This window comes from Pongo abelii, chromosome 2 (genome assembly GCF_028885655.2).
Source record: "Pongo abelii isolate AG06213 chromosome 2, NHGRI_mPonAbe1-v2.0_pri, whole genome shotgun sequence".
Classification (NCBI taxonomy): domain Eukaryota; kingdom Metazoa; phylum Chordata; class Mammalia; order Primates; family Hominidae; genus Pongo; species Pongo abelii.
The window spans coordinates 79,347,742-79,419,830 of NC_085928.1; the positions used below are offsets into that span (position 1 = coordinate 79,347,742).

General features: G+C 36.5%; 1 long non-coding RNA gene across 1 annotated transcript; it reads right to left on the reverse strand.

Moving 5' to 3' along the window:
- Positions 1–7,794: 7,794 nt before the first annotated feature.
- Positions 7,795–30,843, reverse strand: LOC129058549 (uncharacterized). Its single transcript, XR_008523719.1, has 7 exons — positions 30,716–30,843; positions 30,303–30,414; positions 25,977–26,120; positions 21,944–22,030; positions 13,135–13,234; positions 8,382–8,449; positions 7,795–8,162 (listed from the first exon to the last, which is right to left on the reverse strand). It is a non-coding gene; the product is annotated as an uncharacterized LOC129058549 (long non-coding RNA).
- Between the last annotated feature and the right edge of the window lie 41,246 nt (positions 30,844–72,089).

A 72,089-nucleotide genomic window follows, 5' to 3' on the forward strand; every position in this document is an offset into this window, starting at 1 on the left:
AGAAATTCTTTTCACTGGAGGTGCCTAAGGAGACATGAAACTTATAGCAATATAAGATCCTTAATGGGATACAGGACTAGAAAGAGGATATTAGTGGGACAATTGGAAAATTTTGAATAGAATGTGAAAATCAGTCAATAGTATTAGATAAATCATAATTATCTGATTTTGTTAAATTGTACTATGTCTATGTAATACATTTGGAGAAGTAAAGTATATATGGGAAATCTACATATTATGTTTGCAACTTCTTTGTTTTCCTTTTGTACATCTAAACTTATTTCAAATTTAGAATTTTTTTAAGTTATGCTTTTTGTAAGAAGTACAGCTTATATTTTATGGATATACAGTGTAAAATTGTTAAAGAATATTAACTATTTTAGAAGTTGCTTTGTTTCATTAAATCACTTCAGTAATTCGTGGTCTGGCATAGTATTATATGATTTATTTATTGTAGTCTGATTTTTATTGTGAGTTCATTTCTCTGCTAGATTTTTATATGTTCCTATACATTTTTTAAAATATCTGAAACATGGCATTGTTCTTTATGGTAGTCATTCTAATATAATAGTTCAGATTAGATAATGAAGTTATCTTTTCTTAATAATAGGCATAGTTTTATTTTCATAAAAGAAAAAAGATGTTTCAGAAACAATCACAAAAAACTCATGACCTATGCATCTGAAGATATATAGTTATCATAAAAGAGCACAAGAAGCTATGTGACTTGCTCTATGTCACCCAGTTGTTAAAAAAATGGCAGAGCTTCAAGGCAAATTTATGACCACAAACTCCAAATTTATCACATTTTCTAATATGTTACTGAGGCTACTTTAAAATATTTTCTTTAACAAAGCCCTCACTCCTGACCTTAAGAAATTTAGTGAAGCTCAATCATATGGCTGAATTAATCCCACTCTAACAATTCACATTCTATTAATATTTTGTTAGAGATCTCCATGTACTCCCTTGACTGACCTTTAGAGTAAAGGGAGGGTAGAGCTTCAAAGGTTGAGATTCCACAGATCTTTTTTCATAACTCTGTTATGAAGTGATTTATCAGGCTGGTTTTATACAAATCAGAGGAGATGGAAGGGCAAAAAAAAGAGGTAGTAGTGGCAGATGCCACCTCTACCCAGGGCCAGCATAGGGACTTCTGGAACTGTGCCACATGTGGTGTTCCCTCCACTCTCTCTGTTCACTTTTCCTTCCTTCCTGTCCCCTATACCCAGTGGCCACCACAAAGCTCTAGCCTGGCATTTCCAAGACTTCTTATTTCAAAACTGTTGCTTTTTGAAGTGACTTACTTAATAAAGCCATGGGACCATGATGATTCCAATGCATAACATGGAATCTAAGGTAACAACGATGTTACTGGACATTCTCTGTCCTATCTCTCCACATAGCCTCTGCCACCAAAGTTCCCTTGCATAATTCAATCGGCTACCCACATAACTCAAGTCCAAAGTATTTCATTATTCCTCAATGATTCCCCAACCCCTGAGGCCCTCATTCATCTCAACATACAATTTCAGTCATTAGATACAAGATCATATTTCACCTTCAGAATAGCAAGAAGGGATCCTTTCTTTTAAGGCTGCTTCTGATTCATGATGTGAGTGGCAGCCGATTAGTTAAATATTGCTTTCTGCATCTGTAAAACAAGAATGTAAATGCCAGTATTTTCCAGTTGGATCAAGTGGCAACAACATCTTAGGATTTTCTGTTTCCAAGACTTAAGGTGTCCCTTGAGGTAAGGAGGATATGCAGAATGACAGCTGGTGATCCAGATGAAAACTGCAGATGATTCTGACCCTTCCTGGTGTATTCTTCAAAAATTTGATTGCTGTGGTTTCCTAGATTTATATGCAAACAGATTTTATGTCAACATCCAAAATTCTGACTTCTCTTAAAAATCAGGAAAAGTTTGGATGCACATTGCATACATCAGTACTCACGGGAGTTCAAGGTGGAGCTGCCACCTTTCTTCTGGGCATCTGATTTCCGGACCACATTCCTCGTTGTCGTCTTCCACCTGGACCATTTCACTGATTTTCATTGCCTGGCTGACTCATATAGCTAGTTAATTTTGTGACCCTGTTTTAGAAATATAGATTAACATCAGCTTATCAAAAACATTAAAAACCTCATTTAACATTAATTGATGAATACTGGGAGTAGTTTTTGTGAGATAAAACTACACATTAACACAGAAATAGAGACATATGCACATGCAAATTTAAGCCAAATAATACATGATATAAAAATAAAATATGTTAATATATTCTGGAGCCATGTTACACTTGCCACCTTAAGTTGAATGTTATTTTCATTTTAAATAAATGCATAATGTAAAAGTAATAAATTAAAATTTGTTTGGGTGGAATGTTAATGAACTCCATAAAATGTAAAATAATGTAAAAGGACCCTGAATATTTTGGAAGCTTTTTTTTTTTTTTACAGAAAATATGTTTATTTATTCTCAAGTTTGAAACAATTCTACTAATTAACATGTTTTTAATCTGGAAAGATTATTTAGACAGGTACAGTAAAAAAATGATAAAAATTATTAGGACTACAGATCTCTGTTATTGCATTCTGTGGACGTTCTCATAGTAAAATAGGTTAAAAAAAGATTAATTGTATGCTTCCACTTCAAGAAAAATAGATTTGTGCGTGTTACTATGGCAACTACATACAATTCCAACTATTAACTTTCTTACTACTGGAAAAAAAATCAATAATGACAAATTACTTAAGATAACATATAGCTTTGGAAAATACTTATTTATTTACCCAATATTATTACAAAAACTGCTTTACTATGAAAAATCAAACGAAAATACTTTTTAAAAATGAATATGCCAAAGCTGAAGCAAGTGCTAGCAAAATAGCCACACTCTCCTCTACTAAGTGGCTCCAACACATGTCTAGACTAATTATGTGTAAAATATAATCCACTCTGGCCAATCACGCCTGCTGTAATTGTGCATGTTATGCCCATAAAAACATACCACTAACCTTTGCAATATCCTTTAAAATTAAAACAGCAGTTACCTTTCTTTCAGTTCAACTAATGATATACTTATGGCCTGAATTATCCAGAATTGGGTTAGCATACTAAAACCTAAATCAATTAGGTTGTTTTCCTGGAAAAGCTGTCAAATTAAATGTTATATATCTTCTGGGGTTTATCTAAACAATTTCTTGATCCACATTATACTGTAACAGATTTGGCTTTTGTGGCTTTTGGTTTTGTCTTGAAAATTTTTCTTTCATAGGCTCAAATGCTTTGTTTACAATTGTTTAAAATTCAGCTTTATTGTGACAGTTGTGGAAGAGAAGCAGGAAAGAAACATGCAGTTCTAAGGAGTAAGAACATTCTCCTCTCCTAATCTATTCAGTTATTATGATCTGATCACACAGGCTAAGGCCTCAGTGTCCCATATAGGGTTTCCTTTGTTTTAAAAGAAAATGGTATGATTGAAAAATACTTCCTACTTTTCATTCTAACCTCATTCACTTTATCAGTCAGAAAGGTGTTGGGATCTTTTTTGTATATATATTTAAAAAAAAAAAACTACGGTCTAAACACGGACTAATACTCTCTTCCTCTCTTCCTCCAAAGCAGAGAATTGAAAATGAAATACAGTTATATTATTTGGCTTTTCCCTTTTTTTCCCTCACTCTCTTTTTAACCCTGTAGCTGAAGGACTGGAATAAAAATAAAGTTGCATGATATCTAATCGCCAGAAGGGTTCCTGGCTTTATCTTTCACACTGAAAATGGGTCTAATGTTTTAGAAGCAAAAAGAATGTGTTATAGTTTCATCTCAATATTCTTGTCCCACTCATTAAACAATAGCATCAGAAATTTGGCTCGAGGTATCAAAAATTTTACTCTTATTGTAGCCTAAAACAAGTAAAGTACAAGACATAAAAGTAAAGCAGCAGAATGTTTTATAATTCTCTGAGTAATCAGGTCTGGAAGAGCCATGGCTATTTGTATTATTTTTTCATATAGATGATGGTAACGTACAAAAACAATTCTGATTGGATTCCATTGCAGCCAATTTGTTGGATAATCACATTTACTAGAATGCATCTGGCTTCCCTTCAAATATAAACACTGCTAGAGTGGGCTATTAGAGATTGAAGAAACTGAACTCTGATGAATCCCGTTCAAAGAGTATCCTAGTTTTTCCATTCATCTCCATTGACTTCACAATCACCTGAATTTCTACCTTGCCCTTGTAATCCCCTAGTCCCTTCATTATTCATCACCCTTTGCCTTACTGTATCTTCAAAGGAAAAAATCAAAGTAATTCTGAACCAACCTGGACATATTTCAGAAATGGCTTCTGCTACATTAAATATCATTCCACAAACGAATAAGTCAACAATAACTATCTAATTTGGAGATTGAATTCTGAGTGGGTATGTACTTGTTTCCACGTCTTCATATTGGACTTTCACTTTATTGAATTTGTCCTTGCTAAATCAAGTCAAGCAGTGTTCAGCTGGACCTTTGCCTCACCATGCAATCCTGATCCACTAAGGGCAGCTTATAACAGATAACAATACTCAAAACAACAACAGTATCTTGCATTTATACCCTTTTTCAAAATATTCAAAACATTTTCTTAAACATAGTGTTTCTCCATTTCCCGACAGGATTTTGAATGCTTATGAGTGTACAGTCACTCTTGCAAACAGTGTAATATTGTGGGGTTTGTTGTTGTTGTTGTTGTTGTTGTTGTTGTTGTTTTGAGACAGAGTCTCGTTCTGTCGCCCAGGCTGGAGTGCAGTGGCGCGATCTCGGCTCACTGCAACCTCTGCCTCCTGGGTTCACTCCATTCTCCTGCCTCAGCCTCCCGAGTAGCTGGGACTGCAGGCGTCCGCCACCACGCCGGGCTAATTTTTTTGTATTTTCAGTAGAGACGGAGTTTCACCACGTTAGCCAGGACGGTCTAGATCTCGTGACCTCGTGATCCGCCCGCCTCAGCCTCCCAAAGGGCTGGGATTACAGGCGTGAGCCACCGCGACCGGCCGCAAGCAGTGTAATATTGTTTAGTGCATTCTTGCTGAAGTAGCACACCTCACTGCACGTGTTTTCCCACACTGAGGAGCAGAGAATCTGATCATGCTTGTTCAACAGGGTAACCTTATGTTAAATTTAGTTAGCATAGCATTTTCCACATGGGAATACTCTTTCTCTGAGTAGTTGGCTGATTTGCCTCGGGTAACATAGCTATTGCAAGACAAAGCTCACCCTTCATCTAAGCTTTCTAAGTGATCTTCCTTTTAGGTCACTAGAATTCCCAGCATGCATTTGAGGAGTGGTTTTTCAAATGGGGCAAATGTTTCCATTTGTTTTGATCTATCTATTCTAGATAGATACAACCATCCTGATTTTTAAAGTAGACTTCAAGAGATAATAAACTGCATTAAGATGGCCAAAGCCTATAAACTGACCTTATCTAGTGACATGTAAATATAAAATTCTTTTTAGTGTGATTTGTCTTTTAATTATCATTTTGTGCTCCAAAAGGGAATTAGGGTCCCATGATGTGTTCCATTCATGAACTGTGCATCTCTAAGTTGGATATATAATCACTCTCAATGCAAATCACTTTATATTACAGTTTATCTAAAGCTGTGAATATGACAATCATCTTCCTGTTTTGGGTGGACTTGGAGAAAAGCCCACCCAATATAGCTCTGAATGCTTAACCTTCTTATTCAGAATCATAAAAATTGAGACATCATGCCCAAATTATAATATGTAGAGGGTTTGGGTATTGTTTTGTTTTTGTTTTTTTCTTGGTCTCTGAGAATGCTGGTTTTTTATTCCCCTTCTAGATGGAGATGGAAATCTCAACATTTTAAAAATATTAAAGACTTTTGTTCTAATAAACAAAATAACAACAAAATATGTACATGTAATAGCTATTCTCTTAATTTACACTGAATATCTTTTCATTTAATCTCCTCAATTAGTAAATGAGGGCCTTATTCAATGTTATTTAATAGAACCTGGATGATATTGGATACAATCTCTTCACTTTACAGCTAAGAGATAACATCTTCCATAGGAAAAAATTAACATGTTAAATTAAATTAACTCATAAAAATACATTCCTTAAAATTCATTTTTTTTTTTTTTTTAAGATGGAGTTTTGCTCTTGTTGCCCAGGCTGGAGTGCAATGGCGTGATCCCGGCTCACCACAACCTCCACCTCCCAGGGGTTCAAGCAATTCTGCTGCCTCAGCATCCAGAGTAGCTGGGATTAAAGGCATGCACCACCACACCCGGCTAATTTTGTATTTTTAGTAGAGACAGAGTTTCTCCATGTTGGTCAGGCTGGTCTCGAACCAGGCGATCAGCCCACCTTGGCCTCCCAAAGTACTGGGATTACAGGTATGAGCCACTGCACCTGGCACCCTTAAAACTGTTTCTAATTAGATACCCCTAACCACCTCTCTTATCCGTCATCTCTCTCTCTCTTTCCCTGCTTTCAATCTCTTACTCTCTCATTTTCTGTTACACACACACACACACACACACACACATTAGTTTAATATCTTCTTTCTAGAAAAATCATCTTTCATAATAATCTTTCAAAATCTTCCAAAAATAATCTATGGTTTTAAAAGTAGTGATTGTTTTATGACTAGATTTTATAGGCAAGAATTTGGCCAAATCAAGTATTATGACATAAAATGACCTATTTCCCTCTGCAACCCAATGTCAATAAGAAGTTTTCTTTGTAAAATAGTTGCAAGAGAAACTCATCTGTAGCTAATTACCAGTTTTATTTCAGGCTTTGCCATGTAAAAGGAGAAAAACTAAGCTGAATTTTACACCTTCAACACTGCATATTCTCACTCATAGGTGGGAATTGAACAATGAGAACACATGGACATAGGAAGGGGAACATCACACTCTGGGGACTGTTGTGGGGTGAGGAGAGGGGGGAGGGATAGCTTTAGGAGATATACCTAATGCTAAATGACGAGTTAATGGGTGCAGCACACCAGCATGGCACATGTATACATATGTAACTAACCTGCACATTGTGCACATGTACCCTAAAACTTAAAGTATAATAAAAATAATAATAATAATAAAAGAAAAAGCTAAAAAAAAATAACTTGATATCAGATTTCTGAGAAATAAATGGTATTAAAAATCCTTCAAACCTAAAATCTTGAAAGTTGAACTTCTGACAACAATCCACTATGAAGTTCAAAAATTAAGGTGTGCAACCTATTTTTTTTTGAAAAATTACTATTATAGAGAAATATTTAAATTGAGCTTCTTCTCTTACTCTTCCCACATTTTCTTTCCTTTTTCAAACCAGCAACCCATAAGCTAGTTTGTTTATCTGAAATATTTGTATTTTAAAAAGAAGCACTTGATGCTATGCAGATTCTTTTTTCTTCAATTATCTTTTATTACACATTTATCAAGGTTAATTTTCTTTCATAGATATTTGAACATTTTTGATAGCATTCAACATTTCAAAACATGTATCCAGAAACCTGTTTGAATCATGCAATATTAACAGATGAGAAAATGTAAAAGCAGCTATCTAAATATAACAACTTCCAGTTGTATAATGGCAATTCAATCTTAGGTCAAAAATTAATTCAGTATTTCTTTAGAACAAGTCTGATGATCTGTTGCAAACTGAATATTTGCTTTTGGAAACCTCTTTTTTTTCTTTTAAGGAATTCAAAAGTCTTATGGAAATAAATCTAGGAATACTCCAATTCACAGGATAAGAAAGAAAAAATACCATGACATGAATATGCTTACTATTTTTGAAGTAGATGAATGGCCACAATTTATCAGTCTCTGAACTTGAACCTCAAGTTTCTAATTTCAGAGAGGACACTTGCAGACTTCTGAGAATGCATCTTCATTGGAACTTTTAGTTTCTTCTTTTTTTCCTTGGACCTCAGTTTCTCAGTCTTAACACTAATGAAATTCAGAACCAGATAAGTCTTTGACGTAGGGGTTGTCCTGTGCTTTGTAGGATGTTTAGTAGCCTCACTCATTAGCTTCTAGATGCCATCAGCACCTCCCAGTCACACTTGTGACAACTAACAATATCTCCAGACTGCAAATGTTCCATGGCAAAGGAGTCAAATTTGTTGCTGGTAAAACAAAAAACAAACAAACAAAAAAAACCCTGAGCTAGAGGGTTTAAAATTAACAGCTTTTTAAAAAATTAAAAATAGTCCAGGTGCGGTGGCTCACACCTGTAATCCCAGCACTTTGGGAGGCCAAGGCAGGCAAATCATGAGATCAGGAGTTCAAGACCAGCCTGGCCAACATGGAAAAACCTCATCTCTACTAAAAATACAAAAACTTACCTGGGCATGGTGGCGGGAGCCTATAATCCCAGCTACTCGTGAAGCTGAGGCAGGAGAATTGATTGAACCTGAAAGGCAGAGGTTGCAGTGAGTCGAGATCACACTACTGCACTCCAGCCTGGACAACAGTGTGAGACTCCATCTCAAAATAAATAAATAATAAGACAAAACCTAGGCCAGGTACAGTGGCTCACACCTATAGTCCCAACACTACTATGGAGCCTGAAGTGGTAGGATCACTTGAGGCCAGGAGTTTAAGACCAATCTGGGGAACATAACGAGACCCCATCTCTACAAAAATAAAAATGAAAGTAAAAAAATAAAACCAAGTGTATGTGTCCATCTCACACTGCTATAAAGAGACTACTTGAGACTGAATAATTTGTAAAGGAAAGAGGTTTAATTGACTCACAATTCCTCATGGCTGGGGAGGCCTCAGGAAACTCACAATCATGACAGAAGGCAAGGGGAAGCAAGGCATGTTTTAGATGGTGGTAGGAGAGAGAGAGTGAAAGAGCAAGGAAGTGCCATACTTAAAACCATCAGCTCTCATGTGAATTCTCTCACTGTATTGAGAACAGCATGGGGAAAATTGCCCCCATGATCCAATCACCAGGTCCCTCCCTGCACACGTGGGATTACAATTCGTGATGAGATTTGGGTGGGGATACAGAGCCAAACCATATCACCTAGAAATTATATTTATAAAACATGCTTTAATTTGGCTTCTCCCAGCAAGAGATAACGATTTGAATGCAGATAGTTCATTTTGGAGGTGGACCCAAGAAGCACCAGTAGAGAACAGAGAAAATGAGACAGAGAAGGAAAGAAGCCAGCAGAGGTTAGTTAATGGATGATTGCTAGGGCTTGATCTTGTCAGGAACCTTGTGGGGGCTATGAAGAATGTGCCTTACTTTTGTCTCACCTGAGAGTTGAGGGATATGAGGTAATCATTCACCAAATCCCTTCCCTCATTGCTGGCAATTTCTCTGGATGGATTTATTCCCTGGCATTTTATTTCTAGTTGATGGGGGGGTCATACATGTGACCGGAGAAAACCCTCAAGGAAAGTGAGGGATGTTTGCTATAGGAAGCTTTTGGTGTCTGCAGCAGTGGTTCTTGAAGTACGGTTCCTAGACCAGCAGCATAAGCATCACTTGATAATTTATTAGAAATGCAATTCTCAAGCAGCACCTTTGACTTATAATGGGGACTTCAGTGCTGAAGCCCAGCAATCTGTGTTTTAACAAGACCTCCAGGTGATTCTGACACACATTTGTGTGTGGATCATTGGCCTAGCATGCTATTCTCCACCAGGGCCAATTTTGTTCTCAGGGAACATTTGGCAATATCTGGAGACCTTGCTGGTTTCTTTAAATGGAGGGTGGGTGGAGGAGGGGTACCCTGCTACTAGTATCTAGTGGGTAGAGACCACGGATGATGCTAAATATCCTGCAATATACAGGACAGTGCCCCCACAACAAATATCTATCCTGCCCAGTATATCAACAGTGCCAAGGCTGAGAAACCCAGGTCTAGTGGAACGGGGCATGATGAAGGGATGTGGACAGGGCGTCAACAGCATCACCCATATTATGACTTTTCTTTTTTCTGTTTTTGTTTAATTTTCTTCCAAGTGCTGTTGTGTTTTTAACATTACAAACATTACTAAACATCCAATTAATCAGTCTAGATTCCATGTACACACTACTCTTACCCTTGCTTCTTTTCATTCTGGATAAAGCATCCATTTTCACTTCTCTTTGACAAGTGTCCTTGGAATGTTCTTTTCTCTTGAGTGAGACTACTGTGCTCTTCCAGAAATACCCTATCTTTCTTTGCTGTATCCAGTTAAAATTGCTGTCACCAATGTCACCAATGTCTTCTGTCACATTTATTCATTCATGTGGAACCCTTTAGAAACGCAGTTTCCCTTAACTGTGAGCAGGAACCTGTCTAATCATCAAGCCCCTGTAAAGCTCAGAAGAGGTGTAAGGATTAACAGCTCTTCTCTGATTTTTGTTCCTCAGTTTCAGGTGAATAAAATTGTCATTGAAATACTCTGATATCACCCCGCTTCATGATAAAACATCTAAAATACGATCCGAGCAATACACCTTGCAATTTCCATCAGAGTATCACATTCATTTAGAATGTACAGACCCACACATCATGGCAGTATTGTCCTCTTTGCTGCTGTAAACAACTAATATTCAGCATTTACTCTGTTGCAAGCAGTGTGTGCTAATTACTTTGCAAATTAAAGTAAACAGAATCTTGGTCCATGACCTTTGCCCCTGGTGTTACCATCATGTATTTGCTAAATATAATGATGGATACTAATTAGTCGACTTTAAAATAGTGATGGCATCCTGGATTATCCAGGTGAGTCCAATATAATCACATGCACTCTAACAAGTACAAATAAAACAAGACATCAGGGACAATCTGTAAAGGGAAGTTGGAAGATTCTAAACACAAGAGGGATTCAACATCATATTACTGGCTTTGAAGATGAACAGGACCGCAAGCCAGGAAATGAAGGTGGCATTTAGGAGCTGAGAATGTCTTCTGGTTGAGAGCCAGCAAGGAAATGAAGACCACAGTCCAAACCCACAGGGAACCAAATTCAAGCGAAAACCTGAGTGAGCCTGGAAACATCCTTCAGTGGAGAGAATTATGCACTGGGGAGTTGTGAGCCCCCAGGACTTTTGGTTAGGAACCTAGGTAGACCGACACCCGACATCTTCCATTTCAACAGAGTACCCAGTTGAGCCTATCTGAATTTATGGCCTACAGAACTGTGGAATAATGAAATTGTTGTTGAGTTAAGACACTAAGTTGATGGTAATTTGTTATGCAGCCATTGAAAGCTAATGGACAAACAGTATTTCATTTCCCTTTCGGCTCAAGGCAACACTATAAGGAGAGGTTTTCCTATTTCTGTAATTAAGAAAGCAGAGGCTTAGAAATATTGAATATCTTGATTAAGGTTCCAAAGTTAATAAGTCAGAAGGTTGGGGTCAGCAGAATTTAGATCTGTTTGTCACCAAAGACCACAGCCTTACCAACTATTCAATTGTGCCTTCAAAAGCAAGTGGTCAGAAGTCAAGAGCAGCTTGTTCTTATTTATTAGTTTATGTGGTGGTGTTTCATAATGGATTTGAACAATTGACTCATTCACACTAAATTTAGATAAATTTAGTTAGAAAAAAATGGTAAATTTATATAGGCCTAAGAATAAATGACTTCTGTTAGGATTTTTGGTAGTAAATGCTACCTAAAAGTGATCTGGATGATATGGTTATAAGATAAACTTTACTATCCAGTTGGAATGAGTATAAACAGAACATTATAGTCCATTTTTTTAAAAAAAGAATTCATTTCACTTAGGACAAGATAAGAAGAGCATCGATGCTGCAGTATACTTCATGGGGATAAGTTCTTCCTTTCATTCTTCCCCTACCCCTTTCAAATCTAACACTAGATTAACTTTTTTGAAAGCAACATACCCATTCAGTACAAAGTCAACATTAAAGACTCCCCCACAAAGACACTTCAAGAAGAGGAGTATTTGCCCTAGCATTATATAATGTTGGAAGATCTTTTTTCCCATTTTCTTATTTAAATCAGCAGTGATGCATAGCAAGTTGCATGAGGCCTTTTGTATAAATACAATTGCACTTAATTCAGTGAGAGAAACTGGAAAGTAAACAGATTAAGCAGCACACATTTTTATTTCATGTATAAAGCTTTGAAAAAAGGAAAGGTTACCAAAAGAGGTTAAAAAAATGAAGACGAATAAATAAAATATGTTCACGACAGGATAACAATCTGGGACCAGCTGCTGCTGAACAAACATTTATTATTACCATCCATCTGAGATTTAATAGAAAATAGAATTTCCAGAAAGACGCCGAACAGGAAATGTATATCTGATCATCAAATATGCAAAGTTCCCGACTCCTAAGGATAATTGTTTTCCAGCAAAAGTCTTCAGCTTGTTTAAGGGACATATAAATAACTCAAAGCTTGTGTGGGGATAAAGGGAACAGAGCTCAAATCTGTACATAAGCAGACCAAAGAATAAATTCTATATTATTTTGGCAGCAAAACCTGCCAGTAACTTCAGGTCTCCCTGGTTTGTCCTAAGCCTGAAGCTTTGGAGGTATTTTCCTGGTGAGCTGTATGGTTTTGGGATCTGACCCTTTCTCAGTATCTATACCAAACCCCCTTGATCTGAGTCATCTTTGTCTCCCACCTGGATTACTACAGTAGCCTGCAAGCTGCTTTCCTGCTTCCATCTTTGCCTCTCTATGATCTGGCTGCAATATACCAGCCAAGGCAATCTGCTTAAAATCTAAGTCAAATTTGGGCCATCCCTCCTCTAAAAACCCTCCATTGGATTCCCATTTCACCCAGAGTCAATGTCTAAATCTGTAAGCACCACATGATCTGTCCAATCCCACAGCCTTTGCCTCCCTGACTTTAGTCCACTCTTCTCCAGCCTCTGAGGTCTGGCTCCCCAAACAAGTCAGGCAAGCTTCCACATTAGATTTTTTCACTTGCTGTTCCCACGGCCTACGAACTTATCCTCCATACCTGCATGAGACTATTCAAAAGTTCGAATTTCTTAAAGCAACATGCCATCACTCTTACATTGAAAAATGCCTTCTACCATCCCATCATACCTGATCTCCTTCTCCTGCTCTATTTCTCTGTTTTCCCATACTATTCATCACCTTCTACCTACCACAGAGTTCACTTAGGATGCTTATTGTTGATTGTCTGCTTTCTTCCACCAGAATTTAAGGTCCATAAGCAGAGGGTCTTTGCTGGTGTCTGGAAGAGTGCTGTCCAATAGAAATACAATGAGAGGCACATAAGTGATTTAAAGTTTTCTAGAAGTTTCATTAAAACAGTAAATGGCAAAGGGTAAAACTAATGTAAAAATATATTTATTATATGTAATAAGGTACTATAAATCTCGAAAACATTATCACTTGTATATGTGGCACTGGCCACACTTCAGTGCCCAATAGCTACATGTGGCTAATTGTTCTGGTATTGGTTAGCCCAGCTCTGGAACAATCCTGACACATAGTAACTTCTGAATATGTTGGCCCAATTTGCTGACATTTAATTTGCTGACAAATGAATAAATGAGATTCCAGGAGTGTCATTCTGAGGTAAGCTGTCTGGTGGAAATTAATCACCTGTTCTGTCCTCCTCTTGGCCCAAATTCTCAGTCTAACACACTCAGCAGTCTCTCTGTCTCTCTGTACCTCATCACTTGTCGTATTTTGCTTAGTAAGTCACTGAAAGAGGTTTCCCTTCTAAATCCCAAGTGTGAATAAATTGTCTACATTTTTAAAAGACCTGCAATTCATTCTTTCTTGTGGCCTGGAGCCCTTCTGTGAATATGATGAAAGGAATAGACCCTACTCAAAGATAGACACACACACACACACACACACACATATTTTACACATAATTTCAAGGGCTTCATGGAGCACTGATTACGAATCTTCATGATAGATTGAGATAGCAGGTAAGGTTTTTGGACTGTTGCAGTTAAAATGACCCTTGAAGTTCAAATTCTTCTAACTTTCCAGGCCCTATAGCCCCAATAATTACAAACTGGTGGAACTCACAGCAACCTTTTGTAATCAGTCTTTTCTATTCCTACTTTCCACCTTCCTACCTGGGATTATGTAAGCCCATATGAATTTCCTTCATTGTTTCCTAATTCTTCCTATTCTCTCAAACTTGACTTTGATTCCATTCTTCACTTTGCACATCCCTGCTTCTGTCTTTCAGATAATGGGACAATCTTTATAAATATGCATTCAAGAGTGTTTGCTCTCTTCACAATAAATGGCTTTTCAAAATATATATAAAGTGGGACAGGTGGCTGTTCATCACAATTCGTCACTTCTTGTAACAATGAGCTCTGTATTTTCTGCATTAATCTTTCTAACAATGTATAAATTGGATTTGCATTTAACAAGAATACATATAGTGCCTGAGATCAGCTGCTGATGACTGGCAAGCAGGAAACTGTATCTTTATATATATATATCTTCAGTGTATGGAAAGCACATGTCCACAAACAGAGGGATACATTATATTTCAAAAATATTTCTGCAAGCAGATGCTATCTGTGCCCCTCCATATTCTCTGACCCTTATCAAGTTAGAGCCTACCCTTTCAACTAAGAGATCTCACATTTCTTGCCTAAGGAACACATTTTCTTGCTAGTGGAACCCATTTTGCCACAAGACTCATAGGCCAAACGTGTTGGAGAATTAAGGCCTACTGGAATCATCCCTCAACCAATAACTCATGAGATGTGGTATACAAATAGATGAGTGTTAGTATATAAATCCCTTGCCTGCCAGGTGGGATAACTTGGAGCCGTGTGTTTTATTCTGTCTCTGAGAGTTTCCACAGAAGCATTAAATTCCATTTACTCACAGTGGTAGCTGACTTGAAACACACCCTTTCTTTGCAGCCTTCCCTTCCCTTTCACACTTCTACAATCCTCTTTCCGCATTTCTTGGGATCGTCTCCCAGGACTCTACTTGCACTTAAATCCTTGTCTCAAATTCTACCCTAGATGAATCCAATCTAAGACATATCATCTGCAAAATAAGTCCCTGAAACAGTGATACAAATAAAAATTATATCAGTGGCCTGGAAATGAACACTGAAGTCAAGGAATGAACTTCAGTAATGGTATGAAATCTATGATATCTCATAAACCAATCATGTCATCTCAATAATAATAAGTAGTGACAATGGCAAACAATAAAAAAATTATTATAAGGCATTTGTAGAGAGAGAATTTTGAACTTCATTCAGTGAATACATATAACAAACTCATTGTCAATGTTAGATAAAGGAACCAAAAATAGACAACTTGCAATTCAACAGTACCTACTGAGTGTAGATTGTGGACAAATCACAGTAATAGGTGATGAAATATAAAATAGTAAGTGCTATTCAATTTAACTGGCATTATGATCATTGTTAATAATAAGAGCACCTAACTAGTTTAGTGCCTATTATATACAAAGGACTTTATAAGTTTGATCTCATTTTATCTTCTCAATAAACATATAGGTAGAGAATTTCAGCCCCCATTATTAATTGAGGACACAGGTTTAGAAATGTTAACACACCCAGGTTAGAGAACAATAACTGGTAGAGTCAGGAAAAATATCCAGGTATATTTGACCCAGCTGTATTTTGGTCGCTTAGCACACATCCTGGTGTGTGCTCACAGGCATTTGGCCATCCAGCTCCCCTCCATGCACTATCTATTTAATAGATGTGGTACCTTAATGGGTATGTTATAATTGGCTCATAACCAATCAGAATCAGTGAGGTACCGTGGAACATTTGCTAGGACATCTGGGAAAAAAACTCACACTTTCCTGAAGGATTTAAAGCTGAGATGAAATAAATTTTGGAAGTACTAAAGTCATATGCAAACACCACAAAAAAGGGGAAATTGAGAAACTGGGACCTGTAGTGGCGTCACTTGAGACTTTTTCCTAAACTGAATGTGAGGCTATTCCTATCCCACTAGTGTACCAGTTGCATGAGAAAATTAATTCTATTATGACAATCCAGTTTTCATTCAGCTCTTTTGTTTCTAACAACTGAAGGGAAAATGACTAATACAGAGCCCAAAATTCACTTCCAATCACAGGCCTTGGCTTCCAGAACCTCATGACTTCTTTCAAAAATGAAGCAATGGTATAAATTCTGTGACCATTTTGTGAAGATGTTACTACTTTTACTTTTTCTTCTTTCTTTTAACACAACCTACATGATTTTCCCTGTGTGGAAAACTGTAGGTCTATGGTTTTTCATTTGGTACATTTCCAGATCTCTTTGACAGACAATGCAAATTCATTTGCTATTCTACCAGAGTAGTTATTACTGAAAAAGATATATACTCTTCCAATTACTGTAGCTTCCATCCTTACCCTCACTCAGACTATTCTTACCATAGCAGCCAGAGTAATTTTGTTTTGGAAAAATGGCAGCAAAATGATATACCACTTCACACCCAATAGGATGACTATAATAAAAAAAAAAAGACAATAATAGGTGCTGGCAAAGATGTGAAGAAACTGATAGTAGGGAAGTAAAATGATACAGCCACTGTAGAAAGTGATCTGGTGATTCTTCAAAGAGTTAAGTATAGAATTAATGTATGACCCAGCAATTTCACTCTTAGGTGTGCACACAAAATAATTGAAAACTGGTACTGAAACAACTACTGGTGCACAAATAGTACACATGAATATAACAGTACTATTGTGAACCTCAGTATTACTCACAATAGCTTAAAGGTGAAAACAGCTGGTAAGTGGGTCAATGATGGCTGGATAAAAAATGTGGTAGATACATACCATGGAATGTTATTCACCATAACAGGAATGAAGCACTAATATGTAATACATGCCACAGTGTGAATGAACTTTGAAAACATTATGCCTAGTGAAAGAAGTCAGATTCAAAAGATCCCATGCAGTGTGATTCTATTTATATTAATTAACAGGAATAAATAAATCTATATAGACAAAAAGCAGATCTGTGTTTTCCAGAACCTGCGGGAGGGGAGATAGGAATGACTGCCTAATTGGTACAGAGTATTTTTGAGAGGTGATGAAAATATTTTCGAACTTGATACAAGTGATCATTGTACAGCCTTGTGAATGTACTAAAGGCCACTGAATTGTTCACTTTTTAAAATGGTTAATTTTATATTATGTGGATTGCACCTTCTTTTTTTTCAAAAAGTGGGAAAAAAAATGGCAATTTAATTTGCTCATCTTGTCCAATCCTCCAATGTCTTCCCATTTCACTGAGGGTAAAGGACAAGGTCCTTATCATGCCCCACACAATCTGTCCCTGTGTTACTTCTCTGGGGCCCTTGTGTTCTACTCTCCCCTTTTCTCTTTTCACACTGGTTTCTTAGTTGTTCCCTGGAAACTCAGGTCTGCTCTCTCCTACTCCCCCAGGGCCTGTGAACTGCTGTGTCCTCTTTCTGGAATGCTGTTCCTCCAGATGTTTGCATAACCCATTCATTCCCTTCCTTTGAGACTCTGCTCAGCTGTCACTTTTAAAGTGAGGCTTTCTCTGACCAAAATATTTAGGGTACATACCATTTTCCACGGCATTGCCTACTCATCCCTGCCTTTATTTTCCTGGACAACGTTTCACCATCCAACACCCTGTATTTTTTTTATGTATTTAATTTATTTCCCTTTCCAGAATGGAAACTCCTTGAGGACAGGGGTCTCTGTTCTGTTTCCGGTTGTCTCCCCAGTGCCTACACTGTTGTAGACACGCCAGTCATCCTACAAATGCTTACTGACCTCCTTCTACCTCTATGTTTTATTGATCAGATGCACTATAGGGAGACTCTGATTTAAAAGTGAGTTACATGGGAAAGAAGGCAAAAGTGTTACTTGTGTGATTCCAACTCAGGCTAGGTGGTTGTGTAGATGGCAGCGGGAGCGACCACTTCTTGGTAAGGGCTCACGCTTAGGCTACCTTGGGGGCCCAATACTGAAATGAGTTTTGAGACTCATTCCTAGAAGTTCAAAATAGTTTGTTTTTGCAGCCTTCCCAATGATTCCTTAAGTTGTGTAAGCCCCTTAATGAATCCCCTGGCGCTTAATTAAGACTAAATTCCATCGTCTTCAAATGAGACACTCGAATGATATATGATACAGGTAGAATAACATTATGAAGTTATTCTGCATTAAATTAATAAGTTCCCCTATTTCTCAACCAGAAAAACAACTAATACCTCATGAGTGCTTGCTTCTTAAAAAAAATTACTTGATGCAGGGAATTTCTGCTCTAAGCACCCCTATGTTTTAAATGTATTACTTTAAAAATAAAGTCTGCTAAATTACCCCAAAAGTGAGTAATTTTCTTGCTTGTGTTGGGGTATAGAAGAGTTATCCATGAGCAGTGCTATTTACTTATTGTAAATATTCTCTCTCTGTATTTCTATACCAGTCAAGTATTGTTGCCTAACCTACAACCAGGGAATTTAAGTGGTGACAATGGATGATGATTCTTCACATCTGTGGGTCTGCTGGTTGATGAGTGGCTGATCTAAGGAGAGATCCTCTGAGTGACTTTACAACATCTTGTAGGTCTGGCTGAGCTTGACTCCTTACTCAAGTCTATTCCAAGCAAAGAGGCAACTGTTTTTCTGGGAAAGATCTTTGCATTTAATTGCAGAGGAACCAGTGGTCATGTGCAAACCCCCTTAAGTCCTAGATTTGGCCACGGTCACTTCACCACATTCCACTGGCCAAAGTGAGTCTCATGGTGTAGCTAAAGGTCAAGAGGTAGAAAGTACACTCTTTTTGATTTTAGAAGAATTGCAGAGTTTCATGGCAATAAACAAGGATTCCGGACAGGCTAAAAAATTAGGCCCAATAACTCAATCTACTACCCCCATCTCTAGTTTGTTTAATAGGAGATTCAAAGCAATAAAAAAAAAATCAGACCCTAATTTTATCATTAGTTTTATTATTAATTCTAAATAATTGAGAGGATGAGTTTTATAGCTTTTGTTTTTAAATAAATTAACGATTATAATACACATTTAATTTGTATAAGCCCTTTACATGCACAATATAAGGGAATGGATAGAAACTCCTGAACACCCACCAGGAGTCCATTTCCCTTTTCCTTAATGAATGAATACCTCTCCCTGGCATGTAGGTCTAGTCAAATTGTAAGTCTTTCACTTTCAGGAAGGCACAGAAGGTGACCATAAATTTATAAAATGTGACATTTTAATCAAGCCGCAAGCTGTTGGCTAATTACATTCCACTGCGCTTAAAGGGAAAACAGGAGATATCATGTTGGTGTAGAGATGAGCACAGAATTGTCCTTAGTACTTCACTGATCATTATGAATACCTTGGTATCAAATTACTCAGGAAAGAGAAAGCAGTAAATCCTTCTAAAAGTCATATTTCCAATTTTCTTTTCAATTTCATTTTAGAGTAAATTTGGACACAGGTTTATTCAAAAGCTGACATTTTCTTTCCCCACATCTCTCCTGTATAAAAATATGTATAATGGATCTACTGGTAGCATTAGAGACCATTAAGCTACAGAAGCATGAAATCAACTAGAAATTATTATTTTAATTCTATGCACTTGTGCATAACAGGATGATTTCTGTGCCAAATAAACCTTCATCAGGGCTCTACCTAATATTCTACATACTAATGGGGCTTGAAGTTTAGAATACAGATGTGTGGGGATGCAGCCAGAGAAAGGCACTCAAAGTCAAAAGATTAGTTGTCTGTCTCCAGGGAATTGTCAGCTAGTGAACTAAAAACTGAAACAAAACATACGCCACTCGTCCACTGTTATTTGGCTTTTCTCCTCGGCAGTGTAACTGAGCTAACCTGACCTGGTTTTCTAAGGATATAATATGTGAAATACTCAAGAGGCACTCCTATTCTATCAAGAGATAATTTCTCTCACACAGACACACACACACAAATAACTAGTGATATATGCTATGTCCCTAAAAAAGATAACTGATTAAAGGGACTACTTCCATTATTTCAGCTTAAGGAAATGATAACTGAGTTTTTCAGTCACTCTCTTCTACATTTTTTGCAGGAAGTAATCTCACTTTCCAATGAGCTATTTGCTGAAATGGGTAACAATTTACAGTGAGAGGATGGTGAAGGGTAGCAAAGTTATTACCTATTTTGTTACTTTTGCGCCTGGGGAAAGAGGAGGGTAAGTGTGGATAACAAGGAAAATGGATAGGGAAGGAAAATCCTTGTGGCACTTGCTACAAAACACCTATTAAAAGCAGGACATGTTTATCTTTGGTTTCATTTCACATTTGAAAATCAAAAACATTACAGAACTAGAAGGAGCTTCAGAAGATATCACCTCCATTCTTTTATTCTAAAGCAAAACCACAAGGAAACAAGCAGTGGAGTGATTGAAACTCGAACTGCAATTGTGCCATTTTTTCTTCTACAACGTGTAAAGTATTTGTTTCAAGAAAAAGTAGCATTTTGTGTCATTTATATATGGAATGATTCAGAAAATCTGCATTTCTGACATTCCTCATTCTATATCTAAAATCTGGTAATGATGAAGATGGATTAAAAATGTAAGATTATGAGATAATTGTTATTTACTGTTTCCTTTTTCTTCTTCCTCTTCCTTTTTTTTTTTTTTTTCGCTAAGGTAGGGACTCCACTTAACTCCTCCTTGTTAGGGCTATAAGGAAGGAAGGAAGAAAGGAATCTGTTTTCAAATATTGCAATCAATAATTGTGATCATGAAAAATTACTGTCTTTTACCAAGATGTAACTTTTAAGATAGATAATATATGTTTAAAACAAACAAACAAAAAGAAAACAAAAAAAACAAGAATATGTGCTTTTTCCGGTTCAAGGTCCTTAAAATTTATATGAATTTTTGCCAAGGTATCTACCTTGCAAATTTTTTTCTGAATGGATTTATTTAGAGAAATGAAAGACTGTGGGCCAGGCTCAGTGGCTCACGTCTATAATCCCAGCACTTTGGGAGGGTGAGGTGGGAGGATCACAAGGTCAAGAGATTAAGACCATCCTGGCCAACATGGTGAAACCCCATATCTACTAAAAACACAAAAATTAGCTGGGCGTGGTAGCGCGCACCTGTAGTCTCAGCTACTTGGGAGACTGAGACAGGAGAATCGCTTGAACCCAGAAGGCAGTGGTTGCAGTGAGCCGAGATCACTCCACTGCACTCCAGCCTGGCAACAGAGTGAGACTCAGTCTCAAAACAAAACAAAAAAAAAAAAAGCAAAGAAAAAAAAAACATCGTGGTGGTATAATATTAGGTTCTCTAGAAAGAATGTTCCCTGAACTTCTGCCTCATTTTTCAGCATTTCAAGTGCCAATCCTCAGCAGAAGCACTAAGTTGAAATTAGAATCCTATAAATTTTGTCAAATAACAACAAAGGGATATATGATCACCCTGTTAATGATAACATGCTCTACTGAGTTACCATCTGAATTGAAGTGAGTCAGGTGGGATGTGTTTCACTGAATCATAATGGTGTTTCTAAAAAAAAACTTTTCCAAAGTTATAATACACAAGAACATGAAAGTAAACTTCCTGAGCTACAATTCAGGAATTAAATCACATAGTTACAGAATATCATTAGAAATCTTATAGCAAAAATAGGTTTTATTAATATCCTTGAATTCACTGATTAAACCTATTTCTTTTCTTCTGCAATTTATGTAAATTTTGTAGGTTTGTTTAAGATGAAATATATCAAGCTGGGATTTGCAAACTTCTTTCAGTTTCATATTTCTGCCCAATTGTTGTTTTTAATGTGCTTATATTTTTCCAACCACTCAAACTTATTTATAATGCCATTCATTACGTGTTAGAAGCTATCTAAATCATGCTTAGGATTTTTGTATGCCTGTCTAAAATGGAAAATGCATTCAGAGACACAAGAGAGATTTATTTATTTATTTATCTTACCAAGCTAAGAAAACCCAACAACCAATACTTTCTGATTCATCCTGGAAACTCAATGTGTCAGATATCAGGGTAGTTTTCTATTTCCATCTGCAAATAAATAATAGGAATCACAGTCACTCCTTGCTGTAATGACTGCATCATCGACTTCATCAGTTATTTAAAAAGCTAGGGAGAAAACCAGCGACAGCTGTAAAAGGGCCTGGAATTGTTTGGAGGAGAACTTACATGCTATAGTTTCAGGATAAAAGTGGAATTATAAATGAACTTGGGAAACTTTGCAAGGTACTAACTGTAAGTCCCATGCTGTGCAGTCTGCCTGTGCAAAGGAAAATCCCCTTTGAAGAGATTAGCGGAGGTGGTTTGTATGTGATCACAGCAGCTGAGATGATGTGTGACTTTTGCCTAGCTTAAAGTGGATTAGCAAGACTTAAAAGATGGAAAATTGTTTTGTGTGAAGCTCACCATGCTTTTGGAAACACAAATGAAATCACAGTCCTATAAACTTAAATATGATTTCTATTAGTTCAATATGGTGAAAATCCCCTTCTAAAAGATTAAACAGAAAAGGATTGTGACTTGCCAATATTCACATCGGCTAATGACTGTTACACATTTGAAAATAATTTCTTAGAATTTATTTTTAACTCATCCACAAAGATGTCACTTTAAGTGTCTGAGCGACAATGTGGTAAAATAGACAGAACACTGGGTAAGAAATAGAAACAATGAAATTTGTTTCCCAAGTCAGCCACTGACTATCTGGGTCACTTCAGATAAAACACTTAACCTTTCTTAGAGTTTGTATTCTCATCTATAAAATGAAAGAATATACACCACACAGCCCTTATAATTTTGCAGAGTATATCCAATTATAGTGTGTATTTAAGGGAGTTTTAAAAGCAATGAAATACTAAGTTTTAGTTATTATTATTCACATCTTTGGTTGTAAATATTGATCCTTTTTCCTAATATCACATAATAAACAAATCAATGTCTGATTTCTCTGAAAACCCTCTTTTTCCATAATAAAAAGAGAAGGAATAAAGATGAGTTATATAAGACAGATCATTGGGGTGATTGAATGTCATTTTATTCCCTGTCTTCCACCAGCAAAATTTATCATACCATCTCACCAAATAATTTAGGTTGCTTTTGTAAGCCACCGGACCTCACTTCATTTTTCACAAATATGTGAAAGTAAAAGCTGTACCACATGTTTAATAGTGATCCGTGGAGTATATATCTCCTCACAAGAAACAAACAGTATTATAAAAAGGCAAGAGAGTCCACAAAGGGATATTTGTCTTGCTTAACTTTTGTATGGGCCACCGGTGTCCAGCATTTAGTGCTTTCTTCTCTGTCAATCTTTACGAAGAGGAAGACACTTTTCAACAAACTATCAATGTCATTAAGATTATAAATACGAGTCAACCATCTGTTTTTATGTCCTCTTTTTCTCCATTGACTTTTGGCAGGTGCTTAGAGAAAGAAATATTTCGGAGCCCTGACATTTCAGTGAAAAACAAAGAGGCCTATTGACCAATTTCTGGGGCACACTGTCTTTGGTAAAAGGTTAATCTTCTCAGCTTTTAGAATTTGGAAGTCCCAATAAACAGCACCTGGTCTGTTCTGCTATCACTTTACCAGCTGCAAAGCTCTAAAATAGGAGAATCTTCAATTTAAAACAAAATTTTAAAAAATGAAATCCATTGCAAAGGAAGTTTAATGAATAAAACAGAATACAGCTAATAATAGAGAAAATGGCACATCACTCAATCACTGACATTCTTCTAAAATTATAAACTTTTTGACCTGATACAGATTTTTACTTGATACATCTATACCAGTTACAAAGTAGAAATTATTATTGATATATTTAAAATGGAGAAATGATTTTCTTGAAGTATGGCATAAAATTTAAGTAGGAAAATAATACCCCCCACATTTCTCCTTTTCATTCACTGTCTCATTTCATCATTTAATCCCAATAAATTTGTGCCCATATTTTCTGACAGAACAAATATTTAGGGAGATTAAGTAACAGGTGAAATTTGACTCCCAGAAGTCTGAATCCAAAGCCTAATCAGAATCTCATAGACTACATTGTGGTGAAACACACATATTGAGCATTTTTAGCAGTCAAGAAATAGCTTCTGATATTCATTAAAATTATAGACATATTTATGACATAGAAAATGCAAAAACATAGGGTCATAATTTTTAAAATCAGAATATTGGGATAAACAAATGGCCCATGGTATTTCTGAAATAGTATAGTACATTTCACTGTTGGTCAAGCCTTTGTTGACTGTTTCTATCTAGTTCTGGACTTAAAGTCAATCTAGAATTATTGGATAACTATTAGAAATCCAACAGCTTCAATGAGGAAAGTCATAATAATCTGAAAGATGAAGCCTTTGTAGTGGGTATTTGAACAAAGTCCAGCAGTTCAAATGATACCTATTACTAGGCAAAACATCCACTGGGCTAATGTGAATCAGACCCAAGACCTTGTCAAGCTGATGAGAAAGCCACAAGGTCTCCTTTTTAAAAGACTTGCACTTGAGAGTATGGAAGCCTGTTGATTATGACTACATGATTCCAACAATGACTTAGCAGAGTTGAAAAATAAAAAGAAAGAAATGAGATGTGATGGTTAATACTGAGTGTCAACTTGATTGGATTGAAGGATACAAAGTATTGATCCTGGGTGTGTCTGTGAGGGTGCTGCTAAAGGAGATTAATATTTGAGTCAGTGGGCTGGGAAAGGCAGACACCACCTTAATCTTGGGGGGCATAATCTAATCAGCTACCAGCGCAGCTTGAATACAAGCAGGTAGAAAAATGTGAAAAGAGAGACTGGCCTAACTTCCCAGCCTACATCTTCCTCCTGTGCTGGATGCTTCCTGCCCTTGAACATCAGACTCCAAGTTCTTCAGTTTTGGAACCTGAACTGGCTCTCCTTGCTCCTCAGCCTGCAGATGGCCTATTGTGGGACCTTGTGATCCTTGAGTGGATACTTAATAAACTTATATATAGATATATTATATATATATAATATATATTTTATATATAAAAATATATATATTACATATATATAATTCCATAATTCCATTAGTTCTTTCCCTCTAGAGAACCCTGACTAATACACCAGGTAACAATGATATCCTCATAGCACTTGGTTCCAGCCATGCCTGACAGACCTATTCCTAGGATTTTGTGTTAGATTAGTCAAACAAATTTACTTTCACTTCTGGGATAGCCTTCATTGTGAGAGGATTCTGAAGTTTTTAATCCATGAAGACTAACTAAATTTTAAAATTTCCTGCTAGTAAGAAATTTCAAAAATAGAATAGATAAATGTAATAAATTGCTATTGTAAATGTCATAAAATAAATAAATTTGCTCTGGTGAGCAAATCTAAGATGATTTGCTATCATGTTACATTGTGATATGGTAGGAAAAGCTTAGCACACAATATATTGTCATGAGAACAGAAGGAAAAGAATATACAAAAATACTGTTTAAAAGAAAACCAATGGGTGACAGGAAGAAATAGATTAGCAGTGATTACGCTGATATTTTCCACATTGTAAGAATAAACACCTCTTCATCTTTGTAGTTTAAGAGAATAGAACACCGAAAAATACAAGAAGTAAATAATAGCTGCCAGAATATTAAAATGTCCAATCAAAATGATTTGTGCCAACTTAACATTATGCTAAAATATTCTAATATAATCAACCTTTAGGCTAGCTCCAGATGGAGAGAACAGAATTGATAACACTGTAGGATGCTTTCTGCTGTGCTTTCAAGTATCTCACTCAGTAGCTATGAGATCTTAGAATAACATCATTGAGGACAGAGGCTGCTGGCCAGCAGATTTTAGAGTAAGATTATTGGATACAGGTTATATCCCAAGCCACTGTGGTCAGGATACATTGCAGACTAAATCTGACTCGGGTGAAAAAAGGAGTTTTTCATAAATAGTAATAATAATGTTCCTAAGTTAGAATTTCCTAAATATACTCACCCCAAATAGTACTCATCTCATATTGCTGCATTCATCCACAGCATGCATTTTGGAATTTTACATTTGTCTTCTAGGTCTTATCCTGTCATTTGATATTCTATTGATGTACCATGGCAAACCTCAAAAACCCCAAACTCTTGAGAGCTGTATGCCAGAAGAAAATAACAATTATCCTTTGTTCTTCCCACTCAGTTAAAACCATTATTTAACAACTAAAATTCAGACCGAATTTCTGAAATGACATTCAGTAAACACCAATAATTGAATTCAGTTAGTTGGAGAAAAAGAGAAATAATTAAAAACAAACAAACAAAAAAAGTCTTATCCAAATGGACATCCAAAGCCATCCTACCTTAAGAGAAAGGGTGTTTGCACTCTCAGAAATAACTTCTAATTATCAGCAATACCATATAATAATAAAAATAGCTTTTTATTGGGCTTGGATTACTACCGGGCACCATTTTTAACACTTTTGCATATCGTAACTTATTAAATCCTCACAATAACTCTTTAAGTACCAATATTACTCCCAGTTTAGAAAAGAGGAAAACAATTTAAAGACAGATTACGTAACTTGTCAATGGTCACGCAGCTATACCCAGGGTTCGATAGCTATACAACTTGACCATTACCCCAAAGTACTGAGAAATACTCATACAGTGGCTATTTTGGAAACTGCTAATTGAATCCATGTAGTTAATTCTGCTCATTCCCTGTAGTACACAGCTTAACAAAACTGACTATCCTATTTGGACTTATAACTGTTTCTAAAAAAAAAAAAAAACCTAACCAAAATAACCAAAATAAAACTTAGAAGCTAATGTGCCATACCATATATTGAATGCTGTAAAGTTAATTAAAATCAATATGTGAAACATCATTTATAAGCAAAGATTTTTGTTTATGTTTTTTTTTCTCATTAGCGCTAGCCCTATTGAGCTTCTGCATACATCTCATTGTTTTTGAGAATTGCAGACCATATCTATTTATGCAATCATTTTATCTGTTGAAATAAAAAGATACATTCTCCAAAAGAGTTCATATTCAAAGTAGATTGAATATGATGGTTATGCATTATAAAGCCCTATGCTGTTTGAGATGACCATAATTCTCCTGGTTAAATCCTACCATAATATCTATTGATCTATCTATCTATTTATCATCTATATAATTTACATTATAGTCATGTATCCCATAACAACATTTCATTCAAGAGCAAACTGAAGACATAATGGTAGTCCCATAAGAAAAGATGGAGCTGAACAATTCCTATCCCCTGGTGACATCTTAGCCATCCTAACATCATAGTGCAGCGCATTATTCATGTGTTTTTAGTGACACAGACATATGCAAACCTACTGCATTGCCAATGATATGAAAGTATGGCACATACAATTATGTATAGTACATAATACTTGATAATGATGGTAAATGATGATGTTAGTGTTTACACATTTACTATACTGTACTTTTTATTGTTATTGAGAGTACATTCTTTCTGCTTATTAAAAAAAAAAAGTTAACTGTAAAACAGTCTCAGGCAGGTCCTTCAAGGGGTATTCCAGAAGAAGGCATTGTCATAGGAGATGACAGCCCCATGCATGCTTTTGCCCCTGAGGACCTTCCAGTGGGACAAGAAGTGGAGGTGGAAGATGATAATATTGATGATTCTGACCCTGTGCAGGCCTAGGCTAATGTATGTGTTTGTGGCTTTGTTTTTGACAAAAAAATTAAAAATTACACACAGAAAAAGGCTTATCAAATAAGGTTAAAGAAAATACTTTCATATAGCTGTACGATATTTGTGTTTTAAGCTAAGCGTTATCACAAGAGTAAAGTTAAAAATATTTAAAAGTTTATAAAGTGAAAAAGTTACAGTAACCTAAGGTTAATTTATTATTGAAGAAAGAATTTTTTAATAAATTTGGTGTAGCTTAAATATACTGTCTTTATGAAGTCTATAGTAGTCTTCAGTAATGTCTTAGCTCTTCGTGTTCACTCACCATTCACTCACTGCCTCACCCAGAGTATCTTCCAGTCCTGAAAACTCCATTCATAGTAAATGCCCTATGCAGGTGTGCTATTTTTCATATTTTATACTTTATATTTACTGTACATTTTCTATGTTCAGATACACAAATACCTACCATTGTGTTACAATTGCCTACAGTATTCAGTACAGTAACATCCTATCTAGGGTTGTATCCTAGAAGTAATAGGCTATACCATATAGCCTAGGTGTGCAGTAGGCTATACCATGTAGGTTTGTGTAAGGACACACTATGATCACAAAATGACAAAATCACCTAAAGATGCATTTCTCAGAACATATCCCCATTGTTAAGCAAAATATTACTGTACATATACATCTATTTTTAATGTATGCAAAGGAAAATTGAGTTCCAAACAAAAGGTTCACTTTTTGAATGATGCATAAGAGAAAACTGATAAATGATTCATAAACATCACTTTCAGTGTATTATGATTGAAACTGGTCCTTCTCTTTTGTAGGCATTGCATCATTCCCTACTCGCATATTTAACTAGCAGGTATAATAATTTTGTCCCAGGAATTTATGCCTTTGTGTGAAAAATGTTTTCCCTCTTTCATTCAACCAGCATTCAAGCACCTCGTGAGCATCTGGTCCTCACCTAGAGGCCGGTGAATACAACTATGAACATGACATGCACAGACAATCAAAAAATAGGAGATTAATCCTCACAAACAAAGATTGTGGTAAATATTATGAAGGTATTATAGGTTGAAGAATGTCCGCCCAAAAATTTGTGTCCACCCAGAAAATTAGTTTCTTTGCATCTAATCAAGTTGCACTTAATTCAAACATCCTGAATTAGGGTGGGTCCCAAATCCAACGTGCGTCTTGGCCTTATAAGAAAGGGGACATTCCAGCACAGAGACGCTTAACACACAGTAAAGAATGTCGAGTAAAAACAGGTACAGATCTGAGTGATGTGTCTACCAGCCAATGAAAGTCAGGGATTGCTGACAACCACTGACCACCAGGAGCTAGGAAGAGATAAAGAAGGCTTCTCCCCTGAAGCTCTGAGAACATAACCTTGCCAACATCTTGATTTCAGACTGCTGGGCTACAGAACTGTGAAAAAATGAATTTCTGTTGCATAAGCCACCTATGTGTGTATTATTATGGCAGCCCTGGGACACTAATACAGATGAAGTACAAGAGAAGAGAATTTAGCAGGGCAGTTAGCACAGTGTGGGCAGTCAGAGAAAGCACATCTGAGAGGTGACTTAAGGGTAGACCTCGAGTGTGAATCAGCATTGTGAGGAACACAGAGGGGAAAAGGTTCAAGGTATGGGAAATGGCAAAACAAAAGTCCAGAGTCAAAAAAGAGCTCACACTTAAAGGAGAGAACTGAGGTCTGGAGGAGAGAGAGAGAAAGAGAAAGACCAAGAGATAGAGATGCATAGGAAGAAGTAGGAGAGGCAGATAAGGGACTAAGGATATCAACTCTACCCGAGCCTTGAGGGACATCCACCCCAGTGAGGAACAAAACCACATTATTAATAGCTACAATTTATGGAATGTACAGAGTTCAAAGAGAGGAAGCAACGATTTGCTTCTGTGCAATCAGTGAAAGATTTGCTGACAAAGTACCATTTGTACTGGATTTTAAACATACAAATAAAATTTGGATGTTGTCTTAGGTCAGAGTCCCTAAAAGCAAAGCCTGAGATGAGGACTCTCGAACAAGAAATTCGTTGAGGGAGAAAGGGAAAGACTAAGTCGGGATATGGTTTCAAGTGATGTCTAGCCTGTTTGATCCAAAAGGAAAGAGAGAATGCAAATTGCACAGTGAACTCTCTTGCCTTTGAGGCAAAGTAGCTGGGCTTTTGTATCCTCTGTACCAGTTAATCACTGGCTGGGTGAATTGTGCAGGGGTTTGATGATGGAGGAACCTCACTCCCCCAGGAAGCAGTTTCTATTGCTCAAGGATAACTCTATGAATGAGAATGCAAACAGGAGCCTTTGGCAGGCACACCATGATGAGTGATCCCAGAGGGCTGGATAGGTCAAAAGGGCATCAGTTACAAATACAAAGATATGAGCTGGTCATAGGGATTAGAACTATTTCAGAACAAAAGGATCATAAGGGCCAAGCCTCTTCTATTCAAATCCACTCCAGCTGACTAATCTTATAAAATGAATAAGGAAGGACAGGCTAGACCCTGACTGGGGTCTCTGGAAGTAGTCTCCACTAACTTTCCTCATCTCTGCCTCATGTCTATTACATTCAGCTTCTACTAAACGACAACAGGAGGAAGAAAAGAGCTTGTATAGCTTACCTCCTTACTGTAAGGTCTCAAAATAAGGTAAGTTGATGACAAGAATTTGTGTTATAATATTGAGAATAGACATTGGTTCAAACAGCATGGTGATTATTTCCAGGCAAAATACCTACAACAAGAAAAAGGCAATTTAATGTGCAGTCTTGTGCTAGGAACAGCAGAAGCGTTTCATCTCATGTGCCAGCTTTGTTCAAATGTCCAAGTCACTGTGTTAAGAAAGAGTCTGAGGTCCTAGAGGACCCACAGACCCTCTGAAGGAAGTCCACAGACTCCTGCAGGACCCAGGCCCCCCCCCCAAAATTGTGAGTACCCCAACTGCAGAAGTGGGAAAGGGAGACCGTCCTCTCCTGAACACACACCCCCACTGGAGAAGCTGAAGTTCTGTTTCTGGGAGATGTTTCTGACTTTACCTGGAGCTGAGTCAATTTGGAGAGCTGAGCAATATCCAGGGGTAGAGGCGTAGCAGGACGAGCCGCAGACAAAACCTCTCAGGCACCGAGTTGTAAAAGGAAGGGCTTTATTCAGCTGGGAGCATCGGCAAGCTACTGCCTTAAAATCTGAGCTCCCTGAATGCATAATTTCTGTCCCTTTTAAGGGCTCACAACACTAAAGATTTCACATGAAAGGGTCGTGATTGATTTCAGCAAGCAGGCAGTACATGACAGGGGCTGCATGCACCGGTGGTCAGAGAGAAACAGAACCGGACAGGGAGTTTCACAATGTTCTTCCATACAATGTCTGGAATCTATGAATAACATCAGTTTCTAAGTTATGAGTTGATTTTTAACTACTGGGTTTAGGCCAGGCAGGCCCAGACCTGGTTTCAGGCCTGGCGCCGGGCTGCCTGTCTTTGGTTTTACTTCCCTGTTGTTTTTTCTTAAAACAGGTACTGAGTATAAAACAATATGAGAGGGTCTCTCTCTTCCCTCATTCCCCCTTTTTGAGACTCTCACTTTTTATTAGTGGGAGTTTTCAGTCTTATGTTTGTTACTTATGTCTTTTTGTGCAATAGATTAATAGTGATTCATATAGTACACTTGTGCTGAAGCATTTTGGTGAACTAAGGTAGCGATGAAGCTTTTTATCATTTGAAGAAGTACAGGTAGTAAACAAGGGAGCAGTAAGCAGGTTTTTATTATTATTATAACTCCTATTATAAGAGTTTTAAATCTTCCTAGTGCTGGGAACCACCTTCTAAAGAGGGCTTCAGGGTTGAATCTGTGCTACACTTGCACGGGTACATGTGCCAGTTTTGTTATATCTTTAACTATGTCTTCAACTACTTGTCCTTGATCATCTATGTGTAGACAACAATTAGTAAGGTTAAATTTTCCACAAACTCCTCCTTCAGCTGCTAACAAGTAGTCAAGAGCTAGTCTATTTTGATAGATAGCATTTCTCATCAGAGTTTCTTGCCGGGCAAGAACAGTCAAGGCTTGACCGGTTTTATCAGTAATAATTTTTAAAACAGCTTGTAACCGTATGATTTGGTTGACCGTGTAGATGGGGGTTCGATATCCCCATGAGCCATCTTGTGCCCAAGTGGCGGGTCCATAGTATTGTACGATTCTTTCAGGGGGCCATTTATTATTTTTCCAATCACCTATGGCTATGCTTCGTTTTTCGCGCAAAGCTTGGACTTGGAAGCCTAGAAGTTTACCTGTTTTTATGGGCAGTAAGAAGAAAGATGGCTTAATGGTGGCAATTACACAGCTACCTGTCCACTGATCAGGCAGCTTAGCATAAGCTCTGTGCCCATATATCCAGTATAACCCGGTGGGGGCCGTCCAGTCCCGGTGGAATTCTGGGTGGGCCTAAACAGTCTGCAACTTTGGAAATTTACTGAATGGATTTCTTTCTGTGTAATCGGAACTTCACCATGTAACTGTTTTTGTGGTACCATTATACAGCTTTTTCCCAAGCCAATTAAGCCACCCTATAGGATGAGTGAATCTTCCTTCTTTAGCCATGCAATACTGCCCAATAGTTGAGACTTTTAGAACCTAAACATTGTCAGGGTGGTTCTTTTTCTGGGAATTTGTCAGGAACTGGGTCTGCAGGAACTAATTCTCGGGCTTCTTATGACCATTGATCTCTTATTACAGTTTTTCCACAAACATAACATGGAGTGGCATTCAGAGACTGGGCTACATGCTCGGCTAACTGCAAAAACAAATTTCTGGTTTTTCCTGGAGTCTCTGGTACTGGCACATTTAGTTCATCATAGAAAGTCTGAAGTACTGGTTTTGGAGAGCATTTTTGAACTTCTCCTTTTATTAGGATGCTTACACTAGGATCTAGTCCTTTTCCATTAATGCCTAATGTTACATTTTTTTTTTTATTTTACTTTGGGTCTGAGGGGTTTGTGATTATTAATTCCAAAGGGTTGCAGCTCCCACTCATGCAGGAGGGGCTGACTTTTCTTTTTTTGGAGTCAGACAGGATTTTTTTTATCTTCTTTCCAAGTAGCCTAAATGACACAAGACCAGTATTGACACATCTCACATAAATATGATTTTTGACAGATGTACTTATTTTCTGCTGTGTAACTTTTTTCTTAATCTAGAGAACAGCATCTTATCCTATGCTGTTTGCTATTAATAGTGGCACAAGCATCAAATTTTAAGGTTACATTTTTGGGGACCCCTCTTTCTTCTCTTCTAGCTATTACCTTTCTTGTGTCACTTAGAAAAGGACCAGTCCTTAATTTTATTTTAAAAACTGTGACCATGGGAGGCTTAAAATGGGTCATAACACGCATCAGGTTGGCTATTTCCTGGGCTACATACCTTGGATAGAATAGCATTATACAAACAAGTTTCTTTTAGAGTCCTGGTACACTTATAATAACCATAAAATAATAGGACTGTAGCAATCTTTTGTCTTACCTCAGTGACTTGATGTATATACTGGAAACAGTTCTCAGTCTGAAGAAGGTCAGTTGAAGTCCTTACTGTTCAAGTCTAAATTTTAAGGAAAATGAGTCCTGCAATGAGTTTCCTCATGCTTCGGCCGTGCATGGACCAGTCAGCTTCTGGGTGTGACTGGAGCAGGGCTTGTCGTCTTCTTCAGAGTCACTTTGCAGGGGTTGGTGAAGCTGCTCCTATCCACGTACAGCTCTCAGTCTACTGATGTTTAAGGGTGGTCTCGGAGGTTGGGCCTAATAGAATAAACTGAGTCCAGCACCTCTAAACAGTTATGTTTAACTGGGTTCTCTGATACCAGGAGTAAGGTGGAGGGGTTAGGGTGTTGCAAACTTCAGTGGTTATGCAGGGATTTTCACAGAGCAAGCTTTGGTATCCAGTTAGTCTAGCATTTATTAGCTAATGATGTCCTTTGGTATTTAGTAAAATCACCACAGCATGGAGAGACTTTATGTGCAGGTTTTGCCTAAGAGTTAACTTATTTGCTTCTTGTGCTAACAGGGCAGTTGCTGCCAGGGCCCTTGGACATGGGGGCCAGCCTTTGAAAACCCTGTCTAGTTGTTTTGAAAGATAGGCCACTGGCCTTGGCCAGGGCCCTACAGTCTGGGTTAAAACTCCAACTGCTATTTTTTCTCTTTCTGACATATAGAGTGCAAAGAGTTTTGTCAGGTCAGGTAGCCTCAGGGCTGGGGCCAACATGAGTTTTTCTCTTTAACTCATGAAAAGCTCATTGCTGTGGTTGTAATAGACATAGTTTATCTAATCTACATTTTTTATTGACTGTCGTCTACTAAAATATTGACTTAAATCTTGTAAGTATTTTATTTCAAGCTTTAAATTGATCTGGTATTCCTTGCGGGGCTCCAATTGCATCTAAATAGACGTGAGAGTTGAAAGACCTATAAGGGACTTCTCTCGCTTCATGATGTCTTATTATATATATATATATATATATATATATATATATATACACACACACATATTTTGTTTGTTTGTTTTAACCTCTGGTTGATGAAATGCCAGGGTGAAAGGGATAGCCAAATGGACTAAAGCATAATTGCCACTCTAGTTATTCAGCAGAGTGCCCAGTAAAAGTCCACCACAATACTACCACACATCTGCTCGGGGATGAACAAGAGCTGACTGATTGATAAGCTCTTGAAAATTCTTAAGCTCACTGCATCCTTTCAGGTCTCCAAGGAATGCTAAGTGTCCTCTCTGCCGTGAGAGACACAAAGTGAACTTAGTGTTGGGAGACGGAAACTGGATGGCCCTTGGGGGCTGACCCACAGGGACTTCAGGATATAGCAGAGAGAGCTTGCCATGACTTATTACTCCAGGCTGTAGAATCCTAGAAAAGAGCTACCATGAAGCCCACGCCTGGTCGACTAGAGGACCACCTTAGTGGAAAGGCAACAATCAGGGCCTCTGGCTTGCCATGTGCACAAGCACAACAATTGCTTTTGTTTAACCTGCAGATGGAATATTTGATCCACTTCAACCAGGCATTTGCATCTTGGTATGCTGTCTTAATTGCCAAAGTTGGTTTTAAGTCTTTAACTTCTATGATCCTCTAGTAAAATGAATGTTTCCTTTAGCACCAATTTTTATTAGTTTTTAGACCAAAGAAAGCTAAACACCATTTTATATTTAATAATGCTTCTTGTATGATTTTTATAGCAGACAAGCTAAATTTTACCTTTATATTAGTGTGTTGTTAATGTTAAACTTAATTTTAATAAAACCTTGTATACATATTTATCCAATTTTTCATGTTTGACCATAAGGTAAGATTTTATAGACTCTTTTTAACCTTTTATAATTTTTGTTAAAGAGCAGGTTGATGCTTTAAGAAAAAAACCTGTTGCATTTTTACTTTAATGTCCAGTTCACAGAAAAGCTGGATGATACCTTTTTAACTTTAGCTAATATGTTTATACACAGAATTTCCTTTACAATTAACATTTTAAAACTTGTTGAAACTTTCAAAATGATAATTTTTTTAACCTTTTAATGTAGGTAAAAATTCACATTCTTATGCCTCCTTATAATCTTTTTACCAAAGGTATATTTTACTTTTTTTTAATACACATTGCACATAAACCCTATCTTCAACAGTACTCAGGAGGCCTTATTACTTTTAAATTATACAACATTTTTTGCATAAAATTTTTTTATAACATTTTTTCTTTCCCGACTTTCACAGACAATGTTTTTTAACATGTCTCAATTTTTGACTTATACACTTTTTTTTCTTTAAACAACCAGTTAATTTATTTCAGGACAAGAATTTACCATATAATTTTTTTTATATATAAATTCTGCCTCCCCCCACCTTTTTTTTTTTTTTTAAGCGAACATTCTTTATGTCTTTGGACTAGACTGTCTAAGGCCACAAGATTAGAAGTTATCATAATACATGTTACACTGTTAACCTTTACCAAATTTCACATTTGTTGGAAACCTTGTAAGTTTGGGATTTCAATTATCCTTTGCTATTAATAAGACCTTGTTTAGTCTAAATTAACTTAGAATTGGTATAGATGGCCTTTTATTTTCTTCTCTGCTGGTCTTTCCTTGCCTCTGCCAGCCACTTATGCTGCTGTTCTCTTAACTACCGTTGGGGGAAAAGGGGTCTAAAACCAGCTGTAACTGTCTATGTACGGAAACTGGTCTGGGTGCCTTGGCTTACAGGTTACCTTTTGCCATAGCTTAGAAACTAAAGACCTATCTAGGCTTCCTTCTGATGGCTAACCTACCTCTAATGCTGGCCGGTCTATTTCACACAAAGTTCTAAGTTTTCCTGGAGTCATAGTGACTCCATAGTCTCCATTAAATCCTTTCTTGAAATTCTTTAACATAGTTCCCAGTGGGGTGGGCTTACTTTGTGCCTGACCTATGTTTTCTTGAGACAAAACAACACGCTTACACCACACGCACACCACAAAATGAAGAACAGGTAAAAGGGCACACACACACTTTTGCAGTTTACACCAAACCAAAATCAGAGTATCCAGAAATTCAAGCCAAGTCAAAAACCGAAACCAAAGTATCCAGCAACTCAAGTCAAGTCAAAACCAGAACAAAGGTGCCAATACAGGCACACCATGGGTGATCAGGCCATGCTTCCACTCAGCTGGACTGGAGCAAGTTCCAAAGACTAGTCTTACCAAGTCAAGCCAAGTCAAAACCAGAACAAAGGTGCACCGTGGGTGATCAGGCCACGCCTCCACTCAGATGGAGTGGGGGCAAGTTCCAAAAACTAGTCTTACCAAGTTTCAGATGTCCGGACTCCAAGTGCCAGTTCATTCCCAGTGTTCAGCCACTGTGTTAATCCTCCATGGGGGCCTGCTATGCACTGCTCTGGTGAGGCGTTCCACAGGGGCAATTTCCTACCTGGGAGCGCTCTTTGGACCACATCACTCAGGCTGGCCAGAGTCCCCCTCAGGGATGCTCCACAGGGCAGGCTTAAGCTGCCTAAGGGATTGCCTCAGCTGTCCATCAGTCATCTCACTTCCCGGTCAGGGAACCAAGAAATGTAGCAGGATGAGCCACAGACAAAATCTCTCAGGCACCGAGTTGTAGAAGGAAGGGCTTTATTCAGCTGGGAGCATCGGCAAGCTACTGCCTTAAAATCCAAGCTCCCTGAATGCACAATTTCTGTCCCTTTTAAGGGCTCACAACACTAAAGATTTCACGTGAAAGGGTCATGATTGATTTCAGCAAGCAGGCGGTACATGACAGGGGCTGCATGTACCGGTGGTCAGAGAGAAACAGAACCGGACAGGGAGTTTCACAATGGTCTTCTATACAGTGTCTGGAATCTATGAATAACATCAGTTTCCAAGTTATGAGTTGATTTTTAACTACTGGGTTTACGCCAGGCAGGCCCAGGCCTGGTTTCAGGCCTGGTGCCAGGCTGCCTGTCTTTGGTTTTACTTCCTTGTTGTTTTTTCTTAAAACAGGTACTGAGTACAAAACAATATAAAACAATATGCGAGGGTCTCTCTCTTCCCTCAGAGGAAGTAGCAGAAAGGCTCTGGGGGCTCGCTGGGTCCCCTAACAGCCCATTCCTGCCTGGCACCACAGGGATCCAACGGGAGAGGAGCAGGGGTAAAACTACACAAGGACAAGGAAATCTCTAGCTGAACTTTGAAACAATTTGAACAGGGTGAGAAACCTCCTGGCCAGAACTTGGGGCAGGGTACAAATCCTGTGTGCAAACTCCACAGGTGGGAGAAGAACCAGGGCCTTTTCATTCTCAGTGGGGAGGCAGATAGCCAGGGGCAGGTTTTCAAGCCCATATTGCTCTCCGCCTGGAAATGGTCTGGGGGCTCTGACAGGGTACACAGTGGGATTGAGACCGGCAGGTCAGTTTGTGTGGGAGCTGGGTGAGGTCTGTGACTGCCAGCTTTCTCCCACTTTCCAGGCAACCTGCATGACTCATCAGAGGCAGGCAAAATCCTCCTAGGTACATAACTCCAGTGACCTGGGAATCTCACCCCCATCCCCCACAGCAGCCACAGCAAGACCTGCCCAAGGAGAGTCTGAGCTCAGACACACCTAGCCCTGCCCCCACCTGATAATCCTTCCCTACCCACCCTGGTTCCTGAAGACAAAGGCCATATAATCTTGGGAGTTCTAGGGCCCCACCCACCACCAGTTCCTCCCCATAATACCATAGCTGATGCTCTCTGGAAATCACTACCTCCTGGCAGGAGGCCGAGCAGCACAAAATAGAGCATTAAACCACCAAAGCTAAGAGCACTCACAGAGTGCATGCATTGCACCCCTGCCACCCCCACCAGAACAAGCACTGGTATCCACAGCTGAGAGACCCATAGACGGTTCACATCACAGGACTCTGTGCAGACAACCCCCAGTAACAGCCAGAAGCTGGATAGACTCACTAGGTGGGTGTCTAGACCCAGAGGAGAGACAACAATCACTGCAGTTTGGCTCACAGGAAGCCACATCCACAGGAAAAGGGTGAGTAATACATCAAGGGAACACCTCATGTGACAAAAGAATCTGAACAAGGGCCTTCAGCCCCAGACCTTCCCTTTGACAGGGGCTACTCAAATGAGAAGGAACTAGAAAACCAACCCACATGATATGACAAAACAAGGCTCTTCAACACCACCAAAAAATCACACTAGTTCACCATGAATGGATCCTAACCAAGAAGAAATCCCAAAAAGAATTCAGAAGGTTAGTTATTAAGATAATCAGGGAGCAAGAAGAGAAAGGCAAAACCCAATGCAAGGAAATCCAAAATATGATACAAGTAGTGAAGGGAGAAATATTCAAGGAAATAGATAGCTTAAAGAAAAAAAATCAAAAAATCAGGAAACTTTGAACTCACTTTTAGAAATAAGGAATTAGAAGTAAGAGATTCAGAGCTCGAAGACAAGGTCTTCAAATTAACCCAATCCAAGAAAAACAAATAAAAAATTTAAGAAAATATAAACAAAGGCTCCAAGAAGTCTGGGATTATGTTAAATGACCAAACCTAAGAATAATCAGTGTTCCTGAGGAAGAAGAGAGTTCTAAAAGCTTGGAAAATATAATTGGGGAAATAAGCGAGGAAAACTTCACCACCCTTGCTAGAGACCTAGACATCCAAATATGAGAAGCACAGAGAACTCCCGGGAAATTAGATCATTTGCAGTCAGGAGCTCAAGACCAGCCTGGCCAACATGGTAAAACCCCGTCTTTACTAAAAATACAAAAATTAGCTGGGCACGGTGGTACATGCCTGTAACTCCAGCTACTTGGGAGGCTGAGGCAGGAGAATTGCTTGAACCCGGGAGGTAGAGGTTGCAGTGAGCCAAGATTCCACCACTGCACTCCAACCTAAGCAACAGAGCAAGACGCCATCTCAAAAAAAAAAAAGAAAATCTTCACCTAGGCACATTGTCATCAGGTTATCCAAAGTTAAGACAAAGGAAAGAATCTTAAGAGCTGTGAGACAGAAGCACTGGGTAACCTATAAAGGAAAACCTATCAGATTAACAGCAGATTTCTCAGCAGAAACCCTACAAGCTAGAAGGGATTGGGGCCCTATCTTTAGCCTCCTCAAACAAAACTATTATCAGCCAAGAATTTCATATCCAGTGAAACTAGGCATCATACATGAAGAAAAGATACAGTCTTTTTCAGACAAACAAATGCTGAGAGAATTTGCCATTACCAAGCCACGACTACAAGAACTGTAAAAGGAGCTGTAAATCTTGAAACAAATCCTTGAAACACATCAAAACAGAACCTCTTTAAAGCATAAATCACATGGGACCTATAAAACAAAAATCAAGTTAAAAAGCAAAAAGAAAAAAAAAACCAAGTACACAGGCAACAAAGATCACAATGAATGCAACTGTACCTCACATTTCAATACTAACATTGAATGTAAATGACCTAAATGCTCCACTTAAAAGATAGAGAACCACAGAATGGATAAGAACTCACCAACCAACTCACCAATTGCTGCCTTCAGGAGACTCGCCTAGCAAACAAAGACTCACATAAAATTAAAGTAACAGGGTGGAAAAAGGCATTTCATGCAAATGGAGACCAAAAATGAGCAGGGTTAGCTATTCTTATATCAGACAAAGCAAACTTTAAAGCAACAGCAGTTAAATGAAACAAAGAGGGATATTATGTAATGATAAAAGGCCTTGTCCAACAATAAAATATCACAGTTCTAAACAAATATGCACCTATAACTGGAGCTCTCAAATTTATAAAACAATTACGAATAGATCTAAGAAATGAGATAGACAGAAACACAATAATAGTGGGGGACTTCAATACTCCACTGACAGCACTAGACAGATCATCAAGACAGAAAGTCTACAAAGAAACAATGGATTTAAACTATACCTTGGAACAAATGGACTTAACAGATATATACAGAACGTTTCATCCAACAACCACAGAATACACATTCTATACAACAGCGCATGGAACATTCTCCAAGACAGAGCACATGATAGGCCATAAAGGGAGCCTCAATAAATTTAAGAAAATTTAAATTATATCAAGCACTCTCTCAGACCACAGTCGAATAAAACTGGAAATCAACTCCAAAAGGAACCTTAAGAAGCATGCAAATACATGGAAATTAAATAACCTGCTCCTGAATGAGCATTGGGTCAAAAATAAAATCAAGATGGAAATTTTAAATGTTTCTAACTGAATGATAATAATGACACAACCTATCAAAACCTCTGTGATACAGCAAAGGCAGTGCTAAGAGGAAAGTTCATAACCCTAAATGCCTACATCAAGAAGACTGAAAGAGCACAGACTGATACTCTAAGGTCACACCTCAAGGGACTAGAGAAAGGAGAACAAACCAAACCCAAACCCAGCAGAAGAAAGGAAATAACCAAGATCAAAGCAAAATTAAATGAATTTGAAAAAAAAATACAAAAGATAAATGAAACAGAAAGCTGATTCTTCAAAAAGATAAATAAAATTAATAGACCATTGGCAAGATTAACCAAGAAAAGAAGAGAAAATCCAAATAAACTCACTAAGAAATGAAACAGGATATATTACAACTGCCACCACAGAAATCCTAAAGATCATTCAAGGCTACTATGAACAACCTTATGCACATAAACTAGAAAACCTAGAAGAGATGGATAAATTCAACCAAATTCAACCATCCTAGCTAAAATCAGGAAGAATGAGATACCCAGAACAAACCAATAACAAGCAGCAAGATTGAAGGGGTAATTTAAAAATTACCAACAAAAAAAGTCCAGGACCAGACAGATTCACAGCAGAATTCTACCAGATATTCAAAGAAGAATTGGTACCAATCCTTTTGACACTGTTCCACAAGATAAAGAAAGAACGAACCCTCCCTAATTCATTCTATGAAACCAGCATCACCCTAACACCAAAACCAGGAAAGGACATAACCAAAAACAAAACTACAGATTGATATCCTTGAAGAACATAGGTGCTAAAATCCTTAACAAAATACTTGCTAACCAAATCCAACAACATATGAAAAAGATAATCCACCATGATCAAGTGGGTTTCATACCAAAAATGAAGGGATTGTTTAACATATGCAAGTCAATAAATGTGATATACCACATAAACAGAATTAAAAACAAAAGTTACATGATCATCTCAACAGATGCAGAAAAAGGATTCAACAAAATCCAGCTTCCTTTTATGATGAAAACTCAGCAAAATCAGCATAAAAGAGACATACCTTAATGTAATAAAAGCCATCTATGACAAACCCACAGCCAACATAATACAGAATGGGGAAAGTTGAAAGCATTCCCTCTGAGAACTGGAATAAGACAAGGATGGTCACTCTCACCACTCCTCTTCAACATAGTACTGGAAGGAAGTCCTAGCCAGAGCAATCAGACAAGAGAAAGAAATAAAGGGCATCCAAATCAGTAAAGAGGAAGTCAAACTGTCACTGTTTGCTGAAGATATGAGTGTTTACCTCAAAAACCCTACGGACTCCTCCAGAAAGCTCCTAGAACTGATAAAATAACTCAGCAATGTTTCCGGATACAAAGTTCATGTACGCAAATCAGAAGCTATTCTATACACCAACAGCAACCAAGTGCAGAATCAAATCAAGAACTCAACCCCTTTTACAATAGCTGTGAAAAAATAGAAATAAAATACTTAGGAATATACCTAACCAAGGAGTCAAAAGATATCTACGAGGAAAACTACAAAACACTGCCGAAAGAAATCACAGATGACATGAACAAATGGAAAAACATCCCATGCTCATGGATGGGTAGAATCAACATTGTGAAAATGACCATACTGGCAAAAGCAATCTACAAATTCAATGCAATCTCCATCAAAATACCACCATTATTCTTCACAGAATTATAAAAATCAATTCTAAAATTCATATGGAACCAAAAAAGGGCCTGCATAGCCAAAGCAAGTCTAAGCAAAAATAACAAATCTGGAGGCATCACACTACGTGATTTCAAACTATACTGTAAGGCCATAGTCACCGAAACAACATGGTACTGGTACAAAAATATGCACATAGACCAATGGAGCAGAATAGAGAACCCAGAAATAAACCCAAATACTTACAGCCAACAGATCTTCCACAAAGCAAACAAAAACATAAAGTGGAGAAAGGACACTCTATTTAACAAACGGTGCTGGGATAATTGTTTAGCCACATGTAGGAGAATGAAACTGGATCCTCATCTCTCACTTTATACAAAAATCAACTCAAGATGGATTAAAAACTTAAACCTAAGACCTGAAACTATAAAAATTCTAGAAGATAACATTGGAACAACACTTCCAGACATTGGCTTAGGCAAGGATTTCATGACCAAGAACCAAAAAGCAAATGCAATAAAAACAATGATAAATAGCTGGTACCTAATTAAACTAAAGAGCTTTGGCACAGCAAAAGGAATAGTAAGCAGAGTAAACAGACAACCCTCAGAGTGGGAGAAAATCTTCACAATCTATACATCTGACAAAGGATTAATATCCAGAATCTATAATTAACTCAAATCAGTAAGAAAAAAAAAAAAACAATCCCATCAAAAAGTGGACTAAGGACATGAATAGACAATTCTCAAAGGAAGATATACAAATGGACAACAAACATATGAAGAAATGCACAACATCACTAACAATCAGGGAAATGCAAATCAAAAACACAATGCTATACCACCTCACTCCTGCAAGAATGGCCAAAATAAAAAAATAAAAAAACAGTAGAGGCTGGCATGGATGTGGTGATCAGGGAACACTTCTACACTGCTGGCGGGAATGTAAATTAGCACAGCCACTATGGGAGACAGTGTGGAGATTCCTTAAAGAACTAAAAGTAGAACTACAATTTGATCCAGTCCTATTACCGGGTATGTACCCAGAGGAAAAGAAGTCATTATTTGAAAAAGATACTTGCACACTCATGGTTATAGCAGCACAATCCACAACTGTGAAATTGTGGAATCAACCCAAATGCCCATCAATCAACGAGTGGATAGAGAATATGTATACACATACACACACACACGCACACACACACGCACACACACACAATGGAATACTATGCAGCCATGAGAAGGAATGAATTAACAGATGAGATTGGAGAATTTTACTGTAAGTGAAGTAACTCAGGAATGGAAAACCAAACATCATATATTCTCACTGATACGTGGGAACTAAGCTATAAGAACACAAAGGCATAAGAATGATGCAATGGACTTTGGGGACTCTGGGGGAAGAGTGGGAGGGGGGTGAGGGATAGAAGACTACAAATATGATGCAGTGTATACTGCTCCAGTGATGGGTGCACCAAAATCTTACAAATCATCCCTAAAGAACTTACTCATGTAACCAAATACCCCCTGTACCCCAATAACTTATGGAAAAATAAAAAAGAAACAAAGTAAAAAATAAATAAATAAAAAATGACTGCCGCTTAAAAAAAAAAAAAGAACGAAAGAAAAAGGCAAGGCAGGGCACGCTGTTCCCTTGTTTTATGTCTGTCTTGAGACACAGATGATTGATTAGTCATCCAATCCTTAGGAACTGCAATACTTGTCCCACTTTTCTATCAACAAATCTTTGTAGCGTACTTTGTTCACTTAGCTCAGGGTCATTGGCATTTATTTACCATCTAACAGACATCATCAATTGCAGGGTAAGTGAGCTGCAAAAAGCTAAACTTAATTTTACTGAAATATTTTGCCAAGGTGAGAATCTGAGTGAGTAACATTATTCCTGATATCCAACTGAGTCTGAAATATAATGGAATAAAAATAAAGCTATTGTGTTTAAAGTTTTTATCTTCTAGATTTACCAGTGTAATCAAGGAAATATTAAAATAGTTTTAGGAGAATATAAATCATATATTATAATTTCATATATATATATACAGAGAGAGAGAGAGGTTTCTTTAAAATAATACCAGAGGGCCGGAGTGCAGTGGCTCACACCTGTAATCCCAGAGCTTTGGGAGGCTGAGGCAGGTGAATCACTTGAGGTTAAGAGTTTGAGACAGGCTGGTCAACATGGTGAAACTCCGTTTCTAATAAAAAATACTAAAATCAACCAGGCATGGTGGTGTGCATCTGTAATCCCAGCTATTTGGCAGGCTAAGACACAAGAATTGCTTGAACCCGGGGAGGCGGAGGTTGCAGTGAGCTGAGATCGCACCACTGCACTCCAGTCTGGGCAACAGAGCAAGACCCTGTCTCAATAATAATAATAATAACACCAGAAAACCTGGGACCCAAGGAAATATATACAGGAAAGAATAGGAAAGAATGATAGGGCTAGTTCTTAGAGGTAATGACAGAAACATGTTGATTCTTAGCATGATTACTGGTTGTTCATTAAACCCAAGGGGACTTCTGGGTTTAGATCAACAGAAAACTGGAGGAAATCAGAATCGGGAGATTAGTTTCTAAAAGCCATATTAATTGTTATTGCCTTCAATGACTCTAGGGCATTTTCTGTAACTACTTCAGCTCATGTGATTTTTGTTCTTTTTTCCATTTACTGGGAGGAAACTTTCAGCGCAATAGCCAACTATTATTTTTGCATTAATATCAGCAGTGATCATTGTGCTGCAACTGTTAGCAGTTTTCAACTTCTAATAAATAATTTATATATTTCTTAATACAAGCAGTTACAAAGTACTTTTACAGTTAAAATCTTACCAAATTATTTTTGTTTATTTTAGGATGTTCTCCAGGATAAGAAGTATGATTGATTATGTTAGTGGTAACACATTTTTTTGCTATTGCTAACTCATCAAGTTTTATCAGCACCATGTCTTCTTATACTTGTACCCTGACATTTCAAAATCACTTGTGGATTACATGAATATATTAAGATAATTTAAATTTTAAGATAGTTTGCTTTCATTGTAAAAAGTATTGAAGATTAATAATTTTATGTATTTTATATATTTCAAACATTTCATTATAAAAGCTATTCGATTGGAGTGCACCAAAATTTATATGAGAACATTTGTAAACATAAAGTACTTGCTATGAAAACTTGGCTATTAATTTTATAACAGGCTATACAAATATGGAAATTTGGTAAATTACATTCACTCACTCTTCAAATACATAGCTGTAAATTATTTTCTCATTTTGTTTATAAAATGTAGTGGCATTAGCTAGATAAATACTATTTTTCATTTTGAGAGAAATAGTGAGGTTATTTTATTGCTTTGCCCATATTCTTAAAGAACTTTTCAACCCCTAGCTATTGTATTTTCACTGAATTTACTTGAACTGACTGTACTAAGAAATTACATTAGTTTAATTCCCTAAAATTCATGTGTAGTCTAATTACATAAGCACTTGTAATGTAAAGGCCTATCACTCAGGCAATATTGGAAAGCCTGTAATAAGTATCATTATTCAAACTTTTTCATTTAAATTCTTATATATAAATTAACATAGAAATATTAAAGAGTTTATTTGGCATCTTTACAGAGAGGCAGAATAACAGTTAAGATATGCGGGCTAGAGCTTTCAATTTCAGTTCAGATCCTTGCTCCATCATTTATTAATTCTGTTACCTTCCTCACATTATTGAAGTTCTCTGCTTTAGTACCTTCATTTACAAGAGGATGAAAATAATAGTACCTTGTATACATGGTTGTCATGGAGATTAAATGAGATATTGCATGGAAGGCATTTGTTCCGGTATCTGTCACATAATGAATGCTCACTTAATGTTAGCTATTATTACAGAATTTAGCCAATGTCTAGCTATAGGACAAGAAAAGTATATCTCATTAGCTAACAGTGAGTAGAATGTACGTAACTCAATACATTCAAAATATAAATGATTATTTTCTAATAAAAGCATTATAACAAATTGAAATCATTCAAAATTTAAATAATCTACTCTATCAGAAACAATAACTTTTTACTTCGAATATCACAGACATACAGAAAAATGGATAAATTCATGGGTGTTCAGTTCATTTTTTTTTAACAGAGCAAATATCCCCATGTAGCCACAAAATAGACCCAGAAATAGAATTTTACCAATACCTATTGTTGGTAAAATTACCCCTCTCATCATAGCCCCCTAAAATTAATCACTATTCTAACTCCTACTGTCATCAATCAGTTCTCCATACTTTTCAAATTTACATAACTGGAAGCACACAGTATGCATTTTTTTTTTGTTTCTGGCTTCTCTTGCTCAACATTATGTTTGTGACATCCATCTACTTTGTTGTAATGTAGCAACACTTCATCCATTTTCATTGTAGGTGGTACTTCATTGCATGAATACATCATGATTTATTTATTCATTGTGTTATTGATGCATATGGATTGCTTTCTGAATTTATCTATTGTGATAATGCTTGCTAGAACATTCTTAAACATATCTTCTGTAGGACATACATATGTACTTCTGTTGGGTTTTAACCTAGGAGTGGAATTCCTGAGTCAGAAAGTCTTAGGGAATTTCTTAGTCAAACTGGATATGCTGTATTTAGCTTGAATAGATACTTCCACAAGGAATATATTCTCATAGAAGTGAGACTTAGCTGTTCTCCATTTCACAGATGGAAAAACAAAGGTTTGTGCGGTAATGGATTTAGGAAGTACCAGCCATAAATGTGGAGTGAAAGCAGAGTGAAAACTCACTACATGCCAGCTGCTGTGCTAGGCCTTGGGGATAAAATGGCAAGAGGAAAGAGTCGTGACCTTGGCTTTCAGAGAGCACAAAATCTAGTACAGGAAACAAATATAAAATAAAAATCCAGCTGATGAGTTCATAATTATACAAGAGTTGAGTGCTCTGAGAAAAAGAAACATGAACCAAGACAGCTCCAACAATATCATGTATTTCAAACTAGGAATGCAAAGAAGTCTTCCTTTAGGAAGTAAGTTGAAGCTGATATTCAAGGAATGAATAATAGTTAAGCAGAAAAAAGCAGGGCAGAGGGCCTTCCAAATATAAGAAAGAGCATGTGCACAGAAGCATGATGGCGACAAGAAGAATGGCTCCTATGGCAGGACCTGGAGGCGGGCAGTGGACCATGAGCCTGCAAAGATAGGCAGCAATAAGGCCACATGTGGTCTTTAGTCATTCATTGTTAACAATTTGGGATTGTTTCCGAAGATTGTAAAGTCATAGAAATATTTTGATTTGGTGATCGGAAAAGGTACATAAAAGATCATGCTGGCTGCTAGGTAGGGAATAAATTCGATAAAGGCCAGTGTGAATGCAGGGTACATAATACCAGAAGTTCTGAAAAGAGATGATACTGTTTTGAACAAAGGTGGTAACAGTAGGAATGATGTGAAGCTGAGTGATTACAGTGTTATGTAGTGAGTAAAATCAGCACTTGTAATGGATTGGATGAGGGTTATGTTAATAAAGAATGCATCAAAGATGACCCTAGGTTTCTGATTGGCTCAACTAGATAGTAAGTAACTGGTTAATTCTGGGAATAAAATTATTCTAGCTTCATGTAGCTAAATCTAATGCAGTGCTTTTTTAAAACTACACTTAAATCCTGGAATTAAATCCAAGAGAAAATTAAACTGTTTTTTGTCACCTTTGGAAATGCTGATTCTCCTCCTGACACGGCCCCAGATGCTGCCAACTTTCTCTTATCCCTGGCATCCAACTCAAGTCTTCAGTCTTTTTAAGACTATATTCATTGTGTATTTCAGCATAAAACACATTTTTTGGAGGTGTTTAAAGAAAACATCTGTTGTATGTGCATACAAAATAGATCAATGGTAATCATCCACTCACTATCTACTGATCAATTTGAATGCGATTGAGATATCATTATGAATTTCTTCTCATTTCATTTCCTATCATTACAGATACACTCTTTATGAATGTATTCTGGGTTTAGTTTGTTATCATAAACCTAATGAAAACATTTCATCCATGGAGCTGTCACAGAGATGTTGATGTGTGTTTTGATTCGATATAACAGTAGGTAAGAGATGCTTAACTGAATAAATCTTCATAAGCAAAAATGTCTCTAAATTATACATATACAATTTAGGATTCATTTAGTACACAACTTGTCATATTTAATCTGTGAGTGACTCATACTTTATATTGCTCTAGTCAGAAACTAGATTTCAGATGACTAAAGAAAGTGTGTTTTTAAAAACTAGAATTTCTTGAGAAATGAAATGCTAAACATGTATCTTTATTTCCTTCTATTTAACTCCATTTTTCCTTTTTAAACTAATTCTGCATATCACTACCAGGTTAATTTTCTTAAATTACACTTTGCATCACATCATTGAATTACTTAAAGGAAAACAATCCCTCCCTGTTACACATCGCATGAAACTGCTCCACATTTAAGGCCTTCCATGAACTCATCTCACCCTAAAAACACCACTTCATTGCTTTCTACTTCCCAGGAGACTGGCTCAACCAAATCTCCTAAGTCCCCTTTCTTTCACAATGCCTGAAGTTTTGTGCATGCTCCTTTTCACTCCCACCAGCTCCTGAAAAAGCCATCATCTCTCCAAATACCATGACTCAAAGCCAAGATTAAATCTTAACTCCTCCATTAAATCTCCCAACAATGATGGTTCATTTCTTGTTACCTTGACTATATATAAAATTACTGTTAGCTGGCTTAAGTAATTAACTGGTTTTCAGGGTAACATTTTTATCACTAATAGACATTCTATTATCTACTGAAAGAGATCCTTCTGTATATATTTATATGTCTATATCACAACGCTGTTTATAGAGGCTGTCAATAAAGAGATGGTCAATTGATTAACTGACTGATTGATTAGAACACTCTGAGATGCTTATTAAACCTGATTCAGTAATTTGACTACATCATTGTTTTCAAAGCTATAAGTACTCTAGGGAATAGAAAATATTTATGTTGTCTAATCTTTCCTTGTAATTTTGTCATGTAATTTTGCAGCAATTGGAGAGAAAGCCAAAAATGAAACCTAAAATGGAAGCCACTGAACCATTTGGAAATTCGAAGTCATTGAAAGAAAAGCTGTGACTAATCTCCAATGTACTGCAACTCCGAGGCAGTATATGGCTGAATGCTTTCTCATGAAGTCTGCTCATTGAACTCGGTAACTGAATATAAGCACCACAAATGCACATCAAGATGTCATCCAATAATTATCACTAACAATTTTGGGACCATGTTGAACTGTAACTTTTCAGAACTGAATATGAATTCAAAATGTGTATATGTGGATATATGTTATATGCATCTTAAAGAGCATTTATATATAATTCATGTTAAGATATTCATGAGATAGCTATCTATATAAATATATTCATTTATTAGTTCAATAATTATCTATTGAGCACCTGCTACATGAAAGGAACTGTGCCAGTTGCTGGAGGTTCAACAGTGAACAAGAAAGACATGAACCCTGGTATGATAGAGCTTACAGTTTAGATGTGCTGAAAGACTAATAGTAAAGGAATAAATACAAAAAGAATAAATAGGGATTATTTCATTTATGGGAAATAAACAAGTGTCATTATAGAAAATGACAGGCAGAATCTGCTGAGAGTCATCTCTGAGGAAATGAAGTTTAACCTGATCCCTGAGGGATAAGAAGGAAGCTGGCCATGCAAAGAGACCAATTCATTATTCTCTTTATTAAATATGTTAGTAGTAGTTATGGCGAGACATGAAACAAATATTTTATTTTCTGAGATCATAACCTGCTCTTGAGGTTCCAAATCAAAGCTTCCTCAGCCAGACGATTCTGTGTGGTAAGCAGCCGATGATTATTTGTTGTTCATCATAGTAATTAAGTAAATATTAAGAAGGAATATTGTGGAAGATTATAAAAACAAGATATAAATCATTATACTTCATAATTCTTTTTCTACTCAAACCTCTGGTTCTTCTCCAGTCCTTTTCAATTCTATATGACATGCACCTTCTTTTTCTCCAAACGGCCTAGTGATTAATCATATAAGCATAATTAATTAATCATATAATCATATTAATCATATAAGCATAGGCATATAAGCATATGTCAGTGCAACACAAGCTATCAAATATAACTGGGCTAGAAGTGAAGGTGTTTGGATGCTGGATCCATCTTCATAATTCAATATCTGTCTCAAAACCTTACTTCTTCAAGTTAACTTAATTCTCCTCCTGATACAACGATGGTCAAGATCCTCAGGCATTTTCCATCCATGCTTCTGAAGACCCTAGGATTTCACAGAATGCCTCAAGGACCATCCAGCAGGGAAAGAGGAGAGGGGATGAGAGCAACCTTAGAGCAGGAGGAGCATTATGCCTTCTTCTTCTACTTCAATAAAGTAAATTCTGACAATATGTATTTTATATTTTGGGCTGTGGAGTGAGGTTTAATTAAAAGCATGGATCTCAGATCTAAAAAGCCTCTATAAACCCTAAGACGAGTTGATTTGATGAATCTATTCTCTTGCAGCCATTTAAGAATCCAGGTTCTTTAGAACTGTGATCAAAGTTATGGTCATTTTCTTAAGATGAAATAAATGAATGGGAAAAAATAACATCCAGATGTTCTAATATTATTGGGTTAACCTTTTTAATAAATTAGACCCCTTTATCTGGAAAAGATAGGAACCTGAACACAAGCAAGATTCAGTGCACAAATGAGTGCATATGCAAATCAAGTTATGCTTCCCACCGTATATTTTTGTACCACATACCAGCTACCCCCATGAAGTGATTCTGTTTTCATCCTAGCTACCCTGGATGTCCCACAGATAAGCACTACCTTCAGTCACATTCTCACAGCACAGTATTCACCTGGTTGAACCTAAACAAAGATGGAGTTTCATGTAGCCATTTCTATTCTTAAATTTTAAAGACTCACTGAAATTAAACATATGATGATTTGCATGGCACTAAAGGCAGACAGAAATTCTGATTCATATTTAAAACATTATGTTAGCTCATCGGTCCTTCCCAAAATATGTATGGTGTCTTATTCCTACAATGAATGGAAACTGATAATCAAATGATGCACAGATTCCATGAAACTTCACTTTGTATATGGTGCATAGTAGCAGAAAAGAGATCATTGTAACTACTTCTGGTGACTAAATTTCTGTATAAAACAGTAGCAACAATTTGGAAAGAGTCTATTCCATGTAAGTGATTCACTTCAAGTAATGTTAAAAATATATACATAGTTTCAATAAAATCTTTGCAAAACAAGATATAATCAAGCTTTTGAAATAAAGCCAGTTTTATACAAGATATCTGCTATGAAGAGTGTCTCATAACATCGAAAAAGAACAAGATAGAAAAGAAAATAAAAACTGTTTATCTTTAAAAGTTAAATTACTGAAAACATTTTGCATCAATTTATTCCTTGAAAAATATAGAGAAAATATATTTTTCTCTCTACCTCAAATGATAAAATGTTCATCTGATAAAACAGAAATGTTTTCATATTCCATATGAGCCCTTAAGAAACATCCTTTCTTCAAATAACAATTTTCCCAGTTGGCTTTATTTAAGTTTAGAATAGTGTACCTGGATACTAAAAAAAAATGTAAATCAAATTACTGTCTACACCAACAAGTTCTAATATTTCCCCTTATATCTGTATCCTGCTTTCAATGTTTTCATGGAGAGTTTCACCTTAAATCAAATTTCTAATAATCAATCACACTTTAAATGCAGCAGAAGAATTTGTTGTTTAAAGGATTCTCCCAGAGTGATCTGCAGAACTAATCATCCTTGGAGGTAATGTACCATAATCTTTAACTGCTTTCACTATTATATATATCTGTCTTTATACTTAACAAATCTGCTTACAATAGGGAATACTTGGACAAAGCAAATGTTCAATTGTCTTTCAAGTGTTTTTCAATGTTACCTAGGAAGATTTTGTCGGTTAAAATTGTAAGAGGGTTAATCATCCCTACAGGTGCCATCACTCCACAAAACTGTCCAAAGGTATCTGTTGCCAGTGACTCCCAGCCAAAGCCTACCAGGAGCTCTAACCACTTAGCCATAATGTCACAAGTCACTTTAATTCACAAATTAACACAAATTTGTTTTCAAAGTCTTTCTTGCTTCAAGCGTCCACCCTTTCATTCACCTTTAAATAACGTGATTGCCAGGTGCCCAATACCATGTTATTTGTTGATTGCTGTTTATTGAGTGCTATGTGCCATGCACTGTGCCAGGCACTTTCCATAAAATAGCTGATCTAGCCTTTGAGCAGTCCTATCACTCCAATATCAGAGATAAACCTTGTGGTTTAGAAACATTGCCTATTGCCCCAATTCACAGAACAGACGTGAGAGTGACAGCTTTAAACACAGATAGTGTAATTCCTGAACTCACACCCTTAAACACTACTTAAGATTAGAATCCTGGGCAAAATGAAAAATTAAAATATCTCACCTCTTAATTCCATTATCTTAAATATCCATGTGCAAAGTTGTAAATAACAGACACTATAAAATATAGACTTCAAAGACAAGAGGAAACAAATCTGAAACAGGTTACTTAAGGATCTTCCTAACAGTAAATAATTGGGATGGATTTTGATGGTATGTTTAATTTTGACTTGGAAAGATGGTGGGAGCAATATTTGAGTTAACAAATGAGATGTAATGGAGGAAGAATAATCTCTTTTGGGAAACCCAGCTGGAATACCTTCACTGGAGTCAGTAGAGAAAACTGTAGTGGAAAAAATGGTTAAAAGATGAAGTAGAGTTTTTCGTAGAAGACATTGCATAGAAAGCATTTAAAGATTTCCCTGTGAGAGTACAATGCTGTTTTAATCAGAAGTCAAATACGATGAAAGCAGTAGATTAAGTAGATTAACCTCATTTTTCTACAGATCAAATTTTATTTTGCCTAACTCATGTGTACATATAGTTGGTGTTAACTTTCAAATATTTTACATAGAGCAAACATCTTTAGAAGAGTCTGCTCTGGATGACAGTGGTAGCCAAGAGGTCAAATAGCCTAAGGAAGAAAATAAATGAAATAGGTCCCTTCTTGGAATCAAGTCAAAAAAACACAACCTTAATGCAATATTATTCACATGTTGTTCTCTGTGTAATCCCTGAACCAGCAGCAATGACATCACCTGCAGACTTGTTAGAAATGCAAACTAGTGGGTCCTATCCCAGACTTGCAGAATCAGAAACTCTTGAGTTGAAGTCTAGTGACACCTGTTTTAACCAGCCCTCTGGGTGATTTAAGAACACATTAGGTTTTGAGAATGTCTGTTTCACACATTGCTACTCCAACTGTGATCAACAGCAGCACAAGTATCAGCTTGCAGCATAGTACGAATGCAGAATCTCAAGTCCCACCCCATGTGAACTGTATCAGAATCTGCCTGTGAACCAGTCCCCCAGGAGATGCATGGTGATATGGTTTGGCTGTGTCCTCATCCAAATCTCATTTTGAATTGTAGTTCCTATAATCCCCATGTGTCCTGGGAGGGACCTGGTGGGAAGTAATTGAATCATGGAGGTGAGTTTTTTCCTGTGCTGCTCTCCTGACAGTGAATAAGTCTCATGAGATCTGATGGTTTTACAAAGGGGAGTTCTTCCACACACACTTTCTTGCTGCCGCCACGTAAGATGTGCCTTTGCTCCTCCTTTGCCTTCCTCCATGATTGTAAGGCCTCCCCAGCCGTGGGAAACTATAAGTCCATTAAACCTCTTTTCTTTATAAATTTCCCAGTCTCAGGTATGTCCTTATAGCAGCATGAGAATGGGCTAATACACATGGGTACATTAAACTTGGAGAAGCATCAACCCAGAACATGAGCTAGGATGTACATTTTCTAGTTTCTTCTCTGACTGCTTTGTGTGAGAGGTTCTTTCTGTGTAGCTCAAAGTAGCTAATATAAGTCCAGTTTGTTTCCATCATGGACTGTCTAGACCACTGCATACTCTCCCATTCCTATCACTTCCCAACACTCAAAGCCCAGTCTGACACTGCACTAACATGTTCCATGTGTCAAGTTCAGGAAAGAAGTATCAGGCCTACATTTCTCTGCTGAATATGAGCATCTCAAAATACTACGTTTTGTGTCTTACTACTTAATCACTGTGTGTTTAAATAATTCTTATTCCTTGTTTTAAGTCCATGTCATTGTTAGTACTATTTTTAAAATTTTGATCAACCCCTTCTCCCTGCCACACAGATACAACCTGAATTGGAATCTTTGGCAGTTGATTCAGCAGTATGTATTATTAGAGACCAGGGTGGGGAATCTTTACTACTTTAATTTCTTACAAAATGCATTTTGGTCTCAGAACTCAATAGTAGTATAGTCTCAAAGTAATTCAGTTTTGTTGCCAAATACAGTGTTTTGTGTTTTTGTTTATTTGTTTGTTTTGCTTAGACCTTCTCTGGCATACTATAATGTATCAAATTAGGGACCACCATCCACATTTGGTTTAAAAGTCATTACACTTGGGTAATTGACCCATCATTGGCTTAAATCATCATTGGCTAGCTTTTTTATATTTGTCTTATAGCCGTATGTATTTTTAAAGCTTATTTTCATTCCTTCCATAGTCATCTAGATGACATTTGAAAGTAGATTATTTTTCAAAATTAATTCCTGCCTCCTGTTTGACATTTTGAAAGATGTCCACAAATCCTTCCCTTGATAATTATTTATTCTAACCTTTCTACCACCTTCTTGAGAAGTAAATTATTTTTATGTGTATCTCCTTCTTAGAATAATGTCTAAGTAGGCGATCTCTACATCACTTGCCCCAACTTAATTTTACTAATTTCCTAATTCATTAATTTTCCTAATTCTTTGCTTTTTCCTCCATCTTAAAGCCAACCAATAAGAAAGACATTTAGATTGATAAGTTCTATTTTTAAAACTTTTTAAATATCCGAGAACTTTATAAACAGTCACTCATATTTTTATGAAAACATAAAGACACACTTTTCTTAACTCTTATCAGATAGTCAAAGATATGGAGAATTTACATGTCTTCATAGAAATAGAAAACTTCCGTGACTCCTTTTAAGAATGTCTTGTTTGGTTTCCATTACCTGTACCATTCAAAGTTGGTGTTTGTCCATTCTAGCACCTTGCTAAAGACTTTTCACAAGACTTTTCATATGTGGATCCAGCTAGACTTAGTCATGTAATTAATTCCAAATCAGTCACCTGTATTAATTCAATCCAGCCATGTAGTGCATATAAAAGTAAGGACCCTTGTCTTAGTCTATTTATGCTGCTATAACAAAATACCTGAGATTGAATGATTTATAAAGAACCGAAATGTATTTCTCACAGTTCTGGAGGCTGGGACGTCCAAAATCAGGCACCAGCAGGTTTAGTGTCTGCTGAGGGCTGCTCTTTGCTTCCAAAATGTGTCTTAAACACTGTATCTTCCAGAGGGGATGAACCTGTGTCCTCACATAGTAAAGGGAGTAGCAGGGCAACAAGGGCCCAGCTAATTTCCTGGGGCACTTTTATAAGGCACTCATCCATTCTTGAGAACGAAGCCCATATAGTCTAATCACCTCCTAAAGATCCCATTTCTTAATACTGTTGTATTGGGGATAAATTTTCACATGAATTTTGGAGGGGCACAAATATTTAAACCATAGCAGACTCCCACCTTTTCCCCCCTTACACAAGCAGGTCATTGAAACACTGGAGAATTATATTAGAAAACGTAAAATAGAACGAGCAGAATGAATTTGTAGTGTTTTACTTTGGGAGAGAAAAGAGGCAATGAGTGGCCGCTGTGGTGTCTCCAAGCAATTGCAGTTGTGTCTTCATTTCTCTTGCTCCAAAGGGAAGAACTAGGTGACAATATGTCAATTATGCAATGGGTATAATTTTTTTCTTTGGAAATTGGATTGATAATTTCAAAGTTCCGTCTATCTTAAAACCTTGGGATATGGCCGGACGCAGTGGCTCACGCCTGTAATCCCAGCACTTTGGGGGGCCGAGGCGGGCGGATCACGAGGTCAGGAGATGGAGACCATCCTGGCTAACACGGTGAAACCCTGTCTCTACTAAAAAATACAAAAAATTAACCGGGCGTGGTGGCGGACGCCTGTAATCCAGCTACTCGGGAGGCTGAGGCGGGAGAATGGCATGAAACCGGGAGGTGGAGCTTGCAGAGAGCCCAGATGGAGCCACTGCACTCCAGCCTGGGCGACAGAGCGAGACTCAGTCTCAAAAAAATAAGTTAATAAATAAAAATAAATAAATAAATCTTGGGATATGGCCTGAAAACACAGACAGCATTTACTTTATGATCCTAAGACATTTATGCACTTCTTCAAACCAATACTCACCAGGTACCAGCCGTACTTTAGAGAATGGGAGAGACAAAGTCTGTTTTTATGAAATGTATTTTATAGTAGACAGGAAATGTAACCTATAGAGATAAACAGGTAAAGCAACACAATACATACAGATTGGAAGTAAAGCCATGAAAGAAAGAAATTGGTTGCTAGTTAGTAAATGGGGAGAATTAAGCCCACATTAAAAATATTTAAGCTTTAACTTAGATGGTTAAATTATGAGATTAATGAAGCAAAAAAGTAAGTTTTCCTTTTTCTGTTCTGTGTGTGTGTTTGTTTTTTTTTTTTTTCACGTATCTTTTCACCTTTAACTTTGATTCCCAAATATCACCAGTTACCATTAGGATGATTGAGTAGGAGAATACAGAAATACCAATAAAATCAAATTGTCTTTAGTGTTTAAGTCCAATTTTTGAAACATAGAAAAATATTTTGAATATTTGTTTGATTAAGAGCATCAACAACATCTCATTCAGGACAAGTATGGTTCTCAAAGAACCATGAAATTGCCAGCTTAGCACTTGGAATATTTTATTTCTTATTTGACAAAATTTTCCTATTTCTTAGCAGAGAATTTATACTGATAATTACTGTATTTATTTCAGGTCTTGAAGGAAAATTCATGCTATGGAACACCAAGCAAATGCCTTAACACATCTTAATATGATCTTAAATATGATATTTGCATCCAAAGTATAAAAGCAACTAAGCAAATTCTATATCACAAAGTAGCATAGGTAATTTAGCAGGATAAAGCAGAAGCAAATGGATAAATCCTTCTTTAATAAGGTTCACAAATCCTTCACTTAAACAGGAAAGAAAAATGAAAATGGGAGAAAAAGACACGTTTCTCACCAACAAACAAAAGCTACTACAAAATTGATTAAATGGGGGATTTAGACCTACAAAACAAAATTCAACAACAAAATCCAACAGGATTCAGCCAGAAAATCTCTTGTGTTGCTTTAAATAAAAGGAGATGAGATTGTCCCTTGAGTCAATCTAAGCCAACAGCTTATGTTTAAACACCGACTATGAAAAATTATCGTGCGATTGGAAGAATTCTGCCTTTTAAAATGGAGCATGCTACTGAAATATTTTTAAACTCCACAAACTAATTTGTGCTAGCAATTTACGTGTTGTTTTGGTGGTGGTATCATATTGTTCTTCTTTTGCTCTGTTTTTAATTTCATGACCAGATTGAGCCTTTGGAGAATAAGTGGTATTAAAAGAAACTGTTCACTTAAGTCCTCATTATTCAAGCATCTAAAGCATTATCATTTATTTACCTCCCTCAACAGATCTAGATGACAGGAGTGGAATTCAGGCAAATCCATATACCTTGCCTATATAAGTGAAACACTGTTACCTCAAATTATTTTATTTCTAAATATTGTCATCTACAAAATGCATATAAATTAGGGTCAAAATTTTTATCTAATACAGTGTGTCCTTCTAGGTAGGCATGGTGGTGCACTCCCGTAGTCCCAGCTACTCAGGAGACTAAGGCAGGAGAATCACTTAAACCCAGGTGTTCAAGACCAGCCTGGACAACATTGCAAGATTCACCTCTTTAAAAAAAAAAAAGAAACACAAAAATATGTCTTTCCAGTTGCAATATTTATATCTATGCCCAAATTAATACACTTTTTATTTATGTAGGCTTCTTTCTCTTCATCCTAAGAGCATATTGTAATTGTCATATAAAGCTACTTATTTTTTATAGAGCTTTTCTTACTTTATTCCAATTTATCAATCTCTATACAATTATTGTTGACTTTGTATTGTTGTGTATAATTTTGCATCAGAGAATAATTTATATGACACTGAAATTGGTCAGTGGTATTTATTTGAAAAATGTTACATGAAGATATTTTTAATTGCCTTGAAACAACCAAAACTTTTTCCTAAAAAGTAATTGCAACCAAGTCTGTCTTGCTTACATTCATTACAAATAGGGTGAATTTATAGCAAGTATTTGTATTATTAAAATGGTTATCTTTCCAAATGAAATATAGAAATACTAATTTAATATTCCTATATTAAATTAATAAAATATGAAAAAATGTTATGCCTACCTTCCTAATTTTTAATAAATAATAATGTTTAATTCATATCCAAAGAGCACATGCTTCAACAATTCAACAGATATAAGAGAATCTGAATTTTATGATAGTAGCTAAGAGATGAAATGATGTCTCTAATCACGAAATGGGAGATCTCTAAGCCAAAAGGTTCAAAATCTTTACACTTTTAACTTCCACAGTAAGTAAAGTTTTACTTGTCTTGTCACAAAGAAGGAAGGAAGGAAGGAAGGAAGGCCTTAAGATAGACAAAACCTGCAAAGAAATATATTTAATGCAGTGTTTCTCAGATGTGTGGTACATATGATTTAGTCTGAACATATACATTTTTATTTTAATATCTATTTATTATAATGCACATTAGGAAATAGAACCAGAAAATCAAACTAATGACTAAATGGCTATTGCTGCTTAGGGTTAATCTAGAATTATTTAAGTAAAAAGATGAGTCATGCTTAGGGAATTATTGAATAAGGGACCATTTAGTTGATGTGGAGAAACTATGAAGGTAGCCCTCAAATGGCGAAGATTTAGAAACTAGTCTACTATAAATCCGTCCTTCAGAACTTGAGATTAGTAAACTGGAAATGTTGTCAAGGAGGAAATAATTGCAACCTTTAAATATTTTCATGTTGCCAAGGAGGAAATAATAGCAATCTTTAAATATTTTCATGACTGATTCCATAGAATAGGATTCAGATCAATGGGAAGAAATTACAGAGAGCCTACTTCTACTCAATAGTAGGAAAGAATTTTTATAAGTAAATACTTGCTAGAAGGTTAAAATGTGCTGATTCCATTCCTTGTCATCAGTGGAATTTAAGAACAGTCCTGGCAAACAATTAACAGAAATGTGTAGAGGGTGTTCAACAACTGGAAAGTTATTGGATTCAGAAGATCTTTTTCCAACCCAGAAACTTTGTGAGAAAAATCCATATATGCCATTAACTAATTTTTCCACATTTACCAGGGATAATAAAAGCAAAAGTAATTTAAATACGCAGAACTTTATTGGCCAGTAAATTCAACTTCCATAAAAACAGAGTGGGAAAATAGATTTCAGTTTTACTTCATTGTACTATTCATGTTCTCTCAGCTGGGAAAACCTTAAAGATCAGCACAACCCTTGGCCACTTAAGTCCAGTCTCCCATAATGGTTTTTCTGACTCCAAAAGGTACTAATTTATTGAATTAGATTGTCTATACACAATAACCCATCATCATTTCTGGTGATCTAATCACATGACTTCTTGCATTTTATTAAACTATACCATGTATGTAGGCTCATTGGTTAAGAATTTTTTTGGCAGCAAATAACAACAACAACAAAACAACTAACAGTTGATAAAACCAGAATTACAGTTATTTTACTTGATAACAAGTCTAGAAATGTGAAGTCAACGGCTAGAAGTAGGAAATCAAAGGTTAGTTCAAAAGTGTAACCAAGTCATCAATTACAGACTCTGTCCCTTTACTGATGCTTCTTGATACATTGGCCTTTTTGTTTTGCTTTTGTTTTGTTTGTCTTAGGCTTATCGCCTCATAGCTGTAAACTCCAGATATCACAATTATATTGAAACTTAGAAAGTAGGAAGGGGAAGTGCTTTCTTTTTTTAACTTTTATTATAAATTCAGGAGTACACGTATAGGTTTGTGATGTAGGTAAACTTGTGTCATGGGGGTTGGTTGTACACATCATTTCATCACCCAGGTACTGAGCCTGGTTCCCATTAGTTATTTTTCCTGATCCTCTCCCTCCTCCCACCCTGCATCCTCTGAAAGGCCCCAGTGTGTGTTGTTCCCCTCTAGGGTCCACGTGTTCTCATTATTTAGCTCTCACTTATAAGTGAGAACATGCGGTATTTGGTTTTCTGTTCCTGTGTTAGTTTGTTAAGGATAGTGGCCTCCAGCTCCATCGATGTGCCTGCGAAGGACATAATCTTATTCTGTTTTACGGCTGCATAGTGTTCCATAGGGTATATGTACCCCACTTTCTTTATCCAGTCTATTATTATTGATGGGCATGTAGGTTGATTCCATGTCTTTGCTATTGCGAATAGTGCTGCAATGAACATACATGTGCATATGTTTTTATAATAGAATGATTTTATTCCTTTGGGTTTATACCAACTAATGGGATTGCTGAGTCTTTCTTTTCACGAGTCTATGTCTTCTTATGAAGAAATAAAACCTTTGCTTGAAGACTCTCAAAAATGTATCCTTACATCTTATGGGCCAGAAAATGTTCACATGGCTGTAAGTAGCACTGGAAAAGTTATTATCTGGCAAACAAGAAAGACAGAGGCAGGAGTTAGCCTAGATCCATCATGATTTACCCCCTGAGGCTAAACATATTGTTGCTCTACAAAAAAAGCTGTAGTTCTGATAGCAGGAAAGAAGGGGAGAGGAGATGTGGGATAAGCCATTAAAGAGATCTCATAAATCATATTCCTTCAAAGAGATCTAAATTCCCTGAAGACAAGAAGAGCATCTTCCTTTTTTACTAATCTACTCAATGCCAAGGGAAAAACCAATCATTTAGTAAGGACTGAAAAAAATGTTGAATTTAGCTAAGATACTAATAAAATAAATTGATTTAAATGAAAGAATAATGAGTATCAAAAAATAGATGATCTATTTTCCATTGGTCATTCCACCCATTCACCTATGAATCTATATTTACATTTGGAGAAAGGGGCATATTTATTTTGGGGTAGGAAGGCCATTTCAGTAGAAAAGAAAATAGCTGAAAGAATGAACTAAAACTTTGCAATAAGATTGACCTGATGATACGCTAGAAGAAGGTGTCAAGAAAGCCCTTTCTACTAGATTTCATGTCTAGGTGACTGGAAGAAGGGTGACAACATAGAAAGAAGGGAAATTAGAGGAAACACCTCAAATTCTAAAAGGAAGTTAAGTTTTATTTACAGTCATGCACCATATAATGATGTTTTGGTTAACAACAGAACACATCTATGACAGTGGACTTATAAGTGTGACAACGCAAACTAGTCTTTTTGCAGCTGTAGAGATGAATTAGAATCTCTTTTCTTCACATGAGTCTCCACATTGCCAGCTGGTGGTTAAACGTGGATCGTACCTAGTTTACTTTTTTCATTTCAAGGACTCTAATTCTTTCTATTTCTTTCTGCTTCTGGTGTCTAATGCCTTCAGACAATGGTTTTTCAGATATTTGTCCAAAGTCCATAATTATTTCATCGGGAGGGTAGGCCTGATACTACCCTCATTTACGAGAAATAAAACCCCAATTTGTTTTTAGATATAATAATTATGTTGTGATTATTTTAAAAGAAGAATAACATTCCTTCATTTAACCAATATACACTTTATAGAGGAAGCATATATGATTGGGATTCACTTCAAAGTGTTACAAAAGTGGTAAGAGTTGATGAGTGAATCCATAGGAACAAATTAGCCGTCGTTTGCTGATTCTCAGTTTGGGGTGATGAATATATAAGGATTAACTATTCTATTCTGCTATTCATGGATAGCACCAAAATTCTTCCTAAAAATTAAAATAGTTTAAAAGCCCTACCTATCATATGAAGCCCATAGTAGTCAAGGGACGACTTATGAAAAATAACTTGGAACAAATATAGAGCAGGAACACATATTCACTCACACTTATACACACTCACATAAAGCAACAACATACATTTGTATGCAAAAATGTATTTCTTCTGTTTTTCTGTATGTATAAATATTATTCCAATATTTTAAAACTTACATAAGTGGTTTATATAACTCTTAGACATTTATAAATATTTGTATGATTGCATAAAATAGTTCTCATGAGGCTATAAAAGACAGGAAAGATACATATAAATCTATATGTGTTAGGTTGAGTAATTTTGGATGACAGAATTTTTTATATGAAAAAGTATCAGAAAATTGTATTGATTATTCTTTATTATTTTAAACAATTTGAAATAATTCTACTTTCGACACTTTAAACACTGTGGTGAAACCTACATTGTATTTTGGTATTTCATTATATTTTTTCCTTTTCAAGACTTGGACATTGACAGAATTAATTAAAAAGAATTAAAACATGATAATGAATTAACAGATCAAGAATTGATAGGCTTTATTAATTAGCATTCTTTGATTGGAAACAGTAGAATAGTGTTTATCATAGAAGACATTTTGAAGAAGAATATGGTATAACTTATAAGTTTGAAGGAAAGTTAGCAAAGGGCTTAGGAAGTTCAGAAACCACATCAGGATCTAAAGAACAGGATCCAATGGACTGTCTCAGAGCAAGCTAGCATACCTAGGTTGGCAGTCTCACAAAGGCTTCACGAAATGAGGAGGAAACTGTTTCTAAAGAATTGAGATGCAGCAACTGGAAAAAATGAAATGGATGCAAGTAGGAAAAGCTAATATGTACCAACATCAGTATTTCAAGACAGCTAGAGAATATTGCTAAGATTGCTATTAAAAATAAAAGATAATACAGCAATTTTGATTTAAAAATACCAGCAGCATTTAAAGCAAAATATCCACTAGTATACTAATAAAACAGATAACTTTTTAATGTCAGTCAATAGAAATCGATGTTCTCTTCTGATGCAACTGTAGCAACTGTTTAAATGACTCAGTGTGGTAATATGAAGCTGGCAGTGTGTAGACTCATATGAAGAAACAAGATTCTATTCATCGCTACAACTGCAAGAAGACTAGTTTGAGTTGTCACACTTCTGAGCTACAAATTGAGATGATGCTTCCTCTAAAATCTTAGAACCATTTTTTTTTGATGTTCATTTATAGCATCCAAAACTAAAGATCAAAATCTTTATTTTATTTTTGGTCAGGTAATTTGGTCATGAAAGAAACAAACCTCATAGATGTGTTAATTCATTCTTTAATTAAATATATCAGAAATCAACTTGCGCTAGCATATGGAAATATAATGGTCATTTACTATGAAGATCCAAAGTATTTTTCATTGTCCAAAAGTTAGGATGTAGCAAGGCTACAAAAAGTAATGAGAACAAGGAATGGAAAGGTATGTGGAACATAAAAATACTTTGTTTCTATTTTATTTGTTTTTTACACCAGTACTCATTCTTCTTTCTGCCTCTGAATTATAAGTAAGGGCTGCATCATAGCACCTTTGGAAAAAGAATATGATTGGCACAGCTTGGGTGAATCATCCTCTCTCCTGCACACAAGCACATGTATCCAAAAGAGTAGAGCCTCTTATTTCAAAACTAACTGTAACATACCATGCCTAAGATAAGAAGTATTGATGAATGGATTATAATGAGCCATAAAGACATTCCCCGCCCCCCCCCCCAGATTCATATGTTGAAATATTAGCCTGTAAGGTGGTGGTATTATAAGGACAGCCATTGGTTGGTGATTAGGTCATGAAGAGGGAGTTCTCATGAATAAGATTAGTTCCTTTATAATATAGACCCCAGAGAGCTGCCTTGCCCTTCCCACCACGAGAAGACATAGCAAGAAGTTACCACCTGTGAACCAGAAAACAGGTCCCTACCAGACACCAAATCTGCTGGTGCCTTGGTCTCCAACTTCCCAGCCTCCAGAACTGTGAGAAATCCATTTCTGTTGTTCATAAGCTATCCAGTATTTTGTTACATAGCCTAAATGAACTAAAACAAAGACATTGCAAAAGTTATCTTGTTCAATGGAGTTGTGAAAACTTAAGTTAGCTTCTGTGTGTGTGTGTGTCTTTTTCATTTTTTAAAAACAGAAATTGTCTTGAGTTTAGAAAGATGTAAATAGAAAAACATTATGGAGAACTTTGTGATTTGGATTACAAGTTGAAAATGGTGAGGTAAGACATTGAGCTAGGGGGGTGTCCCCAAAATGACTCACTCACCATTAAGAACAGTATGGCCAGAGTGGCCTTGTATCCAAGAATGATAAGGTTGACCATGAGGATGAGGCTCAGTGGCAGTCACCAGCAAACTTCAGGATGGTTCTTTAACAGCAACAATTACTGAAGTGGGACTCAGTAATCAATACTGAGCTAAAAGATCAGACCACAAGGTCACCAGCCATAGACTACAGCAGCAGAAATAACTGACTGTCTATGAATAAAAATAACTGCAACTCAGCGGACACTACCAGTGAACACACAAATACCAGATCAGCCACTTTTGAGAAGAGTTCAACACCAGGTAGAACCCCAGACAGCTCTCCCCCATGAAACACAATGAAGATCTTTCATTCACATCCAGATACCATCTTGGGGAAGGATGAGGGAGAAAATAAAAGCAGCCCTGATAGGAACTTGGCTTCAAATCTGACTGAATATTTAACAAAGAGCTTCTATTTAGAACCAAAACATACTATTAAAACTGGAAAACGCTGAGATATTGCTGATCAGCAACATGTTTGTTCTCCATTGCCCACAGGAAGAGAGCCTGTGAAAAAGTTTAGATAAGTTACATAAAATAATTAAGCTATAATTTTCCTGCACATTTAAGTCTATGTGCATTTTGTCAACCCAGTTACATTGTTAAAAGCCCAGCAACTTGGATCTAAACTATAAACACTAAACATAATTTAAAAGAGGAAGAATTAAATAATAGGAATGGGAAAAGATTATGAAAATGTCATAGCAAACATAAATAACTGTAATGGCAGACACAGGAGTGCCATGATAGAGACAGAGCTGAGTCACATCTTACACGTCATTTCTAACTTAGTATGTGAGAAGAAGAACAAGTATAGTCAAATTTACTCCTAAAAATCTTTGAGATGGCACTATCTCTGTACCATCTCTCAAAAAGGATACCCAAGGCTGTCTTACAAAGCCGTGAGCACTCTAGCTTCTGGAATCCCCAACTAACATATTATCAAACACATTTTAAAGCACTCAATTTCCATAATTTTGTGAATATTTTTAAATGCAAGAATTTGCATTACTTTCATGTGAAATAATGTAGCTGCAAGTAAGTAACTAAATTTAAATTTTTCTTTGGTTCCTGGATCCTACATATTCAGAAATTATTATAAACAGAGAAAAATGCATTATACATATTATTTTCAATTGTGAAAATTCTTTACAAATACTAATTTTACCACCAATCAAGAAAAGTTGATTTTGTGCTTTTATAGACATTTCATTAGATATTGACTCATTTCAATTTTTCAATTTTCTGGATTTGGGGGTTAATATACTTTGTTTCAAATGTTTTCAAAGAGGGCTTTGAAGAACTTCAAAGTCTGATGGCAGCTTGCTTACAAAATAAAGTGTCATTGAGTCCAGTGCAGCATGGGGAACCAAAACAATACAATACCCATGTATATATGGTTAACTGCAAGCCAAAAATATTTAATGAGAAATTCCAGAAATAAACAAATTGTAAGTTTTAAATTTTGCGCCATTCTGAGCAGTGTGATGAAATCTAATGCCATCCTGCTCCCTCCTACCTGGATGTGAGTCATCCCCATGGTATATATAGATTCATCCTATAGACGCCAGCGCTTATGAGTCACTTGGTAGCCACCTCACTTCTCAGATCAACTGTCAAGCCAACTTCGTGCTTTTATCACAGTTCTTGTGTTCAAGGTCAATAGTAGTGTAATACTAAGTCACAATGTCCACATCATTCACCTCACTTCATCTAATCAAGTAGGCATTTTACTATCTTACATTATCACATGAAGGGTGAGTACCATAAAAAATATATTTTGAGGGAGAGAGAGGGACCACATTTGCATAGCTGTTATTATAGTATATTGTTATAATTGTTTTATCATTAGTTATTATTGTTAATCTCTTTCTGTGCCTAATTTATAAATTATGCTTTATAATAGGTATGTATTTGGCCAGGTGTGGTGGCTTATGCCTGTAATCCCAGCACTTTGGGAGGCTGAGGTGGGTGGATCACCTGAGGTCAGGAGTTCAAGACCAGCCTGGCCAACATCTCTACCAAGCCCCATTTCTACTAAAAATACTAAAATTAGTTGGGCGTGATGGTGAGTGACATCAGGGTGGAAATCAGAGTGCCAGGTAGTGTGGAAATGAAATTAGAAAGCACCCAGCTGGTGTTCACTGCAGAATTGCTTGCTTCTTCCTAGTGGAAAGAATTGCCACACATTTGGCCACAGAAGGCTGTGTTCATTGTTGTGGGTTGAGAGCAGAAACATTTGATTTGATCTTTCTTTTGATTTTTCTTCACAGAATCATATAGCTAGTAAATTTTAGAACAGGTACTCAAACTCATCATTTATAATCCCTGTACAATTATTTTGAAAATATTTCATTCATATAAATACCGGTTGACGTATTTATTTTCAATAGTTCATACTGATGGCCCTGTAGTTTTGTGGAAGCTGTTGGTACAATTTGTGGTATACGAGATACCCTGAGTAACCAACGCATATTGTGCTTTATGCACATTTCGAAGGACTAATAACAGATTTTAATTCAATTTCCCTTCATCTTAGAGCACTATGGGTTTTTGACCTGCCTATCTGATAGGTTGATAAGTTAGGCTCTGACTTACTCCACGCTACTCCATATTAGTTGATTAGAACTCAAAGTCCAGTCATAACATTAGTTCTAGGAGAAATTGTGATCTGTTCCACATTCATGCCTACAGAGCATATCACAGTGAAAAATAGAGAATGTATATATAGCTATGGCATATGGCATCTGGAACTATAGATTTACTTAATTAGGACCAAAATTACACTTTGGTTAAATTATCTAAGTATATTTAGTAAATACATGTTGTGTAGATTGAAGTGTGGCAGTAGAATAAAAATAATAGAACCCAGCTGTCCAAGATGAAGGCTCAGTTTCTCCATTATTCTCAGAATGCCCATTGCCTCAATTTGTGTGGGGTTAATTATTATATCTGTCTCATATATCAAGTTATTACCAAATCCTGAGATAATCCATTACACAGGAAGCATTTTTTTAAATCTGTTTTTCATCTTAATTTTTAAGTGCGGATAATGAATTCACCTTAACTTTACAATTTTGCTAATAAAATGCCATCTCAATATGTGGTTAGTCACAAATATGCCAGCTAATTCAGCTGAGATACCTCTATTATGTCGTTCAACGGAGTCCTTTCCTTCAAAAGACTGCCAAAGAAAACAGTGTTTAAAAACTCAGTGCTTGCTAATTCTTTTCAGAGAACTTCATTGTATTTTACGTAAATGTCTTTGCAGGAGGATAAACATATTTTCTTCCAGTGCTTCATGATCTAAATGGTGATTCACTGAAGTATTGTAGCATGTATAATTTTTTTAGAAAACACAACCCTCCTTGACACTTACCCCAATAGGTATGCATTTAAGTTCCAAGGAACTTATCACATTTCTTCTTTTTAACTGTCATTTGATTTTGTTATGGTAGACATCTGCTACACAGCTCTTTTAACTTTCCATCAAGGCAAATTACTGGAAACGTGGGTTACTATGGCAATAAGGAGTAGCCCCTATGGTTTTTTCATGTCAGTCATCTCAGCAGTGTTAGTCTGGTAGAGAGTGCTAACCAGTAGGGGAGTTAAGTCTAGCATACCTTTGCAAAGCTTTAGATTGTGAATACTGGGATGGAACCACTCAGATGGAAAGGCTTGTTTCCATGGCAACAGGAGCAGCTCCCATTGTTTCAATTTGTCACTCATCACAGCAATGTTTGCCTTGGGAGACTGCATTAAGCATTTCTAGCTACATTTTGTTGTGGATTCAAGAGATTGGATGGCAATGCTGCTATGGTTACCAGGGTTTTTTTCTTAGGGGAGATCCTAGAACAAAGTAATCTCTCTCATTCCAGTAGAAATTTTAAATAACTAGCAGTGGAATACAAAGAAAAGAAGTTGTGATAACTCCCTTCTGGGACAAGGGCAACAAAGTCTGACTTTTTTTTTATTGTTATAGTTTTTGCTTGTGATGGTGGGGTGGTTTGAAATGAGAGGTGAGAAAAGTTAGGGCTGACTAAAACAAGAAATAAGGAGAACATAAAGTGATCATTCACTATTTATTTTAAAAGTACAAGAAAAGTGAATGCCTTAAAGATAAATGTACAGTAAATATTCATATATTCAAGGTATTTCTTTTATCAATCTATATATTATTTAATTTAAATGATTTCTCCAACCCTTATTGCTATGGTCTGAATGTGTCCCCATAAAATTCATAAATTGCAACATGATCACGGATATAAAGTATTAAGAGGTGGGGCTTTTAGGAGGTCATAAGGGCAGAGTCCTCATAAATGAGATTAACAATCATATAAAAGAGGCTTGAGGGAGCTATTCATGCCTTTAGCCTTTCTTCCCTTTCATCATGTGAGGACACAGCATCAGGGTGCCATCTTGAAAGCAGAGAGTGGTCTTCACTGAACACTAAATCTGCCAGTGTCTTGATCTTGGAATTCTCAGCCTGCAGAACTATAAGAAATAAATTGTTTGTTGTTTATAAATTACCTAGTCAATGGTATTTTGTTACATCAGTAGGAATGGACTAAGACACTTATAAAAAGAATTCATTCTGTCAGCCAGATCATGACCCTTTCCCTAGTGTTGATCATTTAGGGGTATGAAAGGACATACGTACAGAAAGCAGAAAACTTTCTAGGTAATAAAATTGTACATTTTATATACTTTTAATTTCCACTTTTCACTGGTCTCAAGATTGATGCAAATTATGAAACAACCATTGAGAATTATGGAAGAGGCCACAACCAATATTTTCACCTTTTCTGCAATTATATGGTTACTATTACAACTCCAAAGTATTGGGCCATTGCAAACTAGACAAACATTAGCACAAATTTATTTTATAGAAAATTATTAAAAACCCAAGAAAATTATAATCCAAACATTCAAACATAAACACTATTTTTATTCTGATTTTATGATTTCAGATTAGAATATTATATCAAGCACTACAATGTGATAAGTATTGAACCACATGCATCACTTGCATTATTTAACTTAAATTTTACTAAAAATTTTTGAGAAAGTTATTATTATCCCTACAACTAGTTGTTTGGAACTACAACTGGTTGTCAAAATTATTCGAAATTAGACACTGAGTTTTACTACTAAATTCTGTAATAAACCATTCTCATTTTATAAACCATTCTATAATAAACCAATTCTATAATAAACCATTCTATAATAAACCCTTCTATAATAAACCAATCTCCCTAAATCAGAATCACATTATCTTACTACTTTATTATTTCCTGTGCCTGATTGAGTTGTGAATTATCAAGAAGTTTGTTAATGGCTAGACTTCCTTTTTAAATGACTATAGACGGTAATCATTTCCCACTTCATTTGTGCACTTTGACAAATATTTCATGTTTACATGGTTACAATGCATTATTTTAGTCTTAGCAAAATTTAATGAGCAACTAATTATTCTGTGTATATCTCAATAACAGGTTATGAATATATAGGATATATATGGTTTTCTCAGGTTATTCTTTGGAGAATATAGCATAAGATACTTAAGCTATATTTAATCTTTTTTGCCTAGAAATGGAATAGACGCAGCCAGGGTTGATGGGGCACAAAATGCCAAGGAGACATCTAGAGAAGAAACTGTGGTTCTGCCCATATGGCAGAGACAGATTGTTCAACCCACCAGTACGTCAAGTCTGCTCTAACTCTCTACAGGCCGGTGCAGCAGTGTGTGTTCTCTATAAGTTGTATCTCTTAATTCCAACACTGAGATTAAGCAGAATGGACCTGCAAGAAAATCATATTTTGCTCTTTTCTCTTATCCTGGATTTTGGTCACATTGCAGTAAAAAATGTTTTTTAAATGCTATTTTCCCCTTAAACTTTATTCCCAACATAAGTATGTTCAGATCTTTAAAAAAAAAACATAGCTTGAAATACAAGGCTGTTTTGCAAGATGCACTCAAGGAATGTACAAGACAGGAGGTATGATAATAGTAGGTGCTGGGAAAACAAGTTCATCCTGAATAGGTAGCCTTTTAGTTAAAGAAACTAAGTGCACGTATATATGTGCCTCTGTGTGTGTGAGTAATATATACACAGCCAATGCCAAGGTTACAGAATTTAATCAGAAGGATAATTGTGATTGTATCAGTACTTTTTGTGTATGTAGCATTCTGCAGCTGTTTTTTGAATGATTAAATGAATGAGCACTGTGGGAAAAAAGATGAATATCACTTGGCTACCTTAGGAAGGTTGTTATAACTCTTAAATCAGAGTTTAGAATGTTCATCCTTAATTTTCATTATTTCATTTCTTATTTGGTTAATATTTCTAGTTACTTTTACATTTCATAATTTAAAGGAAATTATTTTGTTATGAACAAGTAGCACTCATAATCTATGTCGTGCCTTGTATAAATATATTCTTGAAGTTTGGCAAATCGTTTAATCTTTGCCTCCAAACAGGTGCTGACTTCTTGCAACATTCATAGGTTTATTTAATTCAATAAATATTTATGGAGGTCTTCTTTTTATACTATGCTAGTTATCAACGGGCTGGGGGAAAGATGAACTGGTGGGTCAAGCTGAACATATACACACTCTGTGAAGGTTTATCTGGTATACTGGGATTAAAAGTTAGTATTTTTAATTATCTTAGTTGAAGAATATATTAAGATGATCAATTAAAAGTAAATATCTGCTTTTAAAAATTAATCTAACTCATAACTTCAAAAAATAAACTCAAGTGTCATTGGATCACACACAAACATTTACTGAGTTATGACGGTTAATTTTTTTTCTTCTTCTTTTTTTAAGTGAGATGACGGTCTCATATGTTGCCCAGGCTGGAATCAAACTTCTGGGCTCAAGAAATCCTGTGCCTCAGCCTCCCTGATTAGCTGGGGCTATAGGCATGTGACACCACACCTGGCTATGATGGTTAACTTTGTGTGTATATTTGGCTAGGCTAAGAGATGCCCAGAGAGTTGTGAAAATATTACTGGGTGTGTCTGTGAGTGTGTTTCCAGAAGAAATTTACATTTTAATCAGTAGACTGAGTAAAGAAGATGGCTCTCACCAATGTTGATGGGCATCCTCCAGTCCTTTGAGGGCCCAAATAGAACAAAAAGATAGAAGACGGATAAATTTCCTCTCCCTGTTTGAGCTGGGACATCTGTGTCCTTCTGCCCTTAGACATAGGAGCTCCTGGTTCTCAGGTTTTTGGACTTAACTGAATTATACCACTGGCATTTCTGGCCCTTCAGCTTTCAAATGGGACTTCTCAGCCTCGATAATTACATGAGCCAATTCCCACAATAACTCTCTCTCTCTCTCTCTCTCTCTCTCTCTCTCTGTAGTGTATCCTATTGGTTCTGTTTCTCTGAAGTACTTGAACATCAATTATGTGACTTAAGCTCTACTGTGGAGAATACAGACATGAATTGTTCCATGACCTGACTAGTGCCCCAGACACTCCTGACTTTTGACATTTCATCAACTTAGCAGAACCTTCTTCTCCTTGTTCCTCTGTGTAATG